Source organism: Pinus tabuliformis, chromosome X (genome assembly GCF_031772625.1).
Source record: "Pinus tabuliformis cultivar Carrire ecotype Pingquan chromosome X, CPIR1, whole genome shotgun sequence".
Lineage (NCBI taxonomy): Eukaryota > Viridiplantae > Streptophyta > Pinopsida > Pinales > Pinaceae > Pinus > Pinus tabuliformis.
Window position 1 is genome coordinate 1679985526 of NC_142308.1, and position 72089 is coordinate 1680057614.

General features: G+C 38.2%; 1 protein-coding gene across 1 annotated transcript; it reads left to right on the plus strand.

Moving 5' to 3' along the window:
* Window positions 1–37214: 37214 nt before the first annotated feature.
* Window positions 37215–39094, plus strand: LOC149146468 (scopoletin glucosyltransferase-like). Its single transcript, XM_089449023.1, has one exon. It carries the CDS (start codon window positions 37404–37406, stop codon window positions 38916–38918), a length of 1515 nt encoding a protein of 504 aa, XP_089305149.1. The 5' UTR covers window positions 37215–37403; the 3' UTR covers window positions 38919–39094.
* Window positions 39095–72089: the final 32995 nt, after the last annotated feature.

A 72089-nucleotide genomic window follows, 5' to 3' on the forward strand; every position in this document is an offset into this window, starting at 1 on the left:
AAGATCCTTGGGTGAAAACCTTTCTGAGGCTCCCAAGGCAGGTGGTAGGGGTGAAAACCTCATTGAGGCGCCCTTATTGTCTTTCAAAAAAAGAAAAAAGAAAAAAAATAATAAAGATCCTTGGGTGAAAACCTTTCTGAGGCTCCCAAGGCAGGTGGTAGGGGTGAAAACCTCATTGACGCGCCCCTGCTATCTTTCAAAAAAAAAAAGAAAAAAAAAAGAGAAAAAAAGAAAGAAAGAAAACAATAAGCAAAAAGACAGGGACAACAAGTTTATAATGTGAAAATGCATGCAGGTTGCAGGTGTTTTATGGAGGAGAGGAGGCCTCTCAACTCAAAGCCAAGGATCCTTATCATGCTGCCAGGAGACCTCCCCAGCACCTCATCCAAGAGTACTCATCTTCTCCAAGGTATGGGCACAATTGCATCACAGCTTAAATCTTCTACAGGAAGGTGCAGACTTTCTACAGGAAGGTGCAAACTTTCTACAGGAAGTTCTGTATTTCTACAGGAAACTTCCTGTAGAAATTCGGGACGGCCCAGAATTCATTGTATGAGGAGATCTAACGACCAAGGATCGGTTTGGACGCATGCAAGCTACTGTTGTCACCCCTACACATTGTTGTCACCTCTTTCTACCACCCCTGTCGACATGCAATGAAGATACCTGCACCATCAAAGCAGATCGTTGAGTATCAAGAGAAAGCAATTTTTTTTAAGGAAAAGAACGCTGAGATGTCATACCATATCCATCCCAGCCATCCATAAGCTCTGTGAGCGTGACCATGAGGCCACTGCCTTCGTCGTGCAGCATGCACCCGAGGAGGAAAAATTGTTACAGGACATCCTGCAGGAGTCCCGTAACAATTAAGCCCGCTAGAGTATACGCCATTCACAGTGCTTGCCACATGCAATAAAAACGCGGGCGCGTGCAGCCGAAGCATCCAATTCATCGTCAGCGGCCTGTGCATATGAACCTCCGGGCCTGTGCAAATCCACCAGCAGCAAATAAACCCACTCATCGTCGTCCAAGAACCGAAAAATCGTGTTGCGGCCGCACAGGTAAGTGCCTCGACCCTTTCTTCCATCGAATTGCATGAATTTTACTTTGAAAATGTTTGCAAGTGTGAAGTGAATGGGTTGAGCAGTTGTATGGCCATTCGACTGGCCACGTCGACCAGTTAGTGGTCTAGTCGGATGTTTGGGCGGTGGTCGTGGCAAAAAGGAATGGGCAGTGCACACGTGAGAGCCATCCCGTCGGGAAAAACGAGTTTTAAACAGAAGAGACGGCGGCGGATCTGCGGGGAATGATGCGGCAGTAAGGGAACTCGCAGACGAATGATGGAGTGACGTCGTCCAACGGTCCGGCAGGGACAGCTCACCCCCGTGCCACGGATTCCGCCGAATTCAAATATAATCGGCTAGATTGCCACCCCATGCATTTATCATTCACCGTTTGAAACTCGAGTGATTATCCGGATCCCTCTGCAGCTCGACACTCCAAGTCTTTGGCCATTCGAACGCCTGTGAAGCAACACCAAGAGCGCAGACCCACTGCAGTATCCTCCGGAATCCGCACGCTGCTCCTACAGGAAAGCTGTTTCTACAGGAAATCGGGTTCCTCACGTCAGAAAGTGGCGGATTAAAAAGGTAAGCTTGAACTCTCCATGCAATTGGTTTTGAGGGTGGCAGAATCGACGTCTACAATCTGGTCGTAGAAATTTTTTGCAAATGTTGTCTGTTGTTGCATGGATTGTCGTCCTACAGGATGTCAGTGTAATTAAGTTGTGTTAAGGTTCTCAGGGGATAAGCTTTGTGAATTATGTGCATGACAGAGGTGTAATCCTACGCTCTGTCCCAGTAGACCAAATTTCTTCCGCATTCGCCACCTCCAGCTAACGCAGCAGTTTTTCACCATGCCGGGTGGGTTCATCAGAAGGGAACCAACTGATTCAACGAAGTTAAGAGAAAATCCTGAGGTGGTGGAGCTCTTCACGCGAGCGCAATGGATATCCTTCTGTGATAAATTGCAACGCTATGACGACGAGGTGGCAGAGGAGTTTTTGCAAGCTCTGAGGCCGAAATCCAAAACATTGGCCACCGTTAACTTCAGGGGATTGAGTCTCAGACTCACCCCACAATTCATCAGCCAAGTTACTGAGCTCCCAATGGGATTACCATGGGATAAAGAAGAAAGGAAATTGGGCCAACAAGCTAAGAAAGAATTCTTTCCACCAGAGGAGGAATTCTCAGAAGATAAAAATGGGGTTCGTAGAACAAGTCTATTGCCACCGTGGAATGAAGTTAGCCTGCAGATAATGAAGTACATCACCTGCGAAGGCCGTTTTAGCATTGTATATGGGTATCATTTTCGGTTACTCACTGAATTACGGCACCAGATGGATCTACCTGTAGAAAACAAACTCAGTCTCCCTTACTTTCTACTACAGTCTCTGATGGAGTGTGCAACCAAGTTGAAAGAAGGCACACCAGACCAGGTAGCCCACCATGGACTCATCAAACTCCTCGTGGAGGATGCGCTCCACACATACAAGGTTGCTCTCTCATGGGAAGCCTTCAGGAATTTGACCAAGGATGGTGATATAAAGATGTTGACCGAAGAGCTCGGTTCATCTAGTAGTGAGGAGAAAGAGTCAGTGCCCGCAGTGAAGAAAGAAAAAGGCCAGAAGACCCCGACCACAGAGCAGAAGAAAAAGCAAGAGAAGAAACAAGAGAAAAAGGGTGACAAGGAGAAAGAGGACACACCCGTTTTGACGGCAAGAGAGAAAAGATTGCAAAGCAGAGCGGACAAGACTGAGAAGGTCCACATCAGCAAAAGTGCCTCGACAGCAACTGCAACCAAATCAAAAAGCAAAACCCATGCAGCAAAACAAACCAAAGCGGTGACACCTGTTTCTACAGGAAAACCGAAACAGGCTTCTACAGGAAGCCCGAAATTGACTGAAAAAGGGTCTTCTATAGGAAGCCCGAAATTAACTAAAACAGGGTCTTCTACAGGAAGCCCTGAAAAAGTGAAACCCAAGGAGAAGAAAGCTAACATTCTTGCAAGGGAGGCAGCAGCTGTGCTGGCCGCCCTCAGCACACCTCCTAAGCCAAAGGAGAAGAGAAAGAGGGATACCCCTCTATATTTTAAAGCTAGAAGAAGTGTGAGAATAAAGACGGGCAAGCCACAGCCTCCGTCCAGCAGCCCAATCATTATTGAAGATGCCCCTACTTCGCCCAAGGAAAGGTCCCCCTCGAGGATATCAGTCACCTATGAGAGGGGGAGCCCGAAGAAAACTACGTGGCAAGAAAAGTTAGACCAATTGACTACAAAAGCTCGGCTACAGGATGCTGAAGATTCTCTACAGGATACCTTAGCCAGACTTAAAGAAACTGAGAGAATGGAGGGAGAAGCGCCCTTATCACCACCAAGGGAGGAAGAGGTAGAGCCACCAAAAGAAGTGGAGACAGAGCATACACCAGAGCCCAGCCCTCAGCCAAGTCTGAGTTCATATTACAAATTTTTAGAGGCTGGCAAAATTATACCTCAGAAATTTACTGTGCCACTGTTTTTTGCATTGGAGGAAGAAAGAGTCCGTACACACATGTGGATGAAAATAGCAAAGTCAAAAGGTGTGGTGGACATAGGTCCCTTGCAGGAGCAGCTCAAGGAAGCTAGAAATGAATTGTCCATGGCTAAACACGTGGCAAATTGCCAACGAGTGTTCCTACAGGAAGAAAAACAAAAGCTGAGATTGCAGCTACAGGAGCTGAGGGCAGGGACAGGCACATCCTCCAAGGACACCACAGCAAAACAACAAGGCAAAGAGGAACTGAACACCGGTCTTGGGGAGCCCACTACACATCTACAGGAAGCAGAACAACAAGCACAAATTGAGGTGCAAGCTCTCAAAGAACAGCTGCAGCAGAAAGAGGCACAATTGGCCTGCATGGCCAGCTAGGCCATGGATGCTATCCAATGCAGACAGCCAGCCAAATCCTATGGCTTGTACTTGAAAGACCAACGGCTGCAATTTCAAATCAATACCTTGGCGCAAAGAGGTATCTCTCAGCTCCAAGACCCGCAACAATTCACTGAAGTATGCAGCACTAGTTCATCAGAGGATACGGCCAAATTAGCGGAGTTCTACCTCCATAATCTGGCCCTGCCTAATGTAGTTTCATGGGATCCCAATACGGCCTTGGGAGATATGCAATTAATGGCATTTTCCTCATGGCTGAACCATGAGGACAAAAGAGCTGCAGAAGCCAAAGCGATCATGAACCGAGAGCTGAACGAGCCATTGCTCATCAGACCAGAACCAGGGGATCCAGTTGCACTAATCTCGGCACACCAACATTTGTCCACTGACCCCCAAGCTTCATTAAGATATATGGATCAACAGGCCCAAGGCATAGCTCATTTTGAGGACATGGAAAGACTGTTAGGAGACAACGCTGTCCAAGCATGCACCCACAGATGGAATACATTGGCTCACAGTCTGAAAATCCGAGAGTACCATACCCCAACTCGGATGAGGGAAGCTCTGGTACGGGTGGCCCTCTATAAGAAGTCCATGCAAAACCTCCAGGCCAGCTGGATTGGCCTTAAACTCAGACCACCACTACTGCTAGGATTGATGGAAGGCAGCATAGAGACAGATGATAATGAACAGTGGGAAGAGGTAAACAGAAGGGCTGGGTTTCATATCAGCAAGGAGGACACTACTACAGAGGCTTGGGATGTAAGGGTAGCAGTAAAGGCAATGAAGGATGAAGAGTTGGACTAGTTGCTCAAGGATGAGTAAATATTTTAGCTGGGGGGTGATGATGAGCCCCAAATTTTGGTAACATTTTGGGCTCATTTGGCCTACTCACCTTGCTCAACCCTTCATTTTTTATCACTTATGCATCATTTCTTAGTATATTCATGTTATTTGTAGGAAGGAGGGCAGTCATTATGCCTATGTGGCTAATACACGTTTATTTCAGGTTTTTTGACATTAAATGGAGCAAAGACCACGCAGATGGAGGCAAGGAGACAGCCAAGGTGGCATTGCGGGTTTATAGGAAGGTTGTCCACAGTCTTGAATGACCTTCCTCGTGATCTCCACCCCAACTCCGAGCTCCAACAACTATCACCACCGAGCTAGAAGGCAGCCAACGGATTCTACAGGAACAGCAGTTTACTTTTAGTTGGACAGCCAAGCCCCACTAATTTAGGAGGCCAGCTTGGCCCTCATAATGTATAAATATTGAGGCTGTAGCCTTCGATGGGGACTTTTGAACCTTTGTTGCAGATTTTGAATCACGAGCTATAGCTCTGTTTTGCTCTTTGTAAGCCATTTTTGGCATGTTGTTAGACTCATGATTATGATCTTTTAATAAAAGGCAGGCAGATTTGAGTTCAATCCTGAGTTCTTAGAGGAACTATAGCTCTCAGGTTTGGGCCCAACCTGAGAGCAATAGGCCTCCTTTCTTTGTATTGTTACTTGTCTTTCCTTTCAGCATTTCGTTTCTTTTCTTTGACATGCATTTGGAAAACACAGTCTGCTGATTTGAATTTCTTGAAGTGATTAAGTAGGTTAGTTGTATGGATAAAGTGCTTTCAGCAGCTTAGATTAGAGTAGGAGGATTAGAATTCATCAGAGTTCCAAGAAAGGTTGATCGTACACTCACTTCCACCTCTGTTTAGAGATTGGGAGTGTAGACCGTGCCAACCACCAAAAAAACGCAGTTTTACATGTTCATGCATGCTTTAAAGTCATATTTCCATTGGTAGAAGTGTCCATGCATTTAGATCTTGAGCAATAACTCCTTGTTTCAGCACCATGCACGATTTCTATCTTAACTTCCATCGCTGTTCTTTGGTTTTTAATACAACAGTTAGAATAGGTTGATGAATTCTCGGTTTTGTGCAAGACAGAGGTGATTTGTTCCATTTACACTGCGCAGCACCACTCTATCACGTCCTTATCCTTCTCAGTCGTGCCCAAGCCATCTCCTTACCTCCCAGTTAGATCATTTTGCCACCATCTCTTCTGTTATCCACGTTGTTTTATCTTTTCGGCCTTCCATTTGCCTCTACCCTTCTGTCGACCAACCAGCTTGACACACCCCTTCTCCATATCATTTCTCTATCCATAGGCCATCACAAGCTCCTCTCTCATCCTACCTATCCACCCATACATCTCATTCACTCCTCCATCACCCAAAACTCCGACTGCAGAACATCCTGTAGAAGTTAGCAGACTTCCTGTAGAAATCCCGGGCTTCCTGTAGGATCCCCTGCAGACATCCTGTAGAAGCTTGCAAACACGGTTGCCAGGCACCTGAACGTTGTGAACTTCTGTGGAATGATGTTAGGGATCCCCTGGAACCTCTCAGAGTCCTCCTAACCTTTCCCAAGCCTTCCTCCCCTTTAACTACCCCTGTACAGTCAAGACCCAGTAAGAAGCACAGTCATAATAACTCCAACCATTTGAGCAAAAATATAAAAACATGTTCTCTTCAGATGAAAGTAGTTTAAACTCATGCATCTCATCTCACTAGAAGTAATGGCATCATTTTTAGAAGTTGCATTCCCACCATTGCATCATAAGGATTAAGCTAGTCAGATTAGGGTTTACTAGGGTTTCCATGCTTTGTTGGCTTGCAGTTCATTCTTGCAAAGTAGGTTGATTTCCTTTGAGATAGCTTTCGTTCATCACTAAAAAAGCTTCTTCTGAGAACATATAGAAGTTGGCTTGAGCCCTAGCGGACTTGTGCCAGCTGACCAAGTGACAGCTGCGACAAGAGCTAGTACTTGTGCATACAGCACCGTCGCTTCCAAGTTTGTTACGAACTACCGGGTTGATAAAATTAGAGAAGGAAGCTCCAGGAGTTGTAGCATTATTGCTACAATACTGGAGCCCACCACAGCGCCCGATGCATGTGGTTTATCCTGAGCAGTATTTGACTCTGGTTTTCTACTTCCCCGGTCACCAAAGCATTGCATGAGGAAAACGTGCCCTGAAGGGTCGCTTCTCGCACGGAAAACACCAGGAAATGCTCTGGCCCCCTTAATCATTTTTCATGGTAGCCCATTTCCTCGAAGCTTTTCCTTTTGAGCAGATAGCTTCTGGCCCGATGACTTCCTCTGTCCAGGTTTCCAGTAGCCCCCAGGCTAATGTGGAATTTGTTAAAATTCTGTGCGATCTTAAAGTGCCTATTTGCTGAGAAGCTGTCTAAAGCGATTTTATTCCTCATTTACGTAGAGAGAAATGTTGTCTCTCTGTCTGTTCTAATAGTGCTTTCTGTCTGTGAGGGCCCGAGATGAGCATTCCTCTCTCAATATGTCATCAATTACCTCCTCCCACCTACAACACCTGTCAATGAGCTTGCTTCTAACCCCCTCATTGGCAAGCCAGTCCGCCACTTTATTTGCGTCCCTGCGAACATGCACGAACCTGAGAGTTCTTAGAATTCTTAGGTTTGCTTGAATTCTTTGGTAGACTTGCAGTAGCCGCCAGTGCCCTGAGATTTTCTCTGGTGCTGCTCCTGCACTTATCCGCTTGACCGAATTAATGACTAACTCCGAGTCAGCCTCAATGATGACATTATGGATGTTGTGCTTGAGCAATATTTCCAAGCACAGTTCCATCGCCATGAGCTCAGCCATGTTGTTGGTTGCCTTCCCTAGATAACTGTGGAAAAATACCTGTATGTTGCCCTCCTCATCTCTCATGACCCCTCCATACCCTGCGTCTCCAGGATTACCTTTTGAGGCTCCATCTATGTTAAACTTCAAAAAACCTTGTGAAGGGGGTTGCCAAAAGGCCTTTCCTTCTGAGTTGTGCTTGGTAATCCACAGAGGACTCTGAGGGAGATGAACCTGAAGCTCCAGCTTTTCTAGGATACTAGCCTCTCTATGTCCCCTGGGTTTTCCTGAGGAAACACCCCCCAGGATGTGGACAGTCTCCTTGAGTTGTTTAAGGATTAGCTTTATGATGCTGTCCACTGGGCCCATTTTATCTTTGAAAATCCTGTTATTGCGCTCCTTCCATACATTCCAAATCAAGAACCCTGGAGTCAAAGCCCAGGCTCAGTTTATTGTCTCATTATCCGAAAAATTTTTCCTCCAATTTTTCAGCGTAGCAATGATGTCATTTCCATGCCTATCTGTCTGCTCGAAGACATTCCCCACCTAATTCCATAGTGTTGCAGTGAAGGAGCAGCTATTGAGGAGATGATTAGTGGTTTCTTCCTATTGACCACACAGGTGACATCTTGAGGGGCCAACAAAGCCTCTCTTTCTAAGATTATCCCAAGTCAAAATCTTGCCTTGTCGAACCAGCCACTTGAATAGTTTGACCTTCATCCAATGAGGGTTATCCAAGATTTCTTTCCAAGTCTTGTCAGTGCTTGGAGAGTTAACCCCTGTAGCTATTATTTTGGCCTTTTTAAGGGTGAAGAGACCCGCCTTATTCCTCCCCCATCGCAATTGATCATCTGAGGCTGAGGTTAAGATTTTCCTTTTTTCCAGAATACCTTTGAGGGCCTTAGCTTGAGTATTCATGATGTTCATCTCATTGTAAGCTGGAAGTTTCCATATTCTCCATTTTTCATTGTTCCTTGACTGATCCCAATAGTCACTTACCCTTCTTAAGCCTTGGTTGATGGTATCCGTTTGGATACTTGCTAATTCCTCTCTACTGAGATTGCCCTCTTGTTGCCAATTGTCCTCCCAGAACCAGGACGAATTTCCATTTCTGATCTCCCAGAAACTGTGTTTTTGAACTAAGGCCCTGTTCCAAACTTGAGAACCTTTTACTTGTCCTGTCATTCTTATGAGGTTCATATCCTACTAGTTCATTGCATACTTTTGTTTCCATAGTTTTGCCCAGGGGGCTCGTATTTTTGTTAGCCATCTCCACCAAACTTTTTCTCCCAGAACTCTGTTTAGAATTTCTAGGTCATGGAGACCCAGGCCACCATGGGCTTTAGACATGCATACCCTTTCCCATGCCACCAGAGCCCATTTCTTCTTTTCTTCTCCTTTCCCCTAGATAAAGTCTCTTTGAATGTTTCTTAATTGAATATTGACTCCTGTTGGTGCCGGAATGGATGACAATATATAAATAGGGATGGTTTGGAGTATAGCCTTAGTGAGATTCAACCTCCCTGCAAGATCTAGGACTCTGTTTTTCCACTTACCGACTTTATCTTTCAATTTATTTCGAATAGGCTCCCAGATGTCCTTGTGCAACAGTTTGTCGGTGAGGGGAACTCCCAGATACTTCGAGGGCAATGTATCCCTTTGAAAGCCCAAAATTCTGGATAGATTTCTTTGAATCGAAATATCAGTATTGAAAAAGAAGATCTTTGACTTAGTAAGACTTACCTTAGTTCCCACTACGATTGCAAACTCATACAGAATTTGCTTGAATGCTTTGGCTTCCTTGACTATGGGTGTGCCTTGAAGCATAGTATCATCCACAAATTGCTGATGAGTCACCGTGTCTCCACCTCGAGTGAGTCTCAGACCTTGAATTCTTCCTTCCTCCTTAGCAGCTCTTATTGCTCTACCCAACCCTTCCATCATGAGAATGAAAAGGAATGGGGAAAGAGGATCACCTTGCCTGAGACCTCTCGTGGGCTTGAAGGTTCTGGAGGGGGAGCCGTTGAGAAGAATAGAACAGCTAGCAGTAGTAACTAGAGCCATGACCCATCTAATCCAGTTGTAGTCAAAGCCATAAGCTTTTAGCATTGCTCTTATGTAAGTCCAGCTAAGCTTGTCATAGGCTTTCGCTATGTCCAGTTGAATTATCATCCCTGCTTGCTTATTGGTAATGAGTGAATGAACCACTTCATGAGCTTGAATTATGTTATCAAGAATCTATCTTCCTTCCACATAACCCATTTGCTCCTCTGACACCAGGGTAGGGAGGAGTGGTTTGAGTCGATTGGCAATTACTTTGGATATTATTTTGTACACCACATTGCATAAGGCTATAGGTCTGAATCTATCTGGAGAGGTGGCCTTTTCCTGTTTGGGGATTAAAGCAATGAAGGATTCATTAAGCGCCCTCAAGACTGTTTTAGATCTTTGTGAATCTTCCACCACCTACAGAATATCATGCTTTACAATCCTCCAGCAAGTTTTGAAAAAGTCCACATTGAAGCCATCAGGGCCTGGAGTTTTCCCATTCTGCATCTCTATGATGACTTCCTCAAGCTCTTCCTTTGTTACTGGTCTGTTGAGATTGTAATTGTCTTCTCTGGAGACCAATTTAGGAATGTACTGCGTAAATCTTTTCGTAAACTATGATCCATCTACAGTGGTCTCCTCAACAATGCTCTAAAAATGTTGGACTAGAACCTCTTCCATCTCCTCATGCGTGTCTCTTTCAACTCCATGATGGTTTGTGAGTTTCACAATTCTATTGTGGTTTCTGTGATCTATAGTGGATATGTGAAATAATTTGGTGTTCCTCTCCCCTTCCTTAATCCATTGGACCTTGTATTTCTGTCTCCATAATATTTCCTCTTGTAGACATCTGTTCTCCCATTCATGCTGAAGTGAATCTACAAGCTCTTTCCTTTCCTTTGTGTAGCCTTCTGTGATAAGAATTTAGTTTATCTCCTTTAGTTTCTTTTCCACTTCTCCTTTAGCTTTGAAGATGTTTCCAAATTCATTTTTATTCCACTCTTTGAGTCTACCTTGAATGTGTTTAAGCCTGCAATGGAGAAGGAACATCTTTGTGCCTTGAAAGTGTATCTCTTCGTTCCACCATTTTTCAATGTTTTTGAGGAAATCTAAGTGCGTGAGCCATACATTCTCAAACTTGAAGGGGCTGTTCCTAGGTTTACCAATTAGAGAAGCTTCCAATTGAATGGCCAATGGTCTGAACCACCAAAAGGTAGGATGAGCGCTGTGAGGCTTCTTCCCATGAGTAGAAGTTCCTCTGAGATAATAAATCTGTCTAATTTTGAGGCTACTTGGTTAGAGCCCCCCCTTTTGTTGTTCCAAGTGAAAATTCCATTGTTAGTGTCCATATCCACCAGTTTCATATTGGTGAGGAAGTTCTGGAAGGCAACTGAATCCCTACCAAGTGTTCTAGTTCCCCCTTTTTTCTCCGTGAGAGATTTTATCATGTTAAAATCTCCCCCTAGAATCCAGGGTAAAGCTGGGTATCTCTTTTTCATATCCTCTAGTGTAGTAAGGAGCTGAAGTTTGTCCTCCACTGGTTGAGGACCATAGACATTGGTAATCATATAACACTGTCTGTCACCCATAGGTTGGATGATCAAAGAAAGGTGGTGTCTGGATGCCTCTGCATCTTGTATACCAAATTTCTGAGGATCCCATAGAGTGAGAATGCCTCCAGCTGATTTATTTGCCTTGACCTCCAGATATTCATATCTATTTAACCATTTGTTGTGTTTTTCTCTGATCTTCTCCACAGAGCATTTTGTTTCCTGTATGAACACTATGTCAGGTTTCTCCTCTCTGATCCTATTGCTTAGATTCCTTTGTTTCCTTCTGCTCCCAAGTCCTCTAATGTTCCAGGTTGTGATCTTCATTGAGGTGGGGTTTTGAAGGAGTAACTAGACAGATCTTTCATCCTTCTTGAGTCAATCATGAGTTTGCCACATTCTAGCAGCAATTCTTTCTGTCTCTTTCTTCCTCTCTTCCTTCCTGGGTTTTTTTGCCAATTTTCCTGTTATTAATCCTGCTGAGGAAACCCCTTTGTTTTCCTGATTAGCATGTCCTCTCTTTGCTCCTACAGCTGTTTGCTGTGACTTGTTGAGTAATATCTGATGAACCTTGTCAACTTCCTCCTGGGGTATGGAGTTAATACCCAGGCTTCCTCCTTGTTCTAGAAACTTTTCTAGCTCTAGGTTCTCCCTTTCTAGGATCCCCTGTAAGTATTGGTCCTCTGTACCACTTTCACTTTGAGTCATTTCATGGTATTTTTCTAATTCCATGGTATTTAATGGGTCTGTTTTGTGTTCATTCTTTTCCTGTATGAACTCCATACTTGTCTCTTTTCCTTTCCCTCTTTCCACCTGATTCTCTTTTTGCATTTGATTTCCCTCATCTTCTTCTCTTTCTTCTAAGATCTCAAAACTATTGTGACTTCTCCTTTTTTTATCATTAGGGTTCTTTCTTGTCTTCCTTCCCCCTCCTTTCCCCTTTCCTCCCACTTTAGTCAAACCGGTATGTTCTTTCCCTTTACTGGTGTTTTGGAAATCCTCCTTTTTGTTAAGAGGGCAATCTCTGAATATGTGTCCATGCTCATGACATCTGCGACATCTGAACAGGATGTGCTCATAGTTAACTACCTGAACCCATTCATCATCATAGACTTCTAGAATGACCTCATCTAGAAGAGCTCCTGATAGGTCCATCTCCACACATATACGGGCGTGTAGGTATACTTTCCTCGTAATGTTGCTTCTGAAATCTTTAAAAAATGACCTAATTTATTGCCTATAGCTTTCAAAGACTCTGGCATCCAATAATATAAGGGTAAGGAGTAGAGTCTAATTCATACCGGTACCAAAGTGAAATTCTCTCATTCCAGCACAAAGTTCCTCGTCCATGGGCGCATATAGAGACCAGCTGCCGCATAGAAGTATGGTCCTCCTTCAAAATTCCTATCTCTATCCTCCATGTTCGTGAACACCACTGTAAAAAAACCTTTGGATCCAAGATTATAGTTAACTCCCCTTTTGGTTTCCAGTAGTATTTTATCCAAGTGTATAACGCTTTCTCTGTCGGACAAATTCCCATGAACTTGCATATTATAGCGTAGTTTGTCATATGATCCCTGTGCACTTGTAGAGTAGGATCAGTCAGTATTACCCGTGGTTTAATGTTGGTCTTGGGTTTGCAGGGCCCCATCTTGGTTCTGTTCTCTGTTCCCTGACCTCTGTCGTCCACTTTATCCTCCTGTCGGTCTTGCTCGTGGGTCCCTTGCTCTTCATGGGTTTTGTTGTCTTTTGTCGTCTGGGTTTCAGGAATTTTTGTCTTGTCCTCCAAGGAGTGCGGGGGCCACTTCCTATTCCCTGCTCTTCCTCTGTTTGAAACCACATTATTGTAGGAGGGAGTGGTGATCCCTCCTCCCTGTGCTTCCATGGTTACCTGTTGACCCTTGTCTTCTTCGTTGGTGAACCCTAGCTCCAGGTTGCTCTTCGTCCAATGCAATTCTTTATTATAGTTATTTATAATAATATAATTAAATATATATTTATATTAATTTAAATCATATTATAATGTGAGTTGAATTTAAATATAAGATACATGCCAAATATTAAATTAAAACAAAATTAGGCCCATGGGGTAGCTTAATTTGGGTTTGCGTTGATAATCAAATATTATATTCCATGAAACTCTAGATTCGAACCCCTTATGGGTCAGCCAACAAAATAATAATAATAATAAACTAGTAATATATTTTTAACGATTATTTTAAGGATATTGGATGGGGTGTTATCCGAGCGAAAAGGTGGGGACTGTTTATCGTCGTTCCACCTTGCCAGGACACTAACAAGGTACCCAGATGCAACTATTGGTTGTTTCCCTATCACACTAGATCATGTCATACCAAATTGCTTCACTTGTTTCTCATGCAGATACCCTAGTACTTTTCAATTGACGGGATTTTCGCATCAAAATTTCCAAATCTAAAACTTGACAAAAACTTCCCCATCCAAGACTTACCATATTGTACTATTCCATGTTCATTTCGACATCTTAGTACTCAAGTAGCCCGATACAGACCCCACAAGGGTTGACCTATGGATATGCACTATATTGGCACAAAACCTTAGTTTTTAACCATTTTGGCCAAAAAAGAAATACACAGGAAAACCTCATCAGACGGGATCTTGGTACGAATCCCAAGACCTTTGGGTTTGTCAAGTCAATCCACCATGGACCAATCGTGCATTGCGACATGGTCCTTATTCCAACTCATATTTTTCATGTCTCATTGCCACATCATATCGAATCCTAAACTCAACTTTCATATATAAACTACACTCAAGTGTCTGGTGCTCTTGTACCCAGTATACTCAAGCACTACTAATCATGTCCCATACTCATTAATCTTGGTTTAATAATCATTAATCATGGATTAGGGGCCAAGATTAAGGAAACGAGATCTCATGACAAAGTCATTTATTTTAGTTATAATATTTTTCACCAAGTTATATACTTCCCTAAGTCTTCTAGGAAATATACTAGATTATCCCTTCAACTTATACCAGGCCCCTTTGTTGCCTATTGATCGCATTCATCTGCCACATTGTGTTAGACCCTTAGCTACTTCTTGATCTTGGTTCGACTCCCCCTAATATTGATATCTATGAATTGCATAACTTGACATCATTGACAACAAATACTACCAACATAGGGACCCTTGTAACCATACCTTTAAATGATTATTTTGTCATTAGAAGGTGTTTAACTCTCTTTCGGAAAAGAAATGAGAGTAAAATTTTGAGTTATAACATTGTGCATGTGGCTATGAGTTCATACTTAAAAATTAAACATTGTGATTATTGTTATTAGCATTCTTTAAATGTTAACCTCGACATTCAGCTTTTGCAAAAATCCAACCATTCATAAATCTAAATTGCATTGCTTAGACATTGCACAATTTATAAATCTCTATTTCCAGCTTAAGGAGCTAGATTTACATTTTTTTATGACAGCTATCTGCTCATTGGTAATTTGTTAGGGTTCCAGTAGATGCGCATTTCCAGTCAAAACAAGAAGTTTGTGTGAAATGCTTCAATTATTTTTTTACTGATACTTGTTCAGCATAAATAGTCGCTGTATACAATTTAGATCCTATAGTTTAGGACTAGTATAAGGAAAGCTGATACAATCACAGGAGTGATTCTTGTCTATCTGTACAGCCAATTTTTAGGAGTGATTCTCGTCTATCTGTACAGCCAGTGGCAGAGACAAATTAGGAACTTGAATTACGGAGAACCAACTTGGAGATAATTGCTCCCAATTGTCAACACTCCCCTCAAGTTGGTAAGTAGATGTTACTCATGCCAAGTTTGTGGAGACAGCCATTAAATGCTTGGTTTGACACTACTTTGGTCAGCACATTAGCAAGCTGGTCTTGAGATCAAACATGAGGAACTTCAATCAACTTTGCTTCTAGTTTCTCCTTGATAAAATGCCTATCAACCTCAACATGCTTAGTTCGATCATGTTGAACTGGATTATGAGCAATATCACATGCTGCCTTGTTATCACAGTATAACTTCATAGGACCGACTTGCTTCATATGTAAATCCTGCAACAGATTTTTGATCCACAACAATTCACATATTGCCTTAGCCATTCCTCTGTATTCGGCCTCAGCACTGGATCTAGCAACTACCTCTTGTTTTTTACTTCGCCAAGTAACCAGATTTCCTCCTACAAAAGTGAAGTAGCCCGATGTAGAACGTCTATCCTCAATTGACCCAGCCCAATCAACATCTGTATAACCTTTAACATCCAAGCTATCACCTTTTGTGAATAAAATTCCCTTTCCTGGAGATGACTTCAAATAGCATAAGATCTGGATGACAACATTCATATGTTCTTCACTTGGGGAGTGCATGAATTGACTGACAACACTTAGTGCATAAGCTAAATCTGGCCGAGTATGTGCAAGATACATTAATCTTCCAACCAATCTCTGATAGCGCTCCTTGTTAGCAGGAACTTGGTTTGGGTGCACACCTAGCTTCAGATTTTCTTCCATAGGGGTACTAGCTAGACTACATCCTGTCATGCTAGTTTCCTTCAATAAGTCTAAGACATATTTCTGTTGTGACAGAAAAATACCTTTCTTTGATCTTGACACTTCAATTCCAAGGAAATACTTCAATTCCCCAAGATCCTTCATTTCAAACTCACGGGCAAGTTGCTCTTGCAGTGATTTCCTTTCTTCAGGATCATCTCCAGTTACTATCATATCATCAACGTACACAATGAGGGCTGTGATAAGTTCTCCATTATGTTTCAAGAAGAGAGTGTGATCTGAGTTACTTTGCTTGTAACCAATAGACCTCATAAAGCTAGTGAACCTTCCAAACCACACTCTAGGAGACTGCTTCAAGCCATATAGAGATTTTTTTAATCTACAAACCTGTTTATTGCCTTTAGTCTGTAGCTTACAGCCAGGGGACAACTTCGTATATACTTCTTCATAGAGATCTCCATGCAGAAATGCATTCTTTACATCGAATTGATGCAAAGGCCAGTCAAAATTCACCGCAAGAGATAGTAAAATACGGGCTATATTAATTTTGGCCACTGGTGCGAATGTCTCCATATAATCAATTCCATATGTTTGAGTATATCCCTTGGCGACAAGTCTTTCTTTGAACCATTCTATGGTTCCATCAGCTTTGTATTTAATGGAGAATACCCACCTACATCCAAAAGGTATCTTCCCTTCAGGCAAGTCAACAACTTCCCACGTTGAATTCTTTTGAAGAGACTTCATTTCTTCATTCATCGCCTCCCTCCATCTAGGATCTTTCAAAGCTTCCTGCACACTGTTAGGAATAGCTACAACAGATAATTGATTCACAAATGCCTTACTCTCATTTGACAGTCTATGGTAGGATACATAATTGCACATGGGATACTTAGATTTGGAGTTGAGAACAGGTTCATAGTTAACTTTGGGTTTCCCTCTTGTGACTCGATCTGGTAACTTTTTTAAGTGAGGTTCAGATTCAGAGTTTACCTGAGACTCGGGCATGGAATCGGCTGGAGAAGACAATTGGTTTGGTGGTACATCGTGAGAGGAGGAAGACACAGATGGCACTTCCACTTCCATTTGATCTGGAACCTCATTCTCCAAAACTTGTTGCCCATATGGACAATTACCTCTGTGAGTTACAATGTCACCATCACTTGGACATTCATCACTAGTTTCCAAATGGTCACATTCACCCCTAGGGTCCAAATTATCTCCACTTATAATATCAAGGTCCAAAGAATGATGCAAAGTCTCCATTTCATCTCTATTCTCCCTCTGAAGTGGAGACGCAAAGGCAGAATAATACATATCATCTTCATGAAAGACCACATCAAGTGTAACATAAATTTTACGAGAAGGGGGGTGATAACACCGATAACCTTTTTGATGCAAGGCATAGCCAACAAAGACACACCGAAGGGCACGGGGTTCCAGCTTATTTCTCAAGGGTTTGTGAAGGTGCACAAAGGCTACACACCCAAAAACTTTAGGGGACAGATTCGGTATGGTAGGGGCACTCACAATATTATGGAGAACATCAAAGGGGGTCTGAAATTGTAGTGAACTAGAGGGTACACGGTTAATGAGATAAGCTACAACGGTAATGGCTTCTCCCCAATAACTAATAGGCATATGAGCCCCAAACAAGGAAGCACGAACAACTTCAAGAAGGTGACGATTTTTCCGTTCTGCTACCCCGTTTTGTTGAGGGGAGTAAGGGCAAGTCGTCTGATGAACAATGCCTTGCAAATTTAGGTATTGTTTTAAGTCTTTATTAACAAACTCTCCACCATTATCAGTATTGTTATCGGGAAATCTAGTGTCCACTCGGAGCTACTAGTCCCACTAAGACTGGTAGCTATCTTAGAAACAAACAAACTAAAACTACTTTCGCTTTCCTTTATGAGAAGTAGATGAGAGGGGAACAAAGGACATTAACCTCAGTCTTGCGCTTAGTTCCTTGCTTGGTTCCTCTCCCTTCTGACAGATCCTTGCTGCTTTGCCTTCGTCTACCCAGCTTCAAAGAGCACCTATGGAATCAAAGCAGCATAATACTATCGAAGAATAGAGATCTACAATCATAAACAATATAGGACCAGATATATATTGACCACACAAATGCATATATCATCAAACATACAAGAATGTGGAGGAAAACTTGAATAGTTTTATTAATATCAAGAATAGCAAAGAGGATTACAACCAATTGTTCTGACCCAACGTCATCCTCCCAGCATGAAAGCCCTTCTTCACCTCATGAAAAGCTTAGATCACCCAACACTATGATATTCCACCAAGAAACCAACAACACTTCCTTACAAGATACCAAATTCCAGCCTCCGGATCTCTGGGATGAGGGATCCATATATAGATGATTGCAGGGGGGTGAGTTAGCTTCTTGGATTTTGATTAGTGTCCTCTCTCTGATAGTTCTTGATTCCACTTGGAGATTGATGATCTCTTACTCATCCCCGGGCGAATTCAGAGAGGCAAGTGTCACAGGAGAAGTTTCTGGAAGATTCCATGACGATCCACCTTGCAAATTGTCTCTGCCATTTGTCTACTCTCTCCCATCGCACCCTACAGAAGGGCTTTCCAGTATGCATCGCACCCTTTACACTGGGCATGTGAGATGCATCGCACCCTCTGCACTGGGTAGCCTGTATGGTCCAGATTTGACCAGTTCTGAGCAGTTTTCTGTGGAGAACTTCTGGGAGATGATGTAATCAGTTGACCTTGTTCTTTTAGGGTGTGAAGCAACACTTTTAGGGACTTAGGAGCCCTTGGTTTATGGACATGTTTGATTGGGGTTGTAGTGCCCAAAAATGTCTATAACAGTTGCCCCCTAAAGTATGAGGTCGTTAATCTTTTGATGCCAGGTGAAATGCTTTATCATGAGGATCTGAAGTTTTTTCGAGCTGGAAGGCGACCTGTAATACATTATCTTCATAATATTTTTCATGATCTAGTTGAGGCAAGCATTCCCATGCTTAGCTTTATAAATTCATTTTCATGTACATAAGACAGACAACCGTCTGTGTGGCAGACTGATGATTCTGATAGAGCCATCATCCTTTGATTTGGATGATCATCTGTGTAGCAATGATGTACATTTGATGTCTTTATTTTCCTGAATATATCGCAGCCTGGATGGATGAAACTAGATCCGGGGTCTTCAAACTCGTCCAATCTTCACTCGGAGTACAAGTCGATCCATGTGAAAGATGTTCTGGAGTCGAACATGGAAAGACATCGCCTGATTACCAGCCAATGATGTAAGTTGTTAACAAGCACGAGAGGAATCACCGATAATGATGATGACCCTCAAGGTACTACAGTACAATTCGCGTGGTGTGAAAAGGGACTTGGTGTCGAACACCAAGCAAAATCTTTCGGTCAAAGTCCATTGATTTAAACCTATCACCGGAAGTGAGAAACTTGCCATTGAGGCATGCAAGCTTCAAAGTACTGAAAGGGTTGTTCCTAAGTCGACTTCTTGGATAATGAGCTGATGTCGACAAGAAGCGACCTATCGTAGGAGGGCCTTAATGAATCCCACATCTACGACACGGAACGGATTAAATGATTTGGAGGTGAAAACGATCTGATGATACAGGGTTCAGGGTGGCGGTCATGAAAGAATGGAGTGTGAATGTATTGCAGCAGATGAGACACAGGTGAATTCTCTGAGCGACTTCTCTTGAACATACCGGCGACACTGACATGGATTGGTAGCGTTAACCCCAAATATGGATGGTTCGATGGACCAATGGTGATATGACCGGTGAACGGAATAACCCAACCCGACTCGGATGTGGAGAGAAAGTGTCATGTTCATGAGCGACTTGCTACCAATAAAGTTTCTTCAAGTTTTCTTCCCAATTTTTCCCCAGTCATTGCTGACCAGTACCTCTTTATTTTTGTCAAACTTGAGGAGGATAACATATGCTTGTTCTATAATTTGCCCTTCAGGGAAACCTGTCACTATGTTTTAACGAGCCTAGCGACAGTGAAACTCGTTCTTGTCTATATGGACAAGTTTGTCGCTATTTGGTTTTAATGAGTTTAACGACAAAGATAACTCGATCCTTTTCAATTTTAGAGAGTCTGAAAGGGACGTAAAGGAAACTCGAATAATCCTTTTTCATCATATAATCCCTTAAGTCTGAAAAAGTATAAAATAATACGAAAGGGATGAATTTTCGGTAATTTTAACGAGCTGAACAAAACAAGCGCTCGATCGTTTTGTGTAATAATCCCTCAGGTCCAAAAATATTAAAATCTAGAGGAGGGATAGCACTTCCAGTAGCTTTAATGAGCTGGAAAGGCCAATTGCTCGGCAATTTTTTCATATTTTACGAGTCAGGTGAAAAGAGCTTAAAGGAGACTTGCCTTTTGAGGAACGAGTGATAATTTTAGGTAGTAGCTGATTCCAGGTAAGGTTTGGAATTTTCCAATCACGGTAGTGTCACAAGGATGGCTAACAGGATCACTCTTCGCAGCTGTTCCTCAAAAGGGGTAAACAACCAAATGGAGGTGAATGATCGGCTAAAATAGAGTGGAGGTGATGGTAGAAAATGACCAGGGCTCAAAAGCTGATGATAATGCATTCAAAATGGTTATTTACCGAAGATGGGTTCATTTTTTAACGAGCTTAAACTCTGGGGAAACATTTGCTCATTTCTAAGGTTTAATTTTTAACGAGCTTGAACTTTTCATAAAAACTGCTCGTGATAATGGTCATTGATTATTTGATTTCACTGCTAACCACTTTGTTCCTTCAAAGGTTGTACTACCTGTTCAATTGCTTCAACAAACCGATTAGAAATGAACAATATATGCTTGAAAAATGAGTTAAAACACTAATATTTTACTTGAATTACGTGAAACGTAATTTAAAAGTGGTTTTTACCCCTCATTTTACCATTTCGTTTGCACTTTGGTTTGTTGGAGCTCTGGAGGTGCTTTTCCCCTTTGATTTTCACCAGATGATTCCGAGAGATTCTGTGGACGATTCTTGGCGCCATCTGGACCAGGTAGGAGCTAAACTTGAGCTCTTCAGTTGCATTCCTTACTTTTTGAATTCTGAGCATGTTTCCTTGTTTTTCTGAGCCCCTGGGGTTTGAAAAATTTGCCCTGGCTCCATTGCACCCTTTCTATATCAAAAGGTGCGATGCATACTGGCTTGGCCATTGGCCAGTCAGTATGCATCTCACCCAGTACACTGCTGGGGTGCGATGGGCGCGAGAAGGGAAACTTTTGCACTGTTTTCTCATGGAATTTTTGCCTGTTTTTTTCCAAATCAGGATCCTGACTCTTCTCTTGCTTGTTTTGCAGAGATTCATGGAGCAAAATGGTTGTTACATGGCAAGAACATGAGCATGAAGAAGAGGACATGGTTGCTTTACATGATTCGGTTACGGTAACTGCACTGCGGAATTGTGGCCTGTTCAAGTTTTTCCGCATTTCTAGCATGAGGCAACAAATCAACTTGTTGCAGTATCTTCTCGATGCATAGGATCCTACCAACCAGGTGTTTCAGATCAGAGGGAAATCTATCCCCTTGACTGTTGTGGACATCTATTTTTTGATCGGTTTATCGAGGTGTGGTGCCCCTCTTTCATTATCAGGTTCCGCCCGTGGGGGCGAATCTGTGAGAGATTATATTCGTCGGTATTGCAGAGAGGGATCTCACCCGAGTAGGGAGGGCAAGATCAACATCCGAGATGTCACTGACCGGTCCTTAAGGACCATTTTGTTCACTTTTGCTAGACTGGCTGGTAGTGTGGCTCTTCACGTGGCTAACAATTCCTATATGCAGTACGCCTTGGAATGCCTTGAACCAAAGGTGTTCAACTAGTGTGACACAATACTCCCTGTGATGAAAGAACAACTGACCAAGGTAAAAAGCGGAAAATCCAAGAACTTTGGCTATGGTTCTATTTTGACCGCTTTCGCCTTGGAAAAGATCCCACTGATGCAGCCGCAGTACATTTCACTTGGCTTACCTCCACCGACTGAGCCACGGATGCAGAGATGGGTCGACCTTATGGCCCGACATGCTGGTCAGTCCCAGGTTTCCTTTTCTGATACCTTCTTTGAGTGGTTCAACCGTCAGGAGATGGTTTTTTCTGAGTATCCATATGCTAGTATGGATTTCCGGGGTGACCCGGATTTGGTGTTGCCGGCTGGTGAGCAGTGGGGTGCTATCGGTAAATTCTCTGACCATATCTCTGTTTATCATTTCTTTTTATAATGTTCTTGTGCTTTCTTCTATCAGGACTAATCAAAACTCATGTGCCCATGCAAATATTGGACCAGTTCGGCTAACAATACGTCTGAGAGCACCAACTGTCGTTCCAGCAGGAGAGGCTGTGGGGAGGGCTATCCTTTATGATCTTGATGTGGGCGAGACTCTTTCAGCATTGCAGGATCAGGTCGAGGGTCTCACTCTTGGTATTTCGGATGTGAGGACCGATGAGCTGCCTTTGAGGTTGCAGCGACATACTACTGGCGTGCCGAGTCGATGGACTAGGCTTTTACGCATGATTGCACAGGCGGTGACTTGTTATCACCAGCATCATTAGACTAGGGTGCCCCCTAGCATTTTGAGTTTTGGGTCATTTGATCGATTTTGTCTTGGTTACAGAACATTATGTATAAACCATAAACAGTTATATATATATTTTTATTTTCGGAGCTTTATTTTGGTTGAGTTACGTGATCTTGAAGCAAATATTAATGAAATGCTTCTTTTATAAATGTTGCAAATGTCTATCTAACACATAATTTGCCAATGAGTCCGTTAATGTGTTTAAGTTTTTGGAAATATGCTGATACTGAATAGAATCAAACTGCCTTTCCAAAATCTTGACCCTTAGGAACATGCGATAGATAGCTGGATTCTGTACGAGTAGATACCAGTGATTTGTAGTATGACGAGCTGTGAGTCTAGCTTGACGACAAGTCGGCGTATGCCATGTGTAATGGCATCAGAGAGGAGTTCTATCAACGCGCTGTATTCAACAATATTGTTCGTTGACCAACCAATACATACCCCTCTGAAACTCACTAACTCGCCGCTTGGATCGAAGATGGCCCAGGCCGCAGAAGATAGGTTCCGCGAACTACGACTCGCTCCATCGGCATATCCAACAAATGATTCCAATAGGTCTGACATCTGCAACAAATGTGAAAGCGGATCACTTAACCAAAACAATTACCCTTAGCGAAAACAAAAATGTAACAAAAGCATAGGGGTTACTATCTTGAGTCAAGCATAGTAACACTTAAGGTACAACCCGTTGTGGGGTTGCGCCAGTGGAATCCCATCATAATCCACTAACTCGTAGGCTCCTTTTGCTAACACACACTTAACAATATAGGGGCCCATCCATAAGTACTTGAATTTGCCTGCTCCCAATTTATCGGACTCCTGGTCGTAAAGTAAGACCAGGTCACCTTCTGAGAAGACACAGGGTTTGACATTCTTGTCGAACTGTGCCTTAACTCGTTTCTTATGGGCTTCGTTAGCAAAAGCGGCATCATGATGGGTTTCATCCAATTGGATTAGTTCCAAGAAATGAGCCTCCTCTTCTGAATTTCCGGGGAGAAGGTCGACCACGAGTTTGAGGGACGAGATTTCACACTGAACTGGTAAGAGTGCTTCCAGGCCATACACCAGTTGAAAAGGAATAAACCCGGTTACATTCCTCACCAATGTCCGGTATGCCCACAAGGCTGAGTACAGGATCAGGTGCCAACTCCTTTTATGGACTCCAATCATCCTTTGTAGAATCCTCTTCAGGACCTTGTTGATTGCCTCAACTTGTCCGTTAGCCTGCGGATAATACATAGTAGAGCTATCATGGGACAACCCTAATTTGGCAGCCAACTCAACCATCATGTGATTGCGAAAATGCGATCCATGATCTGTGACTATGGCCTGTGGAACATCAAATCTGGAGACTACATGATTGAAAAAGAAGAGGGCAGCCGTTTCGCCGTTGTTGTTTAACGTAGGCATCGCCTCGGCCCATTTGGTAAAATAGTCTACCACGACTATGATATACCCATGCCCCCCAGCCGAGGTGGGGTTACATGTCATGAAATCAATGCCCCATTTGGCAAATGGCGCAACAGCAACAACTGGTTGCAGAGGCGCGGGTGGTATTCTGGTTTTGCGATCGAAGATTTGACAGGCATGGCAACCTCTGACTGCTGTTATGCAATCTTTGAACATTGTTGGCCAGAAGTATCCTGCTCGTAAAATATTTTGCGCCGTAGCGTAACCAGATTGATGCCCCCCACACACGCCTGAATGGAAATCATTCAGGACTTTTTCGGCCTCCTCGTGGGTGAGGCACCTCCTCAGAACTGTATCGACACCACGACGGTAAAGTGTATCACCGACGATCATGTAGTCTTTTGCTTGGTATCGAATGCGTCGTTGTTCCGAGCGGGAGATATTAGACCTATATTTTTGGGTTTGGAGATAGATGATTATGTCTCCATACCATGGATTGCTTGAAGATATTAGAAACAAAGATTCGTCCATGATCGCTTCTTCTGATGTGGCATCGTTAGACGACGATGGGAGATCGCATAGTAACTCTGCGAAAACCAAGGATTTCTTCAATTTGGATTTTATAAATTCCATATCAAACTCTTGTAGAATTTCTATCCATTTTGAATATTTTCCCCCCAGCAACTGTCACAACAGTATATAAGTCATGGGGTTGCAATCTGACAAAATGGTAGTTTTTCGAAAGAGGACATAGTGTCGAAATCTCTGTATCGCTTGAACAGCTGCGAGAGCTAGCTTTTCAACGTAGGAGTACTTGCTTTCTGTATCATTTAATTTTCTACTCAAATAATATATAGGATGTTCAATTCCATTGTCTTCTTGAACTAAAACCATTGCGATGGTCGTATCCGCTGCAGCTAGATACAGGTTAAAGTCTTTTTGATAATCAGGAGCGTACATTAATGATGCTTTTATTAGGGATTCCTTTAAAGCATCAAAGGAAGCTTGCGTGACCTGATCCCAGACGAAGGGTACTTCTTTTTTCAATAGACCAGTATAACCTTTAGCAAGTTCCGTGTAATTTGGAATGAACCTCCTCAGAAAGTTTGCTTTCCCTTGGAGTTTCTGAATCTGAAGCAAATTTGAAGGTGGAGGCAAATTAATGATCGCCTGAACCTTACATGGGTCAAGACGAATCCCGTCCTTTGAGACCACAAAGCCAAGTAAATGACCAGAACTGACACAGGACACACATTTGTGTGGATTGAGTCGTATCTTGTAGTGTCGGCAACGTAGAAATGTCACTCTCAAATGTTGCGAATGATTGGTCCACTTTCGTGAATGAGCTAGAAGATCATCGAGATATGGTTGAACGATGTTTTTGATGTCATGGAAGGCATAATTCATTGCCCTCTGAAATGTTGCCCCTGCGTTCTTTAAACCAAAGGGTAGCTTGCGATATGAAAATGTGCCCCACGGAAAAATAAATGCAGTCTTTGACTGGTCCTGTGGGCAGATATTTATTTGATTATACCTGGAAAATCCATCCATAAACGAAAATATTTCACATCCAGTGCACTCATCAATTATCTGGTCAATGAAGGGTGTAGGTAAGTTGTCTTTCAGATAAGCTTGATTTACATCCCTATAATCGACGCACACTCTAATCGTTCCTTGTTTTTTCATTACAGGAACAATATTCGATACCCAATCGGTTAGAGGAACCGAGTAAATAAAACCAACATGGAGAATTTTTTCAACTTCTGCCTTGATGGCAGCGGCTTTCTTGGGGTGCACCTGCCGTAGCCGTTGTCGTACCGGTTTGACATCTGGATACATCTTAATTTCGTGTTCAACTATGCTCGAGTCAATGCCTAGCATTTCATCATACAACCAAGCAAAGACATCTCTGAACTCGCGAAAAAGAGCGTGATATATTTCCAGTTCTGAAGGAGAACAAGATTTTCCAACATGAATATTCTCTACAACATCTGTTTTGGTCGAGATATCTATGGTGATAGTCTCTTCAATATTGGAAAAGTTTCATTCGGAATCCACCGTGTTTACAGTATTTGATAGAAAATCAAAAAACTGAGGGATGATGAAGGTCGGTAGGAGTATCTTCGTTGTAATCCGGAAGATGGGAATGATGGTGGTAATCTTCCCATGGTGCCTCGTCAATCATCATTGACTGAACAATTCCTTCGTCTGCAGCATGTATTTGCAACCAAGGATCTGAAGGGGTGCCATATTCCTTAGACCTATCTATCCAAATGCTCGATGAGCGTTGATTTGGGTTTGCCTCCCATGCCGAAAACATTGATTGCTACAATATTTCTATTGGGCTTGGAGGCAATACCTGTAGATGATCCACGTCAATATCGTTTCCAGAGATCTTTTGAATAGAAGATATCATATTGCAGGTTCCCACCATTGCCACTTCCGCCAGATTGATTGGAGGTGGTAGAGCAAAAGTCCCCATTAATATAGGGTCTTTTAGTAGGCCTACTCCGATATTTTGAAGCGAATGAGGGCTTCCATGGATCATCAGAATGCTTCTCGTAACTTGTGAACTGTTGGGGAGAAATGTTTGTTGGTTGACAATTGTAATTCCTCCTTGAAAGGGAAATGCAATCTTCCTGAAGTAGGTCAACACAACGGCAGCCATAGCATATATCTAGGGCCTTCCCAGTAGGATGTTGTAATCAAGGTTTCCATCAATTACTTCAACATCTATTTCTACTGTTTTGCCCCCCAGTTCGACTTGCAAGTTACTTAAAATCCCATATGGGGTGTATATTCGTCCATCAAATGCTTTTAATGTCGTCGAAGATTGCGACAAGGGTGGAGATCCTAAAGTTTTACAGCAACTCAATGACATAATGCATGTAGATGCCCCCTCATCAATAAATGTTCGATGAACAGTTTTGTTGAGGGCTTTCACTTGAATAAGGAAAGCTAGTTGAGCTGGTAACTAACGGTCATATCCTTTGTGATTAAAGGACACAAGATTGGAATTCGTTGGGTCAATCCCACCTATCGCTGATAATAAAGCCTGCTTTTGAGAGGGGCAATTTTGCAGTACCTCAAGCATCGACATAGCAGATGGTGATTGGGCCAGATCCTCCACTATATTATAATGTTGCGCTGCTCTGGCACGAGGATTAAATGTTGATTTTTGTACTACTCCCTTTGGCGACTTTATCGTTAGTTTAGGAATGATGGGTGGCACAACTTCGGTCGAAGTTGTTGTCGAACTACTAGGTTGATCATTAGCCTTGTTGTCTGACAGTTATGGATTCCCGTAATCTTTATTCCTTGTTGATATCAAAGCATCGTTTTGCTACTTCGAAACCAACAACATTAGCACTTAGGACGGGGAAGCATTGTCAGTAGCAACCAGATTTGTTCCTGGATTTGGAAACGGATCAGTCAATACCGCCGAGGATTTTGAATTCTTGAAGAATTTTCTAAGCTCAGCTTTATATGGACACTCTCTTGTCCAATGATCCTCATCACATATAAGGCATGGACGGTTTGGTTTCCTATCTCCAGAAGGGTTTGCAAAAGACTTTTCAGGGGATGACTCATCCTGTTTCTTCTTCTTCCCTTTCTTTTTCTTCTTGCCTCCTGGTTGCTTGGTTTCTTTTCCTTTGTCAGTCGATACAGCATTTACTTCCGAGGTGAGAAGTTCTTCATTTGCATTTTGACCTGAAACCGTACAGGCCTTCTTCGACTTAGCCTTTACGGTTTTCATGCTGGTCGTTCCTATCATGCCGTCCCCGGCATGAGAGTCTTTGTTTGATTTAGGAGAGGGAGGAACGGAAAATTCCGTTCTAGGAGCATTAGGGATTTTATCATAGAGCGTGCCAGATTGAGTATCGATCAAATCTAAATATTGCGCATGAGCAATGACTTGCGCTTCAGTGACGACTCCTCCCTTTACCACATCTTCCGTAATAGAAGGTAACAATGACTTAATAAACCATTCAGCCAACAGCTGATCAGGAACATATGTTTTTACCATTCTACGACGACGTCGCCACTCATGAATATGATCTGATATGTGAGTGGCCGTCGTTTGCTTGAAATTGGTAAGAAGTTCTGTTCCCGTTTCATACCTTATGGGTAACTAAAAATGGGTTTAAAAGGTTGTGGCTAGGGTACTGAAGTTATCAAACGAAGCTCTAGGCAATTTGATATACCATTTTTCTGCCGAACCAGTTAACGTTCGCTGAAAAAGGCGAAGCCTAATCAAATCATCATTTAGAGTGTTAAATGAACACCACAGATGAAAGGTCATCACATGATTCGACGGGTCTTCACCCGGATTTCCATTAAATTTAGGAATATCTGACAGAAGTTTATGAGGAATCGCTGGCCACCAAGGGGCATAAGCGATTGGATAGTTTGTTAGCCGATTTAGATCTGGTAACTCTAAAGTTGCCACGAAGGGCAACTATTGATTCAGGTTCGGCGAAGCATACCCAGGATAAGATGGGATTGCCTGAGCAGTGGATCTTTGCATACCAGCATAATGCATTTGATGCTGATAACTTTGGTAAGGTTGATGGGCATAACCAATATGAAATGGTTGATGTTGACCGTTTTGAATATACGACTGCCCATTACTCGCAAAGATTTGGTGCTCAGATCCTTGGTAAACTTGTTGGAATTGTGGTTGTTGATATTGCACCTGCCATGCTTGTGAGACCATGTGTTGTTGTCCAATACTGGCTGTTTGACCAAGATGAGGGGTAATGGTACCCGTTTGAGCCTGGGTCACTCCAGTTAAGGAGCCACTAATCGATGATTGTGGTGGCGTCGTAGAGACAAGGGGCTGTTGGATTGCGACCTAAGAGACTTGAGGTTGGCATACAACAGGTAACGCTTGTACTTGCGACACCGTCACAATAGCCGGTGTAGTGGGGATATTTGACATAGGCAGACTTTGTTGCGTTGAGTATACAACTCTTGGTTGTTGAGGCAGTATTGGCATCCAACCACTGGATGTAATTCCAGCATAACCTGAATTCTGTTGCGAACTCTCGTATGTTTGACCTCCCGGAGGAGATAACGAAAGGGTATATTGCCCCCCATACGACGGTAATCCGGTACTTAAGGGAATGATTTGCCTTTGAGGACTGGACTGCCCAAATTGACATTGCGAAGGATCAATTTGCTAAGACTCAACATAAGAGATTCCAGATATTATTCCGGACAAACAAACGAGAACAGACCATACTGTCAAAACAGCCCCTGGATGGGCTCCATCCAACGATTGAGAGCTAGTTGGGACAGATGGTACGCTGGCAAACATTTTCGGAGTAGCAGCAGGAAGTTCTGTTGCTGCTGTGTTAGATGATACAGTCCTAGATGTCGACAGTTGTTCAGACATATTTAGTCTATCCAAAAGATTCCTTAGCGATTCTTCAGGAACTTCCGATTGCGGGAGACTAACTTCTAATGAAGAAGGATATAGGGTGATCCCAGCTCCAAATTGCGATGGAGCACTAGATGCAGGATCCTCCACAATATCTTCTATGGCAATCAATCCAGGTGGAAGAGGTAGACTGTCAGGTCCGTAAAATATTTCCAGTGCCGAAGGAGGTATAGATTCTGCAGCAACAGATGTTTGGGGAATAACACCTTCCGAATCAGCTGCAGATGGAGCTGGTTCAGGAATAGAAGTGTTTACCTTTACACTAGGATCAGTTCTACTGTCCTCCAGTGGCTACGGAACTTCTTTTGTAGAGGCAGGGATACCAGAAACGTTTGGAGTAACCAGAGTCTCCGAGGGTGTCGGAACACTTGTTCCAACCAGACCAGGGGACTTTGAACCGGTTAAACTAGTTCGCTTTGTCCGGAATAGTTTTGATTCTGGGGACAAAGATGGTTGACTCGTAAGTCTCCACGAACGACGGGGTTTCAATTGACTTTCCTCCACGATTGCGGATTACTCGATCAACTAAAAATAAAGGGGAAAATGATTCCGATTTAAATGAATTTTAGACACTTTGACACAACTTGTTTTTTCAATTTTTAAGAGTCGAGAAAAAACAAAATATGACTCTAGTTGCCTTCAATTTTTAATGAGCCTGAAGTGACAAGTGCTCAGATGGACCTTTTCCTTTAAGGAGTCTGAAAAGGAACAAAAGAGACTACTCTGGAAATCTAGACAGAGGGATTACCAAACCAATTGAAAAACTGCAGAATACTTTTTACGGTACGACAATCAATCTTCCCGAATGTTTTGTTCAGTGCATTGCGATCGATAGGGCGGCAGACATGGATTCCTATGGATAAAGGATATAGCCTATTGTGGTCTCCCAATATATACTCGACGGTACATGGGAGCACAAGTTCGTACTGGCACTTGTCATCTCAAAGAGGAATCACCCAACCAACAGTGAAAGCGACAGTTACCAGGCTTTACGATGCCGGAATACGTCTCTAGCCTAGACTTCTAGAGGTTGTGCGTTAGGTTCCAAAGCGTTTTTATGTTCATTGAATTTATTTTACAATTGATCTTTCTTAAGAAATTTGCCTTTCATGTTCACCACGTGATGTAGATATACAATTCCTAAAATGCAATCTAAGATGATAAACAATCGTTTAATCTTCTTTTTGCAATGAAATTCCTAGCTACTAAAGAAAGAGAGATGATATTCTTTCAACATAGAGCAAAGAGCACACACTAGATGCACTGTCCTAAATCAAACCAACAAGCAGTGTAAATGCAAATGCACATGCATGTATTTGTTTTCATCTTTCTTAATGTGTGAATGACAAGAAGAATGCTAAGTACAAATCTGAATTATCTTTTCAAAGCGACAGTACTAACAAATTTCTCTTCAAAAACGAAAGGAAGATAATGATGAAACTTTGTGATTTTGAATTGAAAACTGCTTTCGACACTTGAAAAAACTACTAATTCAAATCAAATACAAGAGTAACTGTATAATCAACCATCAAGAACAATAGAATTCTTTTCTTTGACTGAAAACGACACTTGCGACACTTTCAAATCAAAAGACGACAGTTTGATTATGCTACTTTTTGTAAAAGAGAACTGTAAATGGCGCACAATACATAAAAACATTCACAATTCTTTGTACTATGGAGGCGGAATCATGCAAAGGAAGGGAGTTTCTACAGTGGTATACTGATCACAGACAGCAAAACTCTTGAATAAAGCTGAAGAGAGTGAACACAAAAACCAAAATTTGAGAGCAGAAGAGGTCTTATCTGATCAGCGCACCTGCAACACAAGGAAAGTGCGATGCAGCGCACCTACTGCACACGGGAGGTGCGATGCATCCAGATTCCCAAGAGGAGAAAGTGCGATGGTCCAGGGACGAGACTTCAACTTGGTTCCGGGTCACAGTTTGCAGCTTAGTTCAGGGATTTAGGCCGAGCTAATGATGTTCAGTAAATATAAATCACAGGGGTTGATCTAATGAGGTTACTAGAGCCACCACTAGGGCAATTAGAAGGTTTGCAAATCGATTGTTCAGTTTATAAACAAAACCCGGAGATAGATTGAAGCAACATTGATCTACTTTTCACTTGCATAGCAAATGCAGTTCGAAGGCTAGCTAGCTTGACTTCAGGCTCCGTCTGTAAGTTTATAAAACAAACAAATATAGACAAGCAAAAAATCTATTCGCTCCCTAGTGGAGTCGCCATTTTGTTATCGGGAAATCTAGTGTCCACTCGGAGCTGCTAGTCCCACTAAGACTGGTAGCTATCTTATAAACAAACTAACTAAAACTACTTTCTCTTTCCTTTATGAGAAGTAGATGAGAGGGGAATAAAGGACATTAACCTCAGTCGTGCGCTTAGTTCCTTGCTTGGTTCCTCTCCCTTCTGACAGATCCTTGTTGCTTTTCCTTCGTCTACCCAGCTTCAAAGAGCACCTGTGGAATCAAAGCAACATAATGCTATTGAAGAACAGAGATCTACAATCGTAAACAATATAGGACTAGATATATATTGACCATACAAATGCATATATCATCAAACATACAAGAATGTGGAGGAAAACTTGAATAGTTTTATTAATATCAAGAATAGCAAAGAGGATTACACCCAATTGTTCTGACCCAACGTCATCCTCCCAGCCTGAAAGCCCTTCTTCACCTCATGAAAAGCTTAGATCACCCAACTCTATGATATTCCACCAAGAAACCAACAACACTTCCTTACAAGATACCAAATTCCAGCCTTCGGATCTCTGGGATGAGGGATCCATATATAGATGATTCCAGGGGGGTGAGTCAGCTTCTGGGATTTTGATTAGTGTCCTCTCTCTGATAGTTCTTGATTCCACTTGGATATTGATGATCGCTTACTCATCCCTGGGCGAATTCAGAGAGGCAAGTGTCACAAGAGAAGTTTCTGGAAGATTCCATGACGATCCACCTTGCAAACTGTCTCTGCCATTTGTCTACTCTCGCCCATCGCACCCTACAGAAGGGCTTTCCAGTATGCATCGCACCCTTTACACTGGGCAGGTGAGATGCATCGCACCCTCTGCACCGGGCAGCCTGTATGGTCCAGCTTTGACCAGTTCTGAGCAGTTTTCTGTGGAGAAATTCTGGGAGATGATGTAATCAGCTGACCTTTTTCTTTTAGGGTGTGAAGAAACACTTTTAGGGACTTAGGAGCCCTTGGTTTATGGACATTTTTGATTGGGGTTGTAGTGCCCAAAAATTTCTATAACAAGTATGAAGAACCTGAATATTTGATTTATATTAGGTGGCTATTATTTTGTGAAATCGTTGAAACAGGGAACTAACTTCATTCTTTGATGATCAGTTCTGAGCAGTTTTCTGTGGAGAACTTCTGGGAGATGATGTAATCAGCTGACCTTGTTCTTTTAGGGTGTGAAGCAACACTTTTAGGGACTTAGGAGCCCTTGGTTTATGGACATGTTTGATTGGGGTTTTAGTGCCCAAAAATGTCTATAACAAGTATGAAGAACCTGAATATTTGATTTATATTAGGTGGCTATTATTTTGTGAAATCGTTGAAATAGGGAACTAACTTCATTCTTTGATTTCATTAAACAAACCCAAGTCATGTGAGTATGATCATCAATAAAAGAAACAAACCAACGTGCTCCACTCAAAGAAGAATTTTTGGCAAGTCCCCAAACATCAGAGTGAATAACCATAAAAGGTGCAGGACTTTTATGCATACTAATGGGAAATGGGACACGATGACTTTTAGCCAGTTCACATATGTCACACTTAAAATCCGAAACATTTGATTGAGAAAAGAGCTTTGGAAACAATTTTTGTAAATATCCAAAAAATACATGACCTAAATGCTTGTGCCATAACCAGATTTCTGAATTCTGATGTGTGTCAGGCTTATTAGCTGAGAAAACTTGAGCCAATTGATTGGAGCTTGCTGGCAGTAGATCAAGATAGTAGAGCTTTCCTCTCCTGGTACCATAACCAATTGTCTTTCGAGTCCGAATGTCCTTAAAAAAACAAAGGTTAGGCCAAAATATCACAATACAGTTCAAAGTGAGGGTTATTTGAGCAACAGACAATAAATTATGATTAAGAGAAGGAACAACTAGAACAAACTCCAAATTCAAATTTTGGGTAAGAGAAATTGAAACTTCTCCAACCATGGGAGAGGGAGTACCATTGGCTGTGGACACTATATGGTGGTCTGAGGATTTCATGGACTGAATATGTTTACCATCAAAGGTCATGTGATCTGTGGCACCTGAATCAATTATCCATTCACTATGACTAACAGGGACAGAGGTATAAAGAGACTTACCAACATTCCCAGAAGTAGCAATGAAAGAAGAGGCTTCCTCAGTAGTACTGGTGTTGGTGGAGGGCTCAGCCACAACAACAGAAGCATGATGATTTGACTTTGAATTTCGCTTGCGAGGTGCCTTGGCAGGATCCCACCATTCTGGATATCCAATTAATTCATAGCAACGTGACTTTGTATGCTCGGTTTCTCCACAGTGAGTACATATACGTTCTGATTTTGCAGCCCCTATTTCATAGCTACAATTTTGTGATCCAGATGACCGATTTTGGTCAGTTGTGTGATTCGGCGGACCAGAAGTGCGATCTGGTTTCGAATGTGTTTGCGATTGGTAAGGCTTGCCTCGACGAGCCACCATAGTAGCAGATTCAGAGTGTTCAGGTTCACCATGAAGTGCAGCTCGGCGAACGACATCACAGCGAACATATGCATAAGTTGCTTCAAGATCGAGTGCAGGATCCTTTCTGAGAATCTCACCTCGAATTTGTTTGAAGTCTTCATCTAGTCCATTCAAGATGATATGCACCCGCAGTCTCTTAACTGATTTTTATATGCGACAACATCTTCAGGATCCTTCATGACAATCCTATCACGATGATCTAGTTCTTGGAAGATTTCTACTAGATCACCATAATAGGTGGAAAGAGAATGACCAACCTGTTTGGTGGAGGATGCCCGTTGATTCAGTGCAAAGAGTTACGATTCATCTCACCCATCATAGAAAGCTTTAGCAAGAGCAGTCTAGATTTCTCATGCAGTAGGCAGTCTAAGATAGCGCTTCATAATCTCCGATGACATAGAAGTTAGCAACCATCCTTTGACCTTTTAATTTTCAGCATACCACTTTGCATAGGCAGCATCAGTAACCTGCGGAATAGGTGTTTTACCCGTGAGGTATTCAAGCTTCTCACGCCCTGCGATCTGCATTTCCATGATTTGGGACCAGACATCATAATTAACTTCGGTAAGGATGATATTGGTGGTGAAACTGGGGTTTTCTGATTGAACATGAATAACTGGTACAAAAGATGATTCGGGTTGATCCTTAGTCATGATGCGAGGGGTATATGAGAATTCAGGCACAGAGGTGAAGAACCTTCCTCTGATACCAAGTCAAAACAAGAAGTTTGTGTGAAAGGCTTCAATTATTTTTTTATTGATACTTGTTCAGCATAAATAGCCGCTATATACAATTTAGATCCTATAGTTTAGTACTAGTATAAGGAAAGTTGATACAATCACAGGAGTGATTCTTTTCTATCTGTACAACCAATTTTCAGGAGTGATTCTCGTCTATCTGTAGAGCCAGTGGCAGAGACAAATTAGGAACTTGAATTACGGAGAACCAACTTGGAGATAATTGTTCCCAATTGTCAACATTTCCGTGATTTCTTTGGAATCCAGTGTTTGCATTTTTTTCACTCATAACCTTTTAATTAACACAAAGTCCATCCTTATTAATTTATATGTTATTGCATTTCACATTAATCAATGATTTGTCTAGATTGATAAAATGCTTAGAAACCCATCACAATTATTGGTCTATTAATTTACAAGAAAATCTTCACATCATAAATATTTTACCATATATATATAGTGAATAAAAAATCATTGACACAAGAAAGCAATGAAATTCCGGGCGTAGTTTATGTGAATGATCCGCATCAAAACTGAGCACAGAACCCTAATTTATAATCATGCACAACCAAACTTAAAGTTGAAGGAGATACAAAATAATTATTATACATTAAAAAATGTATCGTATCCAATGATTATACAATAAAGAATGCCCAAGAAAACCTTAGTGTGTTTCCTCGTAAAGGAAGACCATTTTACCTTCCGTGACTTGAGTTGTGCCATAACGTCATACCTTAGCGTGTCTCCTCGCACAAGAAGACCATTTTACCTTCAGTGACTTGAGTTGTGCCATAGCGTAGAGCAAAGATATCCGCTAAACCCTATAAAATCACATCCACATGCACTTTCAATAATTAAAATGCAAAATAATAGTCAAATATGTCAGTTCAAGGTCATTTCGAATAACGAACGATAATGCTTTAAAATTTTGAAGAACTTTAACAAATCTCAGATGAATTACCGCAAAATTGAACCGGAACTTGAGACTTTTTAATGAAAAGTTCCCAATCCTTCAGCGAAGCTCCTTAAATGTCCAGAATGCCATAAAGCATTATGAGAAAGGATTATTAACCATATAAGTCAATGCAGACAGAGAAAGAAACCACAAAATAACACAAAGACAGAATTTGATAGCTTCCCAAACTTAAAAGTGCAATAATAAACATAAACCCTTCACATGTGTCAATTTTTTCGACGGTTACTCATAAATCAATGGAAAATACTCTAAACAGCTAGCTGTTTCAAGGAAGTAGGCACAGAACCTTATCGTGTTTCCTGCACTTTCCCGTTTATCATTCACTAATTCATCCACTACATTTAACATCCAACTCCACATACGTTTGAAAAAGGAATGCACAGGGACGGATGCACTTAATGGAGTGAATATTACACTTGGCAAATCGTTGAATGTGAATTGTTATAATAAAGTTTCAATGCATAAATTTTTAATCATGTTTTGTAAAAAATTAACTTAAGTATGGTTTAAACATGTGATTTGGATATGCATGGAAGTTAATGATGTAAATTCCAATTATTGATAGAGTGGCAATTTAGAAGATCCTATCAAAAAAAATTAATTTAAACCAGCCCATTAAAAAGATTAATTAAGAAAATGATTAAATTACCCAATTCCAATAAAAAAAAAAACCTATCAATATAAAAATACATAAGATTAATTTAAATATTTTTTTAAACAAAAGTAAATTGTTATGGGAGGCGATTTAGGAGAATTAAAACCGTCACTGTAACATAAGAAATATATTTAACAATGTGTAAACTAGACATAACAGAAATTAAGAAAAACTGAATCTCTAAATAGCAGAAAATATCTTCGCTAAAGGCTTAGAAAAATGACTTAATTAAGAACGCTATTACCAGGAACTTGCAAGCCATGGGAACCCCGCTGACTTAATGTTCTATATCATCCCTATAACACAACCGTGACACCAATGCTGACGCACATCATGCGTCACGGAGGTGTAATGACGAACAACCTTTCCTCATTTCCACGCACGAAGGCAGTGTTGCCCGTCTCTATTATTACACATCAACGATTACCGCAGTTAAATCACGGCTCTTCCCTGTTGATTCTGGTACGAATCACGCAATTTAATGACATTGTAAATTAAATTCACTGAAATTTATAAGTTAACACCATCCAAAACTCAAAATAAGAGACCTTACTCCCGGACCAAAAATGTACTCCATAAAATTGGAAACCCAATAAGAAAATAATATCCCATTGTACCGAACATTCCTCTCGCACGAGGCCTAAAAAATTTACCCAATTAACAACGCTATTACACCCGGCGGATTTAAGTTCTATATCGTCCCTCTCACCCTATTACTTTACAACCGTGATGCCAATGCTGACGCGCATCGTGCATCGCCGCGGCCTTACTCCACGCATGAAGACAGTGTTGCCCATCTCTATTTAACATCAACGAAGCCCGTAGTTCAATCACAGCTCCTTCCTGTTGATTATTGTACGAATCCCGCAATTTAATCATTCCTCCTCCCTATTCTGATTCTCCTACAAATCCCGCAGTTTAATCACAGCCCCTCGCAATTTTGATTCTTGAGCGTGTTTTAGGCTTCTCTGTCTCTGCATTCCTTCCGATTTGACTCTGTAAAATTGAAAGCGCAGACAAGAAGGGTAGGATAGAATCAATGGCGTCCAGTATGCATGACCAGGAAAATGGAAGGATGGCTCATAAGCATCATGTGATGATGCTGCCGTCTCTGGGTCACGGCCATCTCATTCCCTTCATGCAGCTCGCCAAGAAGCTCGCTGCCAACGGCCTCACTGTTACCTTCGTCGTCACTTTCCATCACATTTCTTCCCTGAAGAAGAAGGTCAATGAAGCTCGGGAGAGCGGGCTGGACATCCACTTGGTGGAAATGGAGGTCACCAAAGACGAATTGGCGCTGGGCAAGGTCAATAGCAACAGCGTCCAGTGGCATCAGCTGCCACCTTTGCTTGCTGGCAACGAGCGCCTCCAGGAACCCTTCGAACGCTTCCTCCACCGCTATCTGGGCGGCCAAGTGAGCGGCGCCCTCGCCACTCCGCCCCTGAAATGCCTTATTGCCGACTTTCTCCTGGGCTGGGCCTCTGCCGTGGCCAAGAAATTCGACATCCCCAGAGTGTGCTTCGACACATCTGGAATGTTCGGAGAGTCAGTCCAGCAGATCGTGTGGGACGTTCTGCCGCGCAATCTCCCGCGCACCGACTCTGGTCTTTATGTTGTCCCGGGGCTTCCCAAGGAAGTTCGTCTCACTCGCCTTCAGATGCTGCCAGAGCACCCTGAGGCCACCACCGACAACGGCACGCACCAGTTCTGGCTCCGGCAGAGGCGTGGGAACAAACAGAGCTGGAGGATCATCGCCAACACCTTCTACGAGCTGGAGGCAGAGTTTGTGAAGCATTTCCAGAGGGTTAACGGCACTCTCAGAACAATCGGCCCTCTGCTCCCTCCAGAGGCGTTTGAGGACAAACCTCGCAGGATCGCCCCTGCGGTCGAGATGGGTCTCAATACGGAAGAAGAAAAGTGCTTGGAGTGGCTGGACGCGCAGGCGGAGGCCTCGGTGCTTTACATTTCTTTTGGCAGCGAGAACTCCATATCGATCGCTCAGATTGAGGAGCTAGCGATGGGATTGGAGGCAAGCGGGACGAAGTTCGTGTGGGTTCTGCGGACCCCGTCGGACACCGGATCGAAGGCGTCCTCGTCGGCTCTGGACTTTCTTCCCGAGGGATTCCATGACCGTATGGTGGAGAAGAAGCAGGGATTTATCATTCTGGGCTGGGCCCCGCAGCTGAGCATCCTGGCGCATCCTACTACAGGGGGCTTTATGTCGCACTGCGGATGGAACGCCGTGCTGGAGACGACGACGATGGGGGTTCCCATGATCGCATGGCCGCTGTATGCAGAGCAGCACTTCAACTCAAAGTTTGTGGTGGACGAGATCCAGATCGCACTGGAGGCACCGCAGAGAATCGACCAGAATTGGCTGGTCACCAGAGAGGACGTGGAAAGAATTGTGAAAATGTTAATGATGGAAGAAACGGGGCAGGAATTGAGAGAAAGAGTCGGAGAACTGAAGGCGGCTGTTAGAGCAGCAGTGGCCGAGGGCGGATCCTCCACAAAGAATCTAAACCTGTTCGTCTCCGAAATCATGTCTCTGTAGACATAACATCATCGTTAAATCTGTAATCTCTGCAGGCATCACACCATCCATAAATCTGTAATCTCTGTATGCATCTTGAATTTGTCACGCCTCTGAAAATATAATTAAGACGTTAATTCTCAAGATATGAAAAACGAGTGTTGTAACGAGATTGTTGAAGAATAATGGATGATTAAAATATAGTGCCATGGAGAGTTTGGTAGGATTTTGAATCTTAATAATATTTTTTGGAAATCTTGTTTATAGCTACTAAAAGATTAAAAGATTTCGAAGTGTTTATTTTTATGATTAAGTATTTTTATTATCAATTTTCTTTTTTAAATCTCAAATTTTTAAATTTTTGTTCTCTATGCAAAATTAATATCTTTATGAAAAATGTTTTAAAATTTATAAATTTATTATTATATTATTAAAATGTAATTTACGATAAATAAAAAGTAAATATAAAGTTTTTACAATATTTTATTATAATTATTTAATTTAATTAAAGTAAATTAAATACTTTAATTATATTAAAATTTAATGCAATTCTTTATCATAATTATTTATAATAATATAATTAAATAGATATTTATATTAATTTAAATAATATTATAATGTGAGTTGAATTTAAATATAAGATACATGTAAAATATAAAAATTAATATAAAATTAGGCCCATGGGGTAGCTTAATTTGGGTTTGTCTTGATAATCAAATATTATATTCCATGAGACTCTAGATTCGAACCCCTTAGCCAACAAAATAATAATAATAATAATAAACTAGTAATATTTTTTTAACGATGATTTTAAGGATCTTGGATGGGGTGCTATCCGAGCGAAAACGTGGGGACGGTTTATCGTCGTTCCACCTTGCCAAGACACTGACAAGGTACCTAGAGGCAACTATTGGTTGTTTCCCTATCACACTGGATCATGTCATACCAAATTGCTTCACTTGTTTCTCATGCAGATACCTTTGTACTTTTCAATTGACGAGATTTTCGCATCAAAATTTCCAAATCTAAAACCTGACAAGAACTTCCCCATCCAAGGCTTACCATATTGTACTATTCCATGTTCATTTCGACATCTCAGTACTCAAGTAGCCCGAGACGGACCCTACAAGGGTTGACCTTTGGATATGCACTATTTTGGCACAAAACCTTCCTTTTCAACCATTTTGGCCAAAAAAGAAATACACAGGAAAACCTCATCAAATAGGATCTTGGTACGAATCCAAAGACCTTTGGGTTTGTCAAGTCAATCCACCATGGACCAATCGTGCATTGCGACATGGTCCTTCTTCAAACTCATATTTTCCATGTCTCATTGCCACATCATATCGAATCCTGAACTCAAATTTCATATGTAAACTACAGTCAAGTGTCTGGTGCTCTTGTACCCAGTATACTTAAGCACTACTAATCATGTCCCATACTCACTAATCTTGGTTTAATCATCATTAATCATGGGTTAGGGGCCAAGATTATGGAAACAAGATCTCATGACAAAGTCATTTATTTTAGTTATAATATTTTTCACCAAGTTATATACTCCCCTAAGTCTTCTATGAAATATACTAGATTATCCCTTCAACTTATACCAAGCCCCTTTGTTGCCTGTTGATCGCATTCCTCTGCAACATTGTGTTAGACCCTTAGCTACTTCTTAATCTTGGTTCGACTCCCCCTAATATTGACATCTATGAACTACATAACTTGACATCATTGACAACACATACTACCAACATAGGTACCCTTGTAACCATACCTTTAAATGATTATTTTGTCATTAGAAGGTGTTGAACTCTCTTTCGGAAAAGAAATGAGAGGAAAATTTTGACTTACAACATTGTGCATGTGGCTATGAGTTCATACTTTTTTTTTTCAATACACCATCCATATTTACATGGAATTGTTGTTTAAAGGAGAATGGAAATATGTTCTTTTCACTTTCTATGTGTTGTTTTAATTAACATTCCTTTGCACCTTCCAAGGAAATTACTCGTCTTAGTGTTTCTCTTGTCATGAAACATGGAGACAAATGTAACACAAATCTATGTATTCTTATCATTGATGGTCATGGGACAACCATAAATCCAATCTCAATTGTCTATATGCACAAAACTATCGTCAATATGCTTCATATTTTGATCATCTCAATTATGTTAAGAGATATTTCAATAGCTAGTATTATATATATGGCATATATTGAGGCATTTAAATTAAAATGTTTCTCCCGAAAAATACTTTGCTACTCAAGGACACTCATCACCTCGCTGTCTTAGTCATTGATCAGGAAACCTCCTCATATGATGCCCAATGAAGGGACAACCTTCTACATGTTCTGCTTCTAAATCATAGATTTCAAAGTTTCTTTCAAGAAATAGATCAAACATGAACTAGACAAACTATGAACTGCCAAAATACTAGAAAACAATTTTCATTAGGTTAGAATTAATTGAAATAATGAGGTTTTTTCACAAGCTTTTTCAAGTTTGTGCAATCATGAGAAAGGAAGTAACTATGACTATTTATCATGAGATTCAAAACATTTGAACTTGAATTTTGTCTTTTCAAATCAAAATATTTAGATTCTTATTCTCATTAAATATGGATATGTGTTATTTATTATTTAAAAGTTGTTAGTATCTTCAAAGTGTTGGATTAATAAATTCAAGGCGGTCTATAATGCATGTCATCATGAAAGGACAACTACTCTTTGTGTCTAGATGATGGAACCATGTACTTTTCATAATATTTCTTCCTATTTGAAAGGAAGAGGGTGTACCCAAGAATGTTCAATGCCTAAAATCTAGATTGGGTAAATGATATAAGCTATAATTTCATAACTCTTGGGACACCTTCACCATTGGAACTCATGCTTCCCTATATAACACATCCTCTAACATCAACGTCGTCTTTGAGATTGGATTGTGGATCCACTATGGGGTCCCTCTAGAAAAGGTGTCATGAGATTTCCATTCTCAGAAGAGATGGGAATTGAAACCCCATATTATTTTTAAGCTCAAGGAAACCTTACAAAATGAAATGAAAATGATGTTCTCCTTTCATATATTAGAGACATGATTTTAATTGTTTATAACCATGATGAACACTCAAGGGAAATTAACCAATTAATTACACCCATGTTATATTACATCTAAATTGAAAGTAGTTAGTTCAATTATACTTTAATTTGAGTGAAGATATTATAGAGACAATTATATTTCAATGACATTTTGAATTATGAACATTTTTTTAGAACAAGTTCATGAGAGTTTCTCATATGAATTAATCTTCCCCAATGAACAAAGATATATATTTGATTTTTCAACTATTTAATGCAAATAACCCTGAATTGAGAGTGCAACAAATCCCCTTTAAAAAAACAAGGGATGAGATTTAAAATAAAATAGTTATCTCCAATTAAAAAAAGTGTTAAATGATTAATAAATGAGATGTCATAAAGAATTTGAAGGAGACAGAAAAACAGTGTCCATTCTTCACTTATCATCCATAGAGTCTATAACCCCATTTGACATGGCAATATAAATTATTGATTTTTTTTGCATTTATTTAATGGTTTCCCTAATTCAATTAAGTTTAATAAGTGTTGGTCTATATTGGTTCTACTAACCTCTATTCTATCCCATATTAATTTAAATATTCAATTTACACATAAAGCACATTTTATCTTTGGATTCACACCAATAATCATATTTATATAAATACACCAGATTGTTTTTTTTTTTACACATAAAATACATTGTATTTTATCGATTCAATTCAAATCACTCCAATAATCATATTTGTATAAATACACCAGGTTGATTTAAATATTTTTTTAAAGCCTGATGAAAACATTTATTGGAGTGATCTGGGACAAGTTAAAGATCAAATTTAAATCTAACGTTAGACGTATATCCAACCATTTGTAAATTAGATATACAGAATTTATAACTTGCGTGAACTGAAATTCAAAATAGGAGGGCTTCCTCCTAACCCAAAAATATCTTTCATAAAATAGTAAATTTTATAAAAAATAATATTCTATTATACTGAATATTCTTCTGAGCATTAATATTTAGAGTTATAAATTAGATAATATGCTCACTTAAATCCAATGAACCAATAGTGAAGCTATACAACCCTGCGAATTAATATATCAAAAACACAGTGAATTTGTTGCCATTAAAAATGCCAGTACGGGTGACCTGGGCACCCGGCTAATTTAATTTTCTATATCCTCCCTCACTCTATTAACTATAACACAACTGTGACGCACATCAACAGTGACGCCAATGCAGGCTGAGGCCGGACATCAACCGTGACGCCATTGCAGACGCACATCATGCGTCATGGCGGTGATCGTAAGAAATATTATTAATAAATCCAAATTCAAATAAATTTGAACTAATTAATATAACATCAATTATAATTCGTGACATCAACACATATGTCACAAATTTCTATTTTTAATTTATATTTTTTTATTATAAAAAAAATTATTTTTTTCTTACCATTAATAAATTCAAAATTAAAATAAATCTAAACGGATTAATATAACATCCATTTCAAAATAAAAAAAAAAAAATTATTTGCAACACACAGGTGACGGATTTCCAGCGTCTCGTCTTTTTACTTATTTATATATTTTCAGGGTTACGATTAAAGGAGACCGTGCTCTTAGAGGAGGGCCCACCGTCCATGGTCGGGGTTTCTGATTAAGTTAGAGATAGCCCAATGTGTCGCAATTATTTTTCAGGAAGGTGAAATCATTACATCAAAATCCAAATCCATAGTAAATTTCCAAATTGATTATTTAGTCACATGTTTTTATAATAATAATAATTAATTTCCAATAAAATAAATTTACTAATTATTTTAATAATATATACTTATAAATTTTATTATTTTTCTTAAACCGAAAACATTAACTAAATATATATTTCCTAATTGATATAAATTTCAAATCTAATTTTCCCATTATTCTTTTCTTAGAAAGTTAGAATTCTAATGAATATAAATTTCAGATTTAATTGACCCATCATATTTGTCATGACATTTTACTTTATTAGTCCCTGGCCAAAGGGCCGGCAGGGACTCTCGTTTGATTTAGACACTCGAAAATTAGGATGGACTTCCAATTCGAATTCAAAACGGAAAAGTACTATAAATTAGGATGGACTTGAATTCAATTTCGGACGGAAAGTTGGAATGTGGTCCTTCAATTTTATTTTGGTATATATTTATACTTTGCGATTGTTATTTTATATTTTTATATTTATAATTTATAATTTATATTTTATAGTATATTATGTTGGTATGAGTATTTATTTTGCTTCTGGTGTTTTGGTGTTTTGGTTTGATGGTGAAGGGTATACTCTTAAGGCACTTCATGCTAGGTTATTAGTTCTACCACTAAAAAAAGAAGAGAGTATTTATTTTATAATAAAGATGTTAGTATATTTTAGTTGCCTCTTTTACATTAATGGATGAAATTTTAAATATTAACTAACTTGTATTTCTAAATATATATTAACTTTTTCATATTTACCTAATACAATTATAAAATTAACATACAAATTAACAAATCACAAATAATATCATGTAAATACATGTTTATCTTTTCACATTTACCAAATACAATTTATGAAATCATTTTATAAAGTATCATATAACAATTAATATTATTCATAAAAAAAGTGATTATAATGAGACCATTAATTAAAAAAACACACACACATACATCCACAATAAACATATACTAGCCATTGCACCATATGTTGCAAAGGAAACACATAAGGCGATAACATAGGACAAAAGAACAACTGACTCATCTCCTAAAAATATTATGATTGTTATTAGAGCTTGATGTGTTCTTGGGCAGTCTGAGCTTATGAATTTGAGTCAGATGAGTGAAAAGGCTAGAGGAAAAAAAAAATGTGCCTACCTTGGTTATTATCACATTAAAAAAAAACAACTTGAACTAAGCTAGTAAGACTTTTGACAACTTTATGCTAATATAAAACCTGACCTTTAAAAGTAGAATAAACATATTGGTTTTAGTAATCATCTCAGCCATTTTCTTAGATCCCCAATAGATGAAGGGGTTGTGTCTTCTCCATTGTTGCTTTTAGAGGCAAAAATCTTTATTTTTATAGGACTAGGCATGCTCTTCAAGATTGGGCTCCTTAGACTTGGGGTATTTCCGACATATGGAACTACTGGTTGGATGTTCATATGGGGACTTTGAAGCCTTGGAGGATGTTCCTCTTGCTGCTCATGATTACTGAGAAAAAGACACATTCACATTGTAACAATTGGATGCAAGACTCTTTTGCAAGGGGCATTTTTTAAAGGAAAACACTACAATACAAAAATCCCTTTTTCCATCTGTCGGGACCTCTCAACAATTAGATTACAAGTATAGGCAACAATGTGCATACTTATCCTGAAATCACTTGTTTGACCACTAGAATTCCATTTCTAGATTACACAATTGGCCAGTCTTACTCTTGATTGGTACGAGAGTGTACACAATAGAAATTGCTCCCAACATGACAGCAAGATCAATCTAAATGGTGACAGTGTAGGTTTACAATACAAGCTTGGGTTTCCCATTTAGTACTTTAGGTTGATGAATAACTTGACCTCCTACTCACCATAGTGAGGCCCCCTCCCATAACTCGGTTTACTCTCTAGTCCATTTTTATAATTAGAACACCTAGAGTAATAATGATGGAGTTATATGTTCCATCTATGATTTTCCTCTTACTAATATCCATACAGATTAGCCTTGAACCCATATGCAGGTTGAGGCTGAGGTCGAGGGTTGGGCCTCCATAATCAAATCCTTTTCCACAACCACAATAGTGGATTCATCTCTACCATAGGAAGGGGTCGATATGGATATAAGTGTGGGTCTCTATTAATTTACGTCATGGGCTCCTGCTACTCCTCGACAAGGGCATGAAAATAATCCATATGAAAAGTCATGGATCATATCTTGCTCAACAAGGAGTATAAAAAGTGTCTTAAGAGGGAGGTTTAGGTTTGCTCGCCTAACATAAATGTATCAATCAATCAATCAACGACCTTTACGACTACTTCATGATATTAATGCTATTACCCTTGATCATATCCACCACCAAAGAGAGTTTCATTGTAGTCATCAAAATAATCCAAATGCATCATGATCATATTTAGAGATTACTTCAAGCCTGGTTTGTTTCTAACAACTTCTTGAGCTTCCTGCAAGGCTTTTGACAATCCCTTTATTCTCACGATCTCTTGCAGCTCATGTTTGGAAAGAATATATTTTCTGAGCAAGAGGCATGTTTGACACCAAATGTCATGGCAATGTGCAAAAAATCAATGCCACAAACAATCCATATGATTGAAGAGTTGATAGGGGTCACTTATTCCCATTGAGAAATGTTAAAGGCAGTAGAAAATGGAAAACATAGAGAGACAAGCCTCCCTTCATAGCTCATAAATAAGGAACATATTGAACCCACAATCCAGGTTCTTATTCAACAAATCCCTATTACTAGAATTTTTGGAACTCCTATGTCCTTCTCATTTATCGATAGTGTGATGTATGTTGCCAAGTTTGCAGTAACTGTGTTTTTTCCCTCAGCTTCTGCCTTGGAACAATAATATGGCAATAATATTTTCCAACTTCTAAGCATGGGAAGACATGTGCATATAAGAGAACACATACGAGCGCATAGAAAATGCATGTTGCAAAGAATACATTTCAATCATTAGTCTAAATGTTATAGCTTCCCAGCGAGATCAAACTTATATATCAATAATATATTTGAATACAAAAGAACCCTAATCTCTTTCAATACTCGGTCCAAGATTTTGACCCTCATCAAAGAATTCAAAAAATGCATGTGGGGATTAATTGATTGGGACTCCAAATTTCATTTAGTGGGGACCCGAGAAAGAAAAAAAATGATCCACAATTTCTGAAATAAAGCACTTGGATATTTTAAATTCAATCAGTAAAAGGACCATAGATAAAACAACTAAACCAATGAACCAATAGATTTAAACCCTAACCAACCAAAAATCACACTACGAAATGCAGAAACTAACATAAAATCGAAATCTTACCTGAGAAGTAACATTTTTAAGGAGTTGTCTCTTCTCCACTATTGCTTTCAGAGGTTGAAATCTCTAGTTTTATAGGACCAACCATGCTCTTCAAGCTTGGGCTCCTTAGACAAGTTTGGGCTCTTATCGACATATGGGATTGTCGTTTGGACGTTCATATGGGGACTTTGAAGCCTTGGAGGATGTTCCTCTAGTTGTTGCTCATGATTACTGGGAAACACACACATTGACATAGCAACAATTGGATGCAAGACTCTTTTGGAAAGGGAATTTTTTAAATGCAAACACTACAATTACAAAAATCCATTTTCCCATTTGCCGAGACGTCTCAATAATTATATTACAAGTATAAGCAATAATGTGCATACTTATCCTGCAATCACTTGTTTGACCACTGGAGTTCAATTTCTAGATTACAGAATTGGCTAGTCTTACTCTCCTAGAAGATTACAGAATTGGCTAGTCTTACTCTTCACTTCTAGGAGAGTGTACACACTAGTAATTTCTCTCAGCATGCAAACACAATCAATCTAAATGGTGACCTTCCCAAATCATTTATCAATTGCATTTTTAAGAGTTAAATGGCTTAGGATCTTCTATAGTGTTCGACATGATTTTATTTCATTTCGAGGAAAAGGTCCTTTAGATCCCAAATTATTTCTTTAAGAGTTAAGGTGATCGTCGACGTTTTATTTAGATTCTATTCGGTATTTTGTACTTCACTGGAAAGTGACAACTGATCAAGTAGTAATCTCGTTGTAGACGATTGCTGATTCATTCACTGATCTATAAAATGTTGGCAAATATTTTTCGTAATTTTCAAATTAGGCCTCTTAAGGTTGAGTTGGCCTCAAAGATGAGCATTCCTTCTTGGTCGCACTCATCAATTTTCTCTTATAATGATGTCACGAACAAGTTGGATGTCCAAATCATATGGAGTAATTCTAATCCATTTGGATCAACGCATTTTAGAACTGAACATCATGCGAAAAAACTTAACTTGTTTGATAGCTCTGAAACCCCCACAGGCCTTTCAAATCTTCCTCTAATGCAAACATTCAAAAACTTGATTCCTCCAACTTATGGTCAATCGTTGAATAGATTTCCACGCCTCATGCCTGACACAAGGAAGACAAAAATGATTGAAAGAGAGCGACGTAGAGAAATAAAAGTGCTTTTATCTCAGCTTAGATCATTGCTCCCATAATAAAATCTTCGACTCTGCTTTCTTCTTCTCAATATATAGGGTTTTGGGAAATCAACAACATTCTTCAAGGTTTTATTCAATGGAATTTGGATGTTTTGTCATGTAGGGAAAACAAACAATGTCAAAACAAGCACTCAAAGCTATGAATTAAGTTTTCCATCTACAACAAAAAATGAAACAACTTTCACCCCAAAGAAATGATAAAAACAGCTAAATTCACACAATCACAGAAACTCAATCATATATTATGCACAAATGGTGTATGTGCAAACACACTCACACACACACATTTACATTTAGATTACTCTATTAAATAGAGTTTCTGAGATCCAACTTATTCCTAAATTAGATAGAGAGGTTGAGAGAATTTCTCAACCATCACAAACCAACTTCTTAAATATGGAATGTAAGCATTAACTCCAACATCCCCCCTTAATGATTACATTACATGAAAATAACAAAATAATCAAGCTTATCAGTAGATGCTCCATCAAGTTGCCTCATAACCCTCGGAAAGGTGTAGTTGGCAAGTTGGATTCCCGAGTTCCCTTCCTCAACTCCTGAATCAAGGACCTCCCGAAGTCAATTACTGGACAGCATCCCAATCTGTCGCATAACCTCATTTGAGATTTTTTTCAATAAATATCTCGTTCAGATGATTGGATCAGGAGTGGCCTGCACTGAAAATAAACATTGTGGGTTTGGATTTTAGATCTGGATGAACGCTCTGGAAAATGAGATTGTGTATCCCTATATTCTATTGGACCTAAAAGATGATGAGCTTGAATTTTTTAGTGCCACTTCATATGCCATTAACAAAAATTCTTATCATACCATACATGCCAAGGTAATCTCTTATCGTTGTTGTCACTGTAACATCTTCTTCTACGAATAGGATAAGCTCAACACTATAAAAACACATGCAAATATTTTGCGCTGATAAAAATCCAAGGATAACAATTATTGATGGTTTTACATAAATCTTCTTTTGCACTGTTAAAAATCCAAGCTTAAGATTAATTCATGTATTTTTTTCTTTCGGAAATTAATAAAAGCAGGACCTCGCTTTATTAGGGTTACAAAGATTACATGGACATCTCTTTCATCCAAGTCTCAAAGAACTTGGATTCCCTGCTTGCAATTAGCATATATGTTCATATGTTGTCATAACGATGCAGTTGTTTGATCTCAATACTTTCAGCCACCGCAACCTCTACCAGAAGCTTTGCCAATTGATTAGCACTCAACACGCCAAGAATCAAGATCTAAGGACCAGTGGAGCTCCAACATAATGTTTTGTGGTATAAGAGAATGTTTTTAAACACCTGTCAATCTTATATTAAACGTCTATGTTAAATGAAATAATAGATTTGTCAAAAAAGATCCATTGGTAATTGAATCACGGATTTTTCTGAAATGCTTATCGAGTTATAGAATTGTTCAACGCTTATTGATTAGAGTATTGATAAACGCATCCCATTAATTACTTTGTTGATAAAGTTCACTAAATTGTATTAAAATATTTTCCACCAAAAAGTTGTAATGATGTCAATCAAAATGTCTATTTTTATATGAATTCAACCAATGATATCATGATGCATTGTATAAAAATTTTGTCACATTGTATAAAAATTTTGTCATTGAATTATGAAAATGCCATATTTAAATAATTAATGATTTATTAATAAATTTGTTGTTTAAAATATTTATATTTAATGGTCTCAATACATTTGTGTATTCTATTTTTTGAAAATTATCTGATTGATAAAGATTAAATGTCTCCATCTCTTTTCCAAGTAGTTGGGTGGAAAATTTCAGAGATAAAATAAACATGAATCATAGATTAGAAAATTCAAATTAGGAAAAAAGAAAGCTTTTTGAATTTAATTAATAAGAAATAAGGTGTAACTTTCATAAATAATTGAATTAGTAATTAAATTGAAAGAATTTAAACATAAAAATGGAGAAAATGGAAAGTGACAAACCATAACAGACATATGAAACTTATCTTGGAACTTATTTTGTATGGCAATAAATATATACAATTAATTTTGGGTGAGGCTATGAAGGTGTTGTTGTAGCGGCTACAACCACCCTCCAAAATTTTTCTTTAGGTTTTTTTTGGAGCCTCCCTACCAACCTTCATAGCATCTTGTCTTGCTTTGTCTAGTACACAAGATTTGGTGTTTTTAATTCACAAAGACAGCCTCTTGATCAAAGCTCGATGCATCCCCCCCACAGGCTCTTCATTCAGACTTGGTCCAGTTGTAGGCTGAGCAGCCCCCCCAAGAAATTGTGCAATTCTGGAGGGAAACCATCCTTCCATCCAAAAACTGCGTAATTTTGTCTGGCAACCTGCTGGGCTCTAGAATTGTGCAATTCTGGTAGTCAACCCTCACAGTGATAATTGTGAAATTTTCCCCAGCAGGCCTGCTCAGCCCAGGAATTGCGTAATCCTCGGTAGTAGTCAGCTGCTCTGCGCAAATATTGGAAAATATCCTAGGCAGCTAGCCCAACTCCTAGCCAGAAATGCGCATTTCTTTCCAGCAGTTGAGCAGCCTCATGCATGAGCAGTTGAGTTGACCAGTTCCACCGAGGACCGAGGAAACTTGACCTGCATGCATGGATTGATTTTTCCCGGAATAGAAAAAGGCAACATGCAAAAAGCATCCCATGATTCGGGGAGCTATTTTTACGAGCTGGAAGTTACATGCAAAATTCGTTTAGAAAATTTCCTCCAAGTGTCGCTTTTCCTAGATTTGTGGCATGCGCATCATGAGCCCAAAATTATTTATTCAACGCATCAAAGCTCATTATTTCACATCGATCTTGGAGCTTTGACATCCCACAACACATCCAGGACTCTTCGACACATCCAACTTAGCTAGTCACAGGTAAGTAGTCTCAACTTGTCTTTTTTAGCATTTCTGTCGCTTTTTGTGTTTTCACTTGTGTCAATGTTGTTTGCTTGATTTCTTTGAATGCTTGTTGTCATTTACATGCATAATAGCTTGTAGTAGCACCGTTTCAGTTTTCGTTGCTATCTCACTATTGTCGCATGCATGAAACTGTTTTGCACGAATGGTTGACGATTTGGCAACTCGCTTCACCCACATGCATATTGATCTGTTTACTGAATATTTCATTCAATATTTGCATGCATGATCAATCACTTATTCTTTCACTTAGTGTCACCATGCATTCACTTCTAGATTTGCTTTCAATTGCTCGTCAGTGAGTCTGGGTAGCCTTGGCCCGGACTTTGCCTCACCCAGACAACATTACGCAATCTGGGGAAGGAAGGCTTTGTCTTCCTCTCTAGAAATGCACATTTATGCCCAGACACTGTCCTCCAGGATTATTTTGCAAATTTCTGAGGGACAATGACTGTTGGCCCAGAAAATTGCACAATGCAGTCCTTTAGCCTGTAGTCATTGCCAGTTGGAATTGCGCAATCCCAACAGTCAGTAGTCAGTCTGGATTGTGCATTGCGCAAATCCAACAACGAGTCTTGCCTCCCAAACAACCCATATTGCCTTTTGTAGAGTTTTGGCAGTCAGTCACCTAGCCTCCCAGAAGAAATTGCGCAATCTTTGCCTATCATTCCCCATGTATGTGTTAAGTCATTCCCCGAATTTGCTTTGGTTTTCACTGATAGATTTCTTTCCATGCATGTTGCTTTGTCTCTAGATCTTTTAGGTGTTCATCCACCTCTTAGCAGTGCAAGATCAATGGCCTCTAAGAGATCAGGATCAAAGGACATTGACGGAAGTGCAACTGGAGCAACGGTTGAGCATGTGTCCGCATGTATACCGATCTATGAAGATAACAAGCTGTTTCTAGAGAAGGGCATTAAGTTGAAATGGCAAGAGGTCAATTAATTATTTGCAGGCACTTTTGCGGAAGACCTCGAAGACCGTCAGGTGTATGTGAACATTCACAAGTCCAGATTGTATCGGATTGCATGTAGATACCTCGTGTTCCCATGCGTGAACATGATACATAGGATCGTCTCGCACAACGATCTTGAGATGATAACTCTTAGCAGTGTTAGCGGGACGAAGATTTCCACCTTCTGGGCACATGATTATGATCAGATGTATCAGATGTCGAAGCCTGTGACCATCATGGAGACTCCTTTCAACTTACCTAGCAACAGTGCAAACTCCAAAGACATTTTGAAGAACTGGGTAAAAGAGCCAGCTAGATTCAGGATAAAACCCAACCAGATCTATAAGATGAAGATACTGTAGAATGCGTATCAATACTTGGTCATATTTTCATGTCGACTATGTGGCCAAGAAACCACAAAAACCTTCCCACAGAGTTGGGTGATCACGCTGGACCAACTGGCCAGGGAGGGTAAACCATGTAACTGGTCCAGCATGTTGGCTCATTATCTGAAGGAACAGGTATTGAAGGCTCGATAGTCAGCCGGATGTATGCAAGCAGAGATCTACATGTCTGCCTACCTCTTAGATGCAATTTGTGCTTGACAGGAGTTCCTGGGCTTGGAGTGGACATGGTCACCGACGGAGACTGATGTGAACACATATTGCAAGTTGTTATCCGAGTGTAGCTTCAGAAATGTAATCACACGGTTGTCCGATCATTTTGTTACCCAAGTATACAAGATGATATTTGAACAAGATCCACCCTGCATGTTGAAGGAAGTAATGGAGGCATTGATAGACATTTTTGATTGGAATGCCTCACCATCTGACACCTTCATACGGATGTTCAGCATGGATAAGCCTCTACATGCTCTACCAAAGTTTTCTTTGGACATACTCGTCATGCAGGAAGTAGCATATCACATTTTGACAGGATTGATAGCTAGACAACATCGGAAGAAGAAGGCACCTTGGCCCGCTCTTCTGTTGTGGATTAGGTTATACGAGATCTGGAGTATCAAGGAGGCAGATTTCGAAGCAGAACTAATGAAGAAGTATCCATTCGACCTCCGAAGCTACAATCTGTATGACCCACATTGTATTGTGAAAGATCACTACATGAGAGTACAGTTCAACTGGATCCACAGGGCATTTCATTGGGCCGAGGAGGACCCATGGAGACATTTCTATAGTTTCTCCAGACCCAATGAACAGGTTGGCTTCGCTGTGGAGTGGTTAGCGAAGCAACATGAAGCAGCATCTCGAAGAGCACCAACACTAGCAACAGTAGTAGCAGAGGCAAGCAAACCAGTGCGTGACAAGGGCAAGAGGAAGATTTTCAATCGCATGGAGGAGGAGCAAAGTTGCAAGTTTTGAGCAGACCCACTTGTGGAGAAAGCCGCTATGGCTATAGAGGTGAAGAGGCAACAACGCGACAAGTGAATCGCGTAAAGGCAGAGGGATAAAAGAAGGATGGAAGAGACAAAGGAGTTACATGAGTTGAAGGAGTGACTCTGGAAGGAACAAGAGTTGCGCAAACTGGAGAGGGAAGTGTATCAGCAACAGGTACAATAGGGGGCACAACATGTGCAAAAATATGACACATTGCCCATACAGGTAGTGGATTCATTAAAATAGCTGGCATCACGCATACAAGTTGAAACATCACAAGAGCAAGACTTCGCTCATGAGATATAGAAAGCGCTTCAACAGTTGGATACAGATATGGAGAAATGGGAATCAGAACAGGACATCAACCTTATGCCTCATCACCAAGAGGTCGAGTTACCTACTTCACCGCATCCAGATGATGAGAAAGTCTCAAGTGACCAAGGAGGCACTAAGATCCTCAGAGATTAACTGAAAGTAGAGATGCACAACATATCATTCGATGAGTCTCAACATAGAGTTGTGTATTCTCGCAGAGTGTTAACTCCGGAGGATCATACATCTCCTGTGCAAGTTGAGGAATAAGTGATCATGTCTGACGTGCACAAACATCCAGCAACCTTCGCAGATGCAACTAGAGTGTATGCTGAAGCCACTAGCTCAATTGTTCTCTTTCTGATAACTGAGAATGAGAAAATGGTTAAGGAACTACAGATGGCCAAGGAAGGAGGAGAGTTGGTGACAACATCCACCGAGTTGAACTAAAGAAGGCAATACTAGATGAAGTATTGTCCCTTGACACAGTTATGCAAGCATTGTACTCCAAGTTTGGCACTGTGCATAAGGCAGTCGTCCATCTCAACGGATGGCACAAACGATGTGCTAGAAGAGCATGTATCTTGACGAACTTGCATGCTGCTGTTGATTACATGTAAAAATGGACGATGAGGTACAAGGGAGCCTTTGCTCCACTTGAATAAGATGATGAGGGCCAGTGCGATCAAGCTGAAGGCACGTATCCATAGTCAGATTTGGAACTATGAAGAGCTCCTGCAACTCATCACTATTATACAGGCTTCCCATGCACGTGCGTTCAAGTGTATGGATGTTGTGGTGCGCGCACATGCGATCCCATCTATTGGGACTGTCACCCAGGTGAAGACAAAGGCACACGTCCCACTAGAGCTTGACTCGTACTTCGACAAGTTGATGCACATTGCCACCAGTGCATATTTGCTCATCAGTGTAGACATCATGCACAAATATGTTGTTGGTTTGACTGCATTGAAGACAATGATGCACATACTTTTAGGCGAGTTGGACAGAGGAGCCCAAGTAGTGTACTCGGATGCTATGGAGGCAAGATTCAGGTTCCTGACAGATGTCACTGTGGAGCACATGGATACCATCAAGGACTACCGATCTTGGCATCAACATGTTACTGTCAATCAGCATGAGGATGTTGAGGAGTTGGACTTCCATGGTTGTCTAAGTCATAGTGATGTCTAGCATTGCTTTCTCAAGCCATTTCTCTCACATGGGTACATGTGCATTGTAATGTAATGTATTTTCAAGTGTAAGTCAAGTTGTGATAGTTGGATGTAACAGTCATAGAGTAGATGAAGAGTCATGAGGGTAGTTGAACTATCAAAAAGGGAATGTCAAGGGCCACCCCACTCTTTGTTATAAATATTCCCTCATAACTCATTATATAGACTTTTGGTCATCCAAGCTTCTGATAAGACTATCTTGGAGAGAGCTTGGAAAGTATTGTAATGAGCCTTGGCTTCTCCACTGTGCAAAGCTAGTACATCTCTGTGGAGGAGTAGGCGGCCGTGGCTGTAATGTTCCGCTTTCGGAAGTATTGGTCTGACATGGATGTATTGTATGAAACAAACTTACAATTCTTAATATAACAAGATCCAGCACATTTCATGCATATGTTGTATTGTATTCTATGCTATCTGGTTGACTCTAAATGAGATATGTATTTGTTTTCTTACGCATGCATGTATGGACTATTCTGTATAAGTATGTGTGAGGGTATGTTAAAAAAAATAAGACAAAAAAAGGGAAATAAGAACCCCACAAAAGAAAAAATAGAAAATAATATTGGAAGTGTTTAAAGTCTAAATGCCACTACTGATAACTTAGTTATTTTAATTCATTATCAAATAAGGTTATGTGCAAATTGCTTTTGAATGCCACAATGACTAGACTTCTGTTCAAATAATACAGTTTAATCATGATTGAACACATTTAAATTTCTGTTCAATAGGATACTGAATGAATATTTACCAAACAGTTTAATCTTGGTAAATCAGTAGCTAGGTAGAAATAAAATTGATTCAATGGTTTAATATGAGTCAATGGTGAAATAAATGATAGGATAAGGTATATTTTCATAAAAGAAAAATGATTTAGGTCTGCTAGTTTAAGTGCACCCTGCAAATAAAGAAGAGAAAATGTTAGCTTAGAAAAAGAATTGAAATGCAAAAGGGTAGGTAGAAGCACTATGGTGGTTAGGGGAAAAACATGAAGATTTTATCCTAAGTAAAATGTTAAGTATTATTTTCATGTGAAGAAGAAAAAGGCGAAGGATTAAAGTTTTACTCTAAAGTTTATTATATCAATTAATATTTGGTATATTAATCCCCTATTCCTAAGTTTCAATACCCCAAAGTCACCCCCCCGCTCACATTTTTATTCATCCACCTACCCCACTACACTCACATCATTCCCCTGATATGAATTAAATTCATTTTTCCCTACCCCACTGAGCGTCTTGTCACATCACCTTAATATCCCGCCACCTTTCCAATCATCCGCGCCACCTCTTAAAATTTGATGGCCCACAATACATTTCGTGCCCCCCACACCCCCCCCGCCCCCATCTGAACTTTACCATCGGGGGGGCCCGAAATGGGTGGTATTCAAACCTATGCCCACTGCAATGTTTCACCACCACATGGTTTCGCAACCCCCTAGCCGAAACCATTAACCGCCTCCCCCCCTTCGAAAAGTGGTTTCTCCGCCAAGCAAAACCACTACCCTATCCATTGCTCTCCCCCCAATCACCATTCATCACGTCATATGCTCGTTACTCCTGCCAATCACATCCACTCCCTCCAAAATGAATCCATTAAGAAATTAAATGGTTTCACTGTTAATCCAACTAACCCGCACCACTATCAACGAGAAAGCACATAACATTATAAAATTCCTCCTTTCGCTCATTAACTAGTTATTGAGTTCATACATTTCCACTGCCATTGTCTTGTTATAGGAGAGCCAATTCGAACTAAACTTGTTTCACCCGGCCGAGCATCATACCTGCTAATTTCTATTCAAGCTGGCTCCTTTGTTTCCTGTTATCTTGAACTTAATTCTATTTCTGCACCCTGTAAACCTGCATAATCAAGACACCATCTATGTTCTAACCCTTTAGCCAATCATGCCTCCAAAAGACAAGGGAAAGGAAGAACCCGTGAGTCCCCTCATCCACCCTCCCATTGATTTTCACCACATCCTTTTAGCAGACAGAGACTATAAAATCCATGAATCCCTTCGTGAATTTGATCTTTTTGAGATGTATTATTGGCTTGAGGACAAGTTTATAAATAAATCTGATCATATTCAACTATGGGAATCTAATTTTCCCCACTATATCTTTCCCCATACCCCCAACACCCCTGAATTTGTCAGGAAATGTCATGCATGTTATCTGCCTAGCCAAAGAGCTATTATTACCTCCACTGGAGAAATTCTATTCACGAGCACTCCCCAAGCTATAGACCAAACGATGCAAGCTCCTACAGCAGAGAATGCCACCCGTTTTTCCCATGAAGCACTTGTTGAATTGTATCAGCAACTGGACTTTTCTAAAAGAGCCAAAACCCTTGAGATTTTCTTGACTGAAGATGCCCCATTACCCAAGAAAAATCATCATTAAATCTGTAATCTCTGTAGGCATCACACCATCATTAAATTTGTAATCTCTGTATGCATCTTGAATATGTCACGCCTCTAAAAATATAATGAAGAGAGTTGCTTATTTTAGTAAAAATTCAACAGTATTGCCCTCCTTCAACCTGTATTTCAGTTATTATGATTGTGTTAAATTAAAATTAATAAATCAATTTTATGGATGAACACTTTTAAGGGTTTCGGGTTTAAAAGAGAGAGTCTATTCTCGTAACAAATTCCGGTGTTTATATGAAAATGAATGCCAAAGTATTTTTTGCTATTGTGGAAATATGGGTTATATTTTGAAAAAATTACAGGGATGTTTTTTAAATTTAAGAAAAAGTTGTCAAATTTTATAATTTTAAGTGCTTTAGAAATTTTTTATAGTGCTGAATTTATTTCCACCATATGATGATTCAAACATTGTTTTTATAAGATTTTTTGAAATTTTTTGCCAAGATTCAGACCACTTTTGTATTTCTGGCTATTCCTCTAAATTTTTGATGGTGTTGAATATATTTCCACCATCAAAAACAGGATTCAAACACTACCTTTATAAAAATTTTGAAATATTTTTACCGAATTCAAATCACTTTTAACCTTCCCAACAATTCCTCAACCACTACATAGTACTCGAGAAGGAATTTAGGCTAGAGTTCTATATGCCCTCTGCATATAATTACAATCGGACAATTTTGAAAATTGTGCTTTGAAATAGAACCCTAAGTTTAAATTTACTGTATTTGCTAGGTATAACGCTCATGGCCTGAATGGTGCGTTTCATTTACAATGAAAGCTTAACAATTTAATTTTTGCTAATGGTAAATATGGTTGATATACGCCGATAGGTGTATATCAGGCAAATATATCAACCACATTTTCCAATGTGGTTGATATATACCGATAGGCTTATATCAACCACATTAATAATTATTATGAGTATCTAAGATTATTAATAACTATATAGAATTATTAATAACTATATAAATATTAACAACCAGACTATTTATATATATTACTGTATAAATATTATATTAATATTATAATAATTATATAAACTACTAATATATATTAATTAATAATAAAAATAGCTCATAATAATATTAGATTATTTTTATATTATTTAAATGCCCTAATAATATAAAATTATAAAAAAAATAATAACAATTATATTGTATTATAATAATAATAATAATAGTAATAATAAAAATATTTGATTATAATATTATAATAATATACAAATATAATTATTATTATAATAATAATATAATCAATATTATTATAATAAGAACAATAAAAACCAATTATTTATTATATATGATAATTAATAACTATACAAATAATAGCAACTATATTCTTATATATTTATAATTATTATATTAATATTATTATAGTAATATAAACTCATAATAATATTAGTATTATTAATTATTATTATTCTTAGACTTTATTATTTTTAATATTTATCTTAGGGTTTGTATACATAGGGTTAATTATTATCAGTATTTAAGATTATTAATAACTATATAGGATTATTAATAAGTATATAAATATTAACAACCCGATTAGTTATGATGATAATGATGATGATGGTTAATGTCCGCTGAGACCAAACAGTGGTCTATCGGACCTAAAGAAACAAATTATTTATTTTGATTTAAGATTTTATTCCTATGCTCAAAAAGCTTGGAGAGAAGCCTCCCGAGCTCACTATAATTTTGACATTGTAAAAGGCTAGGAAGGTCAGTGTTGTTACAAAGATTGTGAAACTGAGATCTAATGTGGTTGTATGCGGGGCACTCTAAGAGGAAGTGGTTTTCATCCTCGATGTTCCTATTCTCACATATATGGCAGATCCTTTCCATCCGTGGCATTTTAGGAACTGCCCAATGACCTGTTTCACTATGGAGCTCATGAGAATTCGTTCTAATCTTTGCTATATTAATTTTCTTCTTTGAGCTAGTTAAAATAGAGAGATACTTTTGATCTTCTAGGGTGGGGTTGATGACCTTCTTATAATAACTTAATTTTCTTTTAGCTGCTAAATCTTTCTCACACCACATTTTTTCTTTGAACTTAGAAGTAACAATATCTTTAATGTTATTTATGTTTTGCAATGCATCATTTTCGTTGATCTCCCAATAGCTTAACCAAGACCATTTATCACTGTATAAATATTATATTAATATTATAATAATTATATAAACTCCTCACATATATTAATTAATAATAAGAATAGCTCATAATAATATTAGATTATCATTATATTATTTAAATAATCTAATAATATAAAATTATAAAAAATAATAACAATTATATTATATTATTCTTATAATAATATTAATAATAATAATAATTATTGATTATAATATTATAATAATAATATAATCAATATTATTATAATATTAATAAGAGTGTATATTATTATTATAATATTATATAACATTTATATAATAATATATAGAAATAATCTCGTTGTTAATATTTATATAGGTATTAATAATATTTTATTATAATATTATAATAAAATAGCTGTTGGCTCATCTGCTTCTTGAGGGCAAGCTCCTGCCCATATCGTCAGTGAAGCCCCAACTCCCACTGTCCAGGTGGTCCAGGCCTCACTCGATGAGGCTTTGAAATTTTCCGAAAGTGCCCTAATCTGTCAATTCAATGGTTTTTGGCTACGGCTGACAGCTCTCCACAATTGGATCTTGGAGGTATGGAAGTCTGTCATTTCTGATGAAATTAATATCTACCACTATGCTAGGGGTTTCTTTATAATAGATTTTGAAAATCTTGAAAGCAAACAATGTATTCTAGATTTCGGCCTTTGGTTTTGGGAAAAATCAGGCCTATTCATGAAGCCATGGAACCCATCATTCGATCCCTCTACCACAGTCATAGCCTTAGCACTAGTTTGGGTGAGATTTCCAAGCCTCCCTTGCATCTCTGGAATCTCTCATCTCTAAAAGCCATTGGAAATGCAATTGGGAACTTTTACTGCAAGTGCCCAGAAACAGAGGAATATGCTAGAACCACCTATGCACGCATCTGTGTGGAAATGGACTTCAGCGCCAGATTCCCAGCTGAAATAAATCTAACAAGTAAAGACTATGTGTCGAACCAGAAAATCGATTATGAAAGTGTCCTCTTCAGATGTCGATCCTGCTTTGAGACAGGCCATCTAGCAAAAAATTGTCCAAAAACCTCCCAAGAAAATTTTGCTAGAAAAAACCACCAAGATCTACATGGTGGGAAGGAGCACAAAAAGAACACTACACTGTCATTAAAGAAGAATACTCTAGAGAAAACTCTGAATCACAAGAAATCGAGCAAGAAAGAAACAAGTCTCAAGACAAGCAGGGAGAAAGCCCCGCCCAACAAATCAACAGTTATGAGGACTCGAATACCGCACAAAATAAATCTTCATTTAACAGCAAAGCAGATCTCCTAGACCAAACTTCTTCTCCGACTATCTTCAAAATGACGAACACAATAGATCGCGAAGCTAAAACACCAATGTCCCAAGAACCAGAAGAGATGAAGGAGATGCAAGATAAAAGAAGTTGGAAGACCGTAGAGAAAAAAAGAAAGCTACAGCACCAATCTTGCCAAGAAAGACGAGGAGCCAGATAATTAAAAACTAAGAAAATTATAGGCCAGATAGACCAATTTGGTCTCAGTGGATGTTAATTATCATCATCATCATCATCATATTATATTATTATTATTATAATACTATTATATTATTATAATAATAATATAATCAATATTATTATAATAAGAACAATAAAGACCAATTATTTATTATTTATTATAATTAATAACTATACAAATAATAACAACTATATTTTTATATAATTATATATTTATGATTATTATATTAATATTATTATAATAATATAAACTACTATTATTATTATTATTATTATTATTATTATTAGGCTTTAGTATTTTTAATATTTATCTTAGGGTTTGTATACATAGCGTTAATTATTATCAGTGTTTAAAATTATTAATAACTATATAAATATTATCAAACAGATTTAGGATTATTAATAACTATATAAATAACTATATAGGATTATTAATAACTATGTAAATATTAACAACTAGATTATTTATATATATTATTGTATAAATATTATATTAATATCATAATAATTATATAAACTCCTAATATATATTAATTAATAATAAGAATAGCTCATAATAATATTATATTATTATTATATTATTTAAATAACCTTATAATATAAAATTATAAAAATAATAATAACAATTATAGTGTATAATAATAATATTTGATTATAATATTATAATAATATTATATTATTATGATGATGATGATGATGATGGTTAACGTCCACTGAGACCAAATAATGGTCTATCGGACCTAAAAAAACAAATTATCTATTTTGATTTAAGATTTTATTCCTCTGCTCAAAAAGCTTGGAGAGAAGCCTCCCGAGCTCACTATAATTTTGACATTGTAAAAGGCTAGGAAGGTCAGTATTGTAATAAAGATTGTGAAACTGAGATCTAATGTGGTTATACGCGGGGCACTCTAAGAGGAAGTGGTTTTCATCCTCGATGTTCCTATTCTTACATATATGGCAGATCCTTTCCGTCCATGGCGTTTTAGGAACTGCCCAACGACCTATTTCACTATGGAGCTCATGAGAATTCGTTCTAACCTTTGCTATATTAATTTTCTTCTTTGAGCTAGTTAAAATAGAGAGATACTTTTGATCTTCTAGGGTGGGGTTAATGACCTTCTTATAATAACTTAATTTTCTTTTAGCCGCTAAGTCTTTCTCACACCACATTTTTTCTTTGAACTTAGAAGTAACAATATCTTTAATGTTATTTATGTTTTGCAATGCATCATTTTCGATGATCTCCCAATATTTTAACCAGGCCCTTGTGTCTTTATGCCACCCTCGATTGAGCCTTAGGTGGTTTTGGCTAGAATTTAAAGCTAGCTTAGGAAGTCTATGATCGTTTATGTTACTGATTTTGTGCTTGTACAACAGAAACCTAAGCATAGCTAGGCTCTCAATAGGGGAAAAACCTGCTTCTATAAGGAGAATAGGATAGGGTGTATTACTTTTAATTTTCAGGTTATAAGTTATAAAACGCTTCTGGATTTGCTCAATATTTCTCCATGATTCTCTGGAGATGCTGCAACCCCAAACCTCACAGCCATATAAGATAACAGGAGTGACTAAAGTTTCAAAGAGGAACTTCTTTTTATCCCACATTACAAGGTTTGCAATTTTACAATTATTTTCAAGACCATAGTAAGCTTTCCACCCCCCATTAATCCTTTTCTCAATGCTATGGTTCCAGTTGAGCTTGTGATGAATATCAATTCCTAGGTACTTGTAAGAATACACTTCCTCCAAGTTATTATTATCATACATAAAATTAGCGTAAGTGTCCTTCTTGGATTTGATAATCATAACTTTTGTTTTGTCAGTGTTAACAGTCATACCCATGGTAGAGCAGAAATCCTTAAGAAGCCTGAGTTGCTTATTAAGATCAGATGGGCACCTTGCCAAAAGAACAATATCGTCAGCATAAAGAAGAAGGATGACGACTATCCCAGCTAAGATCGTGCCATCACATCCTGCTTCCTCTAAATAGCCTTCGAGCTTATCGATGTAAATGCCAAATAGGGTATGGGAGAGGGGGCAACCTTGTTTAACTCCGATGTTACACTTAATATCTTTCGACCACCCTTCATTGCTCTTTAGCTTGGCAATTACATTCTCGTATAATCTTATAGCAGCAGCTCTCAACTCGAGAGGAACCTTTAGCTCTTCTAATCTATTCCAAAGGTTGGATCTAGGAACTGTATCGAAAGCCTTTCTAAAGTCCACAAAGCAACAAAATAAATTGGATTTATCATTACAACATTCCTCCGCAATGATCCTAAGCGTAACAAGGTGGTCTGTTGTTGAGTGATGCCTTCTGGAACCTGCCTGGCCTTTAGCCCGCTTACCTTCACTTTGAAGCCATATGCTTAACTTTTTTTCCAAAATACTACCATATAACTTGGCTAAGAGAGGGTTGATCATAATTGTTCGATAATTAGAGGGGTTATTTGTATCCCCACTTTTAAAAATAGGGATAATGAGGCTCTTAGTCCAAGGTTTAGGGAACCCTTGCTTGACTGCTTGATTGAAAAGCTTGTGGATGTGGGGATGAGGACAGGACCTCCAATTTTTAAGATTTCCGCTTGGTAACCTTCAATGTCCTTAGCTTTCCCATTAGCGAGGCGATTAACCCCAAACTTAATGTCTTCTAAAGAGAAAACTTCTTTCGTTGTGAGAAGGGTTTCCAAATTATCCATGACATTTGGAGATTCATGAAGCTTTTTAAGATAGGAATTCCAATCGCAAAGAGAAATTTTATTATTATCCTTAGTCTTCCTAGTTAGAATCTGCCTCCAAAATTTCTTAGGAGCTACCTTAGAGAGGTGTAAGAGATTCTCCTGTCTTTGACGAATGTATTGCCTCTTTTTCCTTTTAGTTAGGGCTTTGTATATTTTTATCTTGTCCATTTTAAGAGATTCATCAATAGCTTCCTTAATTGCTCTCCTTTCACTTTTACAATCTTTGTCATACCATGGATTGGTTTTGCTATTTCTTTTATTATTTGAAACTTCAATTGAGAACTTGTTAATAGAATATGAGAGGGTTGTAGTAAAATTATGATAGAGGTCTTCTATGTTGTCTATATTAGATAAAGGAAGCAAATTAGTTTTTAATTCATTTAGAAAGAGATCATTTTTATTTCTATCAAATATTAAGTTCTTTTGGCTATAAGTATTATTTTCTATGGGAACTCTATGCATGACAAAATTGAGAGTTATAAGTAAAGGCCTATGATCAGAGTCAGGTTCATGGTCGTTTAAGATGTCAAAATTTATTATTTCGTTGTATAATGGGAGATCGGAAATAACATAGTCTACCACGCTGCTACCAAGCCCATGGATGCAGGTCATCCTGCTAGAATTGGGCCACTTCTTTAGACTGTTGCAAATTATGAGATCCTGAGCACTACAGAGCTTGACTAGCTCCGACCCAAACAAATTTTCCCCGAGATCTTCAGAGTTCCTTTTGTACCTACTAGCCAGAGTAGGGTCTTCATCTAACCAAAGAGGATTAGGGTTGGAATGATTGCTTAGAATAATAGCTTGGTTGTTTGAAGTTCGAGCATTAAATTCACCTATTAAAAGGATATTACCGTCATTCCTTAGGCTAGAAATATCATTCTCTAAACCATTGTAAGGGTTAGTTTTATCTAGATTCTTATTCTTATAGAAGTTAGAATTAATGGGGGGAAAATAACATATTGCTATGTAGGACTTTTTATTACTAATGTCTTTGATTTCTATCCAACTATATTGGTTGTGAGGGTCGTTTTTATAAATCCTAACATGGGGGGAGATGTTCTTCTTAATGTAACAAGCTATTCCCCCAATGCCTCTACGGGAGGATCGCTTGTTCCAGGTAGACCATAGCGTAAAGCCATCTATGTTAGGGACCTTAGATTCTTCGTGCTCCCAAGTTTCAACAAGCAAAATAATATCAACATCATTTGAAATCCAACTTAGCTTGGGGCCTTTGTTCCATGGGAAGCCCCGACAATTCCAAGAAAGGATCCGGAGCATGTTTAATTGCTATTGATTACTATCTTTTTGGTTTCTATCTCGAATAAAGGCTTTTCTATTTCTGATTATTGCCCATTTTCCTTCCTTTCTAGCTTCTTTTACCTTTTGAACCTCCTTTCTTAATTCTGCTTGGTCTTTTGGAATGAGATCTTCATTTATGAATATTCCCGTTCCTTTTAGACTTGAGGTTTTACTAAGTATGTCGTGCTTATGATCAGTGGAGCTCACCTTTATGCGGATTAGTCTTCCTTTATTCTCGGTTAATTTCCCCAACCTTGTTGCTTCTGTGAGACACAATGTTTCAATTTGTAATCTATTATGTAGTTCTGTTTGGGCTAAGGCTAAAGTATCCTCATCTACTTCCTCTTTTAAACCGAATATTATAAGGTTTAAGGCCCTTTTGTTACGTTCGTGGTCTGATTCTATTAATTTTTTCATTTCATCTTTAATTGGTTTGATATCTAACTTATCTACCACATTATTTAGGGTGAGGCGGCTATTAACTTTTTCTTCTAGTTTTTTAATCATGTCTTTCATTTTAAGACTCTCTAAAGTATCAGCATCTCCTTGTTGGGATGGTTGGTTAGTATCTTGCTTATGTTTTTCTATAACTTGCAGTCTAGTCTCCATTGCCTCCATTTTATTCTCTAGTAGTTCTATTTTATTTTCTATTTGTTTTTGGATCGTGTCTTCAAGAGATGCAAATTTATTTTCCAGCATGGCTTCTAACTCTTTTTGTAGCTTGGCTTCTCTTTCTTCTCTACGTTTCTCTAAAGACTCTATATACTCATAAAGGCCTTGTAGAGTAACTGTGCTAGGTCTCCCCTTGGTAATCTTTGGTAACTGTGGTGAAATATTCATACTTAAAATTATATGAGCAAATATGTATTAGAAAAAGAAAAAGATAAGGAATGTGTGCACCTCATATCAGAAAACTTGACTATTATAATAATATACAAATATAATTATTATTATAATAATAATGTAATCAATATTATTATAATATTATTAGGAGTTTATATTATTATTATAATCTTAATATAATATTTATATATTAATATATAGAAATATTCTAGTTGTTGATATTTATATAGTTATTAATAATATTTGATTATAATATTATATTATTATTCTATTATTATAATACTAGAAAAATATAATTATTATTATAATACTAATATAATCAATATTATTTGTATATATTATTATATAAATATTCTATTAATATTATAATAATTATATAAACTCCTAATATATATTAATTAATAATAAGAATGGCTCATAATAATATTAGATTATCATTATACTATTAAAATAATATAATAATATAAAATTATAAAAAAAACAATAACAATTATATTGTATTATTATTATATAATAAAATATAATAATAATAATATTTGATTATAATATTATAATAATATTATATTATTATAATAATATAATCAATATTATTATAATATATTATTATAATAATAACAATAAAGACCATCTATTTATAATAATTAATAACTATACAAATAATGGCAACTATATTCTTATATATTTATATATTTATGATTATTATATTAATATTATTATAATAATATAAACTCATAATAATAATAATAATATTATTATTATTATTATTATTAAGCTTTAGTATTTTGAATATTTATCTTAGGGTTTGTATACATTGGGTTAATTATTATTGGTATTTAGGATTATTAATAACTATATAAATATTATCAAACACATTTAAGATTATTAATAACTATATAAATAACTATATAAGATTATTAATAACCATATAAATATTAACAACGAGATAACTTATATATATTATTATATAAATATTATATTAATAATATAAACTCCTAATATATATTAATTAATAATAAAAATAGCTCATAATAATATTAAATTATCATTATATTATTAAAATAATATAAAAAACCTCAAGGCATTGATATTATAAACCCCAAGGAATAATAAAACTAAGGCATTAATACAAAAACCCCAAGGGAACCCAAGGGAATAATATTAAACCCATGGGACTAATATTATAAACCCAACATTGTTAAACCCAAATATAAACACTACAAACACTAAAATAAACATGGTTTATTTTCATGGTGAGTCAATCTTTGTCAAAATGCGACATTCAACCAAGAGACTAATATTATAAAACCAACATTGGTAAACTCAAATATAAATACTACAAATACTAAAATGAACATGGTTTATTTTGACGGTGAGACAATTCTTGTCACAATGAGACATTCAATCATGGTTGACGATGTTTGACTATGATTGACAATGGTTTACCATGATTTATATTATCAACCAAATGGAATAATAAACCCAATGGATTGATATTATAAACCCAAATGAATAATAAACCCAAGGGATAAATACTAAAACCCAAGGGATTATGAAGCGAAGGGAATAATATTAAACCCATGGGAATAATATTATAAACTTCACATCGAGTAAAGACAAATATCAATACTACAAACACTAAAATAAACATAGTTTATTTTGATGGTGAGACAATCCTTGTCACAATGCGACATTCACACATGGTTCACCATGTTTGGCTACGATTTATATTATAAACCTAAGGGAATAAAGAAAAGAAAATTTTGATATTTTAAACCCAAATGAATAATAAACCGAAGGGAGCAATACTAAAACCCCAAGGGAACATGAACCCAAGGGAACAATATTAAGCCCAAAGGACTAATATTATAAACCAAATATTTGTAAACCCAAATATAAATATTACAAACACTAAAATAAACATGTTTTATTTTCATGGTGAGACAATCTTTGTCAAAATGTGACATTCAAGCATGGGACTAATATTATAAACCCAACGTTGGTAAAATCCAAATATAAATACTATAAACACTAAAATAAACATGGTTTATTTTGATGGTGAGACAATTCTTTTCACAATGCGACATTCAATGATGGTTGACCATGTTTGGCTATGATTGACAATGGTTTACAATGGATTAATACGAAAATACCAAGGGATTATGAACCCAAGAGAATAATATTAAACCCATGGGACTAATATTATAAACCCAACATTGTTAAACCCAAATATAAATACTACAAACACTAAAATAAAAAAGGTTTATTTTCATGGTGAGTCAATCTTTGTCAAAATGCGACATTCAACCAAGGGACTAATATTATAAACCAACATTGGTAAACCCAAATATAAATACTACAAAGACTAAAATAAACATGGTTTATTTTGACGGTGAGACAATTCTTGTCACAATGTGACATTCAACCATGGTTGACGATGTTTGGCTATGATTGAAAATGGTTTACCATGATTTATATTATCAACCAAATGGAATAATAAACCCAAGGGCATGATATTATAAACCCAAATGAATAATAAACCGAAGGGATTATGAAGCGAAGGGAATAATATTAAACCCATGGGACTAATATTATAAACTTCACATCAAGTAAAGGCAAATATCAATACTACAAACACTAAAATAAACATAGTTTATTTTGATGGTGAGACAATCCTTGTCACAATGCGACATTCAAACATGGTTCACCATGTTTGGCTACGATTTATATTATAAACCTAAGGGAATAAAAAAACCCAAATTTTGATATTATAAACCCAAATGAATAATAAACCGAAGGGAGTAATACTAAAACCCCAAGGGAATATGAACCCAAGGGAACAATATTAAGCCCAAGGGACTAATATTATAAACCCAATATTCGTAAACCCAAATATAAATATTACAAACACTAAAATAAACATGTTTTATTTTCATGGTGAGACAATCTTTGTCAAAATGTGACATTCAAGCATGGGACTAATATTATAAACCCAACATTGGTAAACCCAAATATAAATACTACAAACACTAAAATAAACATGGTTTATTTTGATGGTGAGACAATTCTTGTCACAATGCAACATTCAACCATGGTTGACCATGTTTGGCTATGATTGACAATGGTTTACAATGGATTAATATGAAAACCCCAAGGGATTATGAACCCAAGGGAATAATATTAAACCCATGGGACTAATATTATAAACCCAACATTGTTAAACCCAAATATAAACACTACAAACACTAAAATAAACATGGTTTATTTTCATGGTGAGTCAATTTTTTTCAAAATGAGACATTCAACCAAGGGAATAATATAATAAAACCAAAATTGGTAAACCCAAATATAAATACTACAAATACTAAACTAAACATGGTTTATTTTGACGGTGAGACAATTCTTGTCACAATGCGACATTCAACCATGGTTGACGATGTTTGGCTATGATTGACAATGGTTTACCATGATTTATATTATCAACCAAAGAGAATAATAAACCCAAGGGATTGATATTATAAACCCAAATGAATAATAAACCCAAGGGATTATGAAGCGAAGGGAATAATATTAAACCCATGGGACTAATATTATAAACTTCACATCGACTAAAGGCAAATATTAATACTACAAACACTAAAATAAACATAGTTTATTTTGATGGTGAGACAATCCTTGTCACAATGCGACATTCAAACATGGTTCACCATGTTTGGCTACGATTTATATTATAAACCTAAGGGAATAAAAAAACCAAAATTCTGATATTATAAACCCAAATGAATAATAAACAGAAGGGAGTCATACTAAAACCCCAAGGGAATATGAACCCAAGGGAACAATATTAAGCCCAAGGGACTAATATTATAAACCCAATATTCGTAAACTCAAATATAAATATTAAAAACACTAAAATAAACATGTTTTATTTTCATTGCGAGACAATCTTTGTCAAAATGTGACATTCAAGCATGAGACTAATATTATATACCCAACATTGGTAAACCAAAATATAAATACTACAAACCCTGAGACAAATATTATAAACATTGAAATAAACATGATGTACCATCATTGATTTTCATATTGAGACAATCCTGATCACAATTCCATGTCGGACCAATGTCGACATCATAATTAACCGTGTTTGACTTAGGAATAATAAACCAAAGCGATTGATATTATAAACCCAAGGGATTAATACTAAACCCCAAGGGATTATGAACCAAAGGGAATACTATTAAACAAAAGGGACTCATAATATAAAACCAAGGGAATAAAAAACCCAAGGGATTGATATAATAAACCCAAAGGAATAATAAACCCAAGGGACTATTATTTATTTTCATGGTGAGGCAATCCTTGTCACAATGTGACATTCAAGCATGGTTGACCATGGTTGGCTATGATTGACAATGGTTTACCGTGATGGATATTATAAACCTAAGGAAATAATAAACCCAAGGGATTAATATGAGAAACCCAAAGGAATAACAAACAAAGGGATTAATACTAAGAACCCAAGGGATTATGAACCCGAGGGAATAATATTAAATCCAAGGGACTAATATTATAAACCCAATGTATATAAACCCCAAGAAAAATATTATAAACATTAAAATAAACATGATTGACCATCATTGATTTTCATATTATAAACCTAAGGGAATAGTAAACCCAACTTATTTATATTAATACTAAAATCCCAAGGGATTAATACTAAAACCCCAAGGGATTAATACTAAAACCCCTAGGGACTATCACCCAAGGGAATAATATTAAGACCAAGGGATTAATACTAAAACCCAAAGGGATTATTAACCCAAGGGAATAATATTAAACCCAAGGGACTGATATTATAAACCCAACATATATAAATCCTAAGACAAATATTATAAACATTGAAATAAACATGATCGCCCATCATTGATGTTCATATTGAGACAATTCTTATCACAATTCCATGTTGGCCCATGGTCGACATCATAATAAACCATGTTTGACTAAGGAATAATAAACCCAAGTGATTGATATTATAAACCCAAGGGATTAATACTAAAACCCCAAGGGATTATGAACCAAAGGGAATACTATTAAAAAAATGGACTAATAATATAAACCCAAGGGATTGATATAATAAACCCAAAGGAATAATAAACCCAAGGGATTATTATTTATTTTCATGGTGAGAGAATTCTCGTCACAATGTGACATTCAAGCATGATTGGCTATGATTGACAATGGTTTACCATGATCGATATTATAAACCTAAGGGAATAATAAACCCACGGGATTAATATGAGAAACCCAAAGGAATAATAAAACGAAGGGATTAATACTAAGACCCCAATGGATTATGAACCCAAGGGAACAATATTAAATCCAAGAGACTAATATTATAAACCCAACGTATATAAACCCTAAGAAAAACATTATAAACATTAAAATAAACATGATCAACCATCATTGATTTACATATTGAGACAATCTTTGTCAATGCAATGTTGGACCATGATTGAACATGATTGATTTTCATATTGAGAAAATATTTGTTGCAATGTGATGTTGGACCATGGATGACCATGGTTGATTTTCATATTGAGACAATCTTTGTCCCAATGTGACGTTGTACCATGTTTGACCATGGTTTTCATAATGTGACATTGGACCAAGAGACCATCTTCGTCACAATGTGACCACGGTTGACCATGATTAAGAATGGTTGATTTTCACATTGGGACATCTTTGTGACATTGGGACGTTGGACCATGGTTGATTTTCATATTGACCATGGTTGACCACGATTGACCATGATTGATTTTCATTTGAGACAATATTTGTCACAATGCGGCATTTTACCATGGTAGACCATGATTGAAGATGGTTGACACGACTGATTTTCATATTGAGACAATAATTCTTATAATGTGATGTTGGACCATGTTTGACCATGAATGGCCATGCTTGACAATGATTGACCATGGTTGATTATCATATTGAGACAATCTTTATCACAATGTGACGTTGGACAAAGAGACAATCTTCATCACAATGTGAACATG

What these genes read in the sequence shown, in the direction of transcription:
- LOC149146468 (XM_089449023.1), top strand. Translation starts at nt 37,404, where the DNA reads ATGGCGTCCAGTATGCATGACCAGGAAAATGGAAGGATGGCTCATAAG.